The following is a 72,089-nucleotide window of genomic DNA, read 5'->3' on the forward strand; positions in this document are numbered from 1 at the left end:
CATGAATGTCAAAAGTTCTAATGGCAGCATTGAAAAAAATTATACATGGACCAAAACTGCAGACCCAAACACTGTGTGGTCTGAGGAGACCCACTTGGCTTCAAACTATTGCAGCTTAGAGCCAACCCTGAATGCTGCAATGCAAAGGCCTAAAGCAGGTGGAGAAACAAGCCTTTTGTGCAAACTCCAGGCTAAAATAGGGAGATTTTAAATTTGAAAGCCAAAAATCCTCACAGAAGTGTTTACTTGTTATTTGGACCACTGGAGTGAGTGTTATTCTTGATTCCCTTGCAGGAAATATCACAGAATCACATGCTGAGTTAGAAGGGACCCACAAGGATCATGAGCCAAAGCTGAGGCCGTGGCTGATCTGAAAGCAGACAGGTAGGAAGGGAATCGGGGTGTGTGAGGTGCAGCAAGTCTTTGGGGGATTGCAAGGAAAGGAGAGAAATTAAGCACTCAATCCAAATGAGGGAAAGGAACCTCTGACCAAAGCTGTGGCAATATATTTGTAAAGTATAATTATAAAACCTCAAAATCCCACTATTTCAGAGACAACAAATGGAAACAAACTTTGTTTAGAGAGCTTAATACTGCTATGGGCCCTGCAAAAGTGTAAATAACTTATAGAGGAAAGGAATTCTTATGAAATTTGAACTTTCCATTGAGACTGTTGTACTTGCCATCATTCATAATTTAACCTTAAGGGAAAAAACATGTAAGGATGTAAAGGATGAGGGAAATACAGGACTGTGTACAACTACAGTGTGATTGGCTTCACTGCCATATGGATACATGAGCCACTGAACATATGTATACCAACAGGGGAGGGAAGAGGATCTTAGAAACACTGTTCTGCTCCTGGAAATTCATCTCTTCAGTGTGGTCTTTTTTTTCAGAAGCTCAAGGTCTTCTGGAAACTGGGATGATTAAATCTGGGTTTCTGCCATGACTTCCTGTGTCACCTTGGACAATACATCTAGATGTGCTCAAGTCAGTTGAAGCAGGCAAACAGGAGCTCCTCTGCCTGTGCTCTGAGCCTGTGGACATGAGCCAGCTTCCATCTGGGACCCATATGCCCAAACGTCCCTGTGCTGACAGACATCCTCTGCTTCAGGATTCTCCAGATATCTTTTTGTCTCTCTGACTCCTCCAGTAGAAGTCACTGTCTCAGTAGTAAGGCACATACTTGTGTCCTGGCCATCCAGCTCACATTTCCATACCTCAGTAGATGCCCGCCTTTGGTGAGGTTGAAGCTAAGATGCTGAACTGTGAAATGGAGCAGCTGATGCACGAGCACATCTGTTGAGCCAGATGTAGGGGCAGTAATCTCTGGTATAAATGTAAAGCAGACAGCTGGTGGCAGTAAAGTTTGAAGAGGCCACAACTAGATTCACCCAAGAAAGACTGTCAAAATCCTAATTAGCTCGCTCACAATGAACTAATGTAGCAATATGGCTTCTGCACCACAGCTGATTCTGGATGCACCCATCTGTGTAAACATGCTACAAATCTCTCTTTGATTTTTCCTCCATCTGTGAAATGGGAGCGTATGACATTTTTTAAAGTGTTTTCTCTCTCTATTTTAGGCCTTCAAGACCGGGATCTCACTTATTGTATCCTTGCTCATTACTGTAACAGTGGGAGAGATACTTAATAGATGTCATAGCTGGGCACTCTCATTGAATTTAAAGGCAAAACTGACATTGACTTTAATCGAAATCAGAAAGGACATTCAGAAACCCATGAATTACTGAGTTTATTAGAATTATATGAATTGTTAATATGATAATGATTCAAAGTGCTGTAAGATTGGGACAGTTTTCAAAGGTGCAGATTTACCCAAGCCTAATCTCTGGATGTTTACAGATGTCTTATGTGCTTATGAAAATCCAAGCAGTTCTTGTGCTCTTAGGATAGAAGTATATATAGCACAGCCTGCACTTAAAAGAAAGCATAGCTTGCAGAGTCTTATGAACATTAACCCTCAACCCCTCTCTCATGATCCCCCCCACTTTTTTTTCCCCTCACTCTATATTCAGAAGTCAAAGATAAGTAGTCACAGAGGATAAAAGCGTGGACTGAAAGCTGAAAAAGAACATCAAAGCTGTGCCGCCTTTCTGTACAGATGCTGCTGTTTGAGGTAGGGTTAGGGCAAGGTTTAGGGGTGAGGAAGACAGAGATCACAGGACCACAACTGGAAAGGAGATACTAAAGCAAAGGGTGGGGAGCAAAGGAAATGTGGTTAAAATAACTTTTTGGTATGGATACTGCCTGAAGAAGCATCGGCATAGGGATTACTATTAAATTGAAGTTTAAATTTATCATTTAGAAAAAAAAGATAGAGCCATGAGTTCCCATTAGAGTGTGAGTGAGAACTTAGCTGCCAAAGTAAAATGATAGGACAACAGTATAGTTTTTCCATGAGGCCTTTTTGGTCTCAGTTGTATATTTTGGACTTTTCTAAAGCTCAAATTAAGGTTAGGTTTACTTTTAAGGTTAAGGCTGAGGGAAAAGAAAAACAACAAGCCTAGAGCTTCGCTTGGAGGGGGATGGCAAAGGGCATGACAAAAGCAAGAGTAGGCTGTGAAGACTGAAAACCTTGCCTGGGACACTTTTTCCATGTGATCATTGACCATAAGACCCTATCCAAGGCTCGGCTTACTTTTATACTTATTACTAGAGTTAGGGATCAAACAAAGAGAAATCTTGGACCAGCAGTTGGAATGGGGCTGAGAAGGGGATTCAAGGAGAAGAAATAGGTTACCAAAAGAACTTGAATGCATGTGTGTTTGTCTGGACACATGTTTGTGTCCAAGTTGAGGACCCTAGTGCAGTTAGTGGTGCGGTAATAACAGTGGGGTAATAATCTAATTGTCGTGAGATTGTAAAGGAGTTGCCAAAATAAAGGTTAAGATGCAGAGATAACTCTTTGGTGAGAAATTTTTTGTGTGGGCACCGACTAGGAAGCTTTGTGTAAGGCTCAGCTTATTGTCAGGGTTGGAGTTAAGGTTACCACTAGATTTGAGAGTTGGATTATGACTGCCCAAGGAAAGCACAGGCTGCAAGGAGAATGCTTTTGCAAGAAGAATGCTTTTGCAAGAAGTTTCTAGTTAGGTGTATTGTTAAAGGTAAGGTCAGGACTGATAAAAAGAAAACCTAAAGCAGCAGCAGTGGGGGATTAGAAAGGGAAAGGTGGAGTACAGAGAGAACATGTTGGCAAGAACATCTTGGTGTGGCTGCCAGCTTGGAGTCAGGTCCAAGGCTCAGACTAAGGTGAGCTGAGAACTCCAGATGGATGGAGCTGGAAAGGGTTTGTCAAGGATAGGCTGTGGTGCAAAGAGAACTTGACTGCAAGAACTTTTTAATCATAATGCTGACTGGGGCCCCTTGTTTTAATCTCAGCCTCTATCTAAATTTTTCCCTAAATTAGAGAAAGTCATCTTTAATACCATGAATAAGAAAGAATAATTGCTTCATGGAAACTAGCTTTTCCTCCTAAATTTGAGCTAAATAATTATAATGATGTAATATTTTAATTTTAAAAAAATTATGTTAAAAAGTAAGGGAAATGTGGATTTACTATTAGCATCATCAGATCTTCTAGGCCATGACGCCTCTCTCCTACAAATACAAGTCATTTACCTCTGTATTTTGCAGAGATATAAACTCCAAATAAGCACTCAAGATTTTATTTTTCTCTCTTTTTCTACTGTGCTGGTTTTGACTGGTTTAGAGTTAATTTTCTTCACAGAAGCTAGTATGGGGTGATGAGTTGGATTTTTTCTGGAAACAGAGATGCTTTTGTTATTGCTGAGCAGAGCTTACAGTGTCCAGGCCTTTTCTGTCCCTTATCCCACCCTACCCCACCAGCTGGGGGTGCACAAGGAGTTGGGGGGGGGACGACAGAGCTGGGACAGCTGACCCCAAATCACCCACGGGGTATCCCACACCTTGTGGCATCATGCTCAGCATATAAAGCTGGGGGAAGAAGAAGGAAAGGGGTTGATATTTGGAGCGATGGTGTTTGTCTGCCCAAGTCATCATTATGAGTGATGGAGTCCTGCTGTCCTGGTGATGGCTGAACACCTGCATGTCCATGGGAAATGGTGAATGATTTCCTTGTTTTGATTTGCTTGTGAACACCGCTTTTGCTTCACCTGCTAAAGTGTCTTTATCTCAACCCACAAGTTTTTCCACTTTTACCCTTCTGGCTCTCTCCTCCGTTGTGCTGGTGGGGGAGTGAATGAGAAGCTGCGTGGTGCTGGGTTTCTGGGTGTCTGGGTTAAACCATGACACTAAAAGTGTGGCTATTGTAAAGCAGAAAGCCAAAAAATCTTTTATAACTCCTCTATGTCAATTAGTGAAGAAATAAAGAGTTTTGGACAATGCTTTATGATTCCCATATAGTAAAGAAAAATAGCAATCCCTGGCCTGATTCAGCAAAGAAAGCCCTGGAACCTACAGCCATTTATAGATTAGCTAAAAGGAAATTTTATATGCTTGTTAAAAAACTATTTAGAGATGAGTGATAGGAAATCTAAAAATAAGCCACTCTAATACAGATTAATCAAAAAAGTCTAGGCTTGCTTACATTCATTACTCAGTTTCAGTCTGTTGTTTTTGTTTTTTTTTTGGTCTTCACATAGCATCTTAGGACTGAAAAATCACACTCTGTGTGATCTACCCTGTGAGATAGATCAGCATTTCCTTCCTTTTATGAAAGAAAATCAAGGCTAGCAGGAAGCCAAGATAGTTGTGGTTAAAAGGCTTCAAAGCACATGCTTCCAATCCAGTTTCTAATTTCAAACCTTTCTTAGATGTGGCCTGGGACTTTCAACTGCTCATTTCACTGCTTGGTTTTACAGTTTTCCTTTCTGGAAGATTAGACAGCCACCTTAATTACAGCCTCCTGGTCTTATGAGTCAACATTAATATATGAAGCACAGTAGGTAGTACCAGGATGGTGAGTGTTCTGCGTGGGTATGGAGCAGGTTATTGATGGGAATGGGAATGGACTGACCTCCTAGTATTGCTACTGCTGGATCATTCTCACAAACCAGGTTTAAATTCCAACATGGCTCATGTTGTTTCAGACAGAGAGGTGGTCTCTCTGTAATCAAACATTTCTACAGTGGCAGGACATCCTGCCTGAACTTAATATCTCCTTATTTAGCAATTACAACTTTTTTCTGCTCTGAATGAAACCTTGAGTTCACCCTCTGGTTCAGCTCATTTCAGGACATGTAGGCAAAGCACGTGCAGGGTGGAAGGGCTGGTACACTTCAACGTGCCCCAGGTTTGCTTTGCAGTGCCAGGCAGTTGTCATTGGGCTGACAAGTCACCTTCCTGGAGGGGCCCTGGTGGATTCTGTGACACAGAATCCAGTCAGATGTACAGGTGGCTTACGCTTGGACTGTCCCAAAAAAACCATCCAAAGCAAAAGGTGAGGAAGGTTTTCTTGACTAAGTACTAATGATTTTTCATAAAGTTTGACCACCTGCATGAATATGTAACAGTTCTGTAATGGCACTGAACACAGTAACTTCAGCTGCCCAGGCAGTCCCCAGTATTATTTACTCCAGACTGCTGTAGCCAGAATTAAAGTTAGCATGTCTCTTATTTGGTTGTAATCACTATGTTTGTTCTGCAATATTTATTTATATTTGTATTATTTATACATTATTTTGCTTGTATAGCCAGCTGTTTTACAGTCAAGGACCTCATTGCAATGAGATATAAATCCATGCTGCTGGCCCCTGGGAAAACTGGTAAATTAAACTATGTGTGCATAGACTTTAAAATGATGAAATCTATTACCCCTTCCCTTCCCACTGATAAATGACAGTAGTTTTACTTGCTGAATACTTACTTATGAAAGGCTACTGTTTATTAATACCTCCCTGTATAAATATTAACAGAGCAAACCTATAGGAAAAATATGTGAAGGGTCATCTTTAAACTGGGAAAAGTCAGGCTATTCAGCACAACTGTCCATGCCTCATTCTATCTGGAGACTTAAACAGCCTCATCACCATAGTATCCGGAAGGTGCACACAAGTGTGACATGATTAGCATCTGTCATGTGTAGGTCTTTCTATTCCTCCTGCACTCCCTGGGGAAAATTGTGCAAGGATTTTTTAAAATATATGATACATACACTGCGCTGTGTGTTTACATTAGCAAAGTCAAGGTCAAAGGTATGCACCTCACTCCCATCTTTTACTCACCTCATTTTAAAAGATATAACACAGAAAGCAGTGCTATCTATGCCAGATATATATACTCAGACACTTTGGCATATTTCTTTAATTGTTCCTATTAAGAATGCGAACCAGGACTGAATAGAAAGTGGTTCATATGTCTTTTATTTCCTAGCATGCTGAATATGGCTGTTCTCTTCTCATTTCACCTCCTTTTCATGGTACTTAAAAGAATAGTAAAGATTTCTGTGGAAAGAAATTAAAATTTTCATAGACTATGGGTCATTGGTAAAATAATAAACATAAAGGTTCCCATACAGCCATTATAGGCTGTTGTGTCAATGTTATTAGGCACCTTTTGTCTGGGAGTTATTGACATGATAGATTGTAACAGCTCTTTTTGAACATTTTCTCACATAAAACAAAAACAGCAAAATTGCCTCAGGTGTCCTTTAGAGGAGGCACTAAACCTAGGATTCTCCGGTCCCTTTCAGTTTTTTCTGAAATTAAAGGTTTGATGGCACTTGCTAAATGTATTCGAGGATGACCCTCTCACCCCAGACAGCGTTTTTCCATTCTCAGTGTCTCTCTTTGCCCCACAGAAGGGACCAAATCTTTGTTGTTGGAGTAGGGCTGTCTTTGGCTGTTTCCATGACTACTCCCTTGGCTGAAGGAAGGATGCGAGGACAGATGCCAGGATTTAAGGAAATAAATATGCTCCCACCTTCACTCACTCTCTACTGACGTGTTGCCACCTGGCACAAGGGACATCCCCAAGTTCGCGGAGTAAAAGCAGCTACAAGATGTGCTCCCTCCCCTTTTCCGATTCACCAGCTACTGGCACACTGGGACCTTTAGTAAGAGCTTTATCACTTTTCTATTTCATCATCATGAAAAGCTGGGTTTTCTTCGGGCAGGGGATATTTTGTTTTGCACCCTACTATTCTTCATCAGAGAAACAGTTTTGCACTGGGGAAAAAATCCACATTTGCAGAAAATCTCAGTGCGGATACTTAGCCCAGGTACTAGGACCCTGAGGACTCCTTAGTCCCAGTAATTTGTAAGAGCTTTGTGACTAAAGCAATTTAACCACCACCTACCAGCATTTCAGTGCAGAGGGTACACATTTGCACCCCAGCAGCTGCCACTGTTTCTGTAATCCTACCAAGAAGAGGAGTCACGGTGAAGGAATCGACCTTGGGCTGTGTTATCATCTACAACTCAGTGCAGGTCTCCTCAGTCCTCTGTATTCATCTCTGCAGCTGTCCTGCTTGTCCTCATAGTGACAGTAGATACTAGAGGTCATCAAGCCCTTGGCTCCCAACAGCATGGAGAGAATACGGAGATGTGTGCATGGACAGTGTGCGATGAAGTCACTGCATTTTCACCATCTATTAAGGGAGTGCCCGAATAGTGCGTCTTTAATTGATTTTTTGGCCAGCCTGAGCAATGAAGGGGAAACATCTCTATGAGGTATTTTCTATTGCTCATTTCAATTGCTTGAAGAATTCTGCATTGGGCTGTTTCTGAACACAAGATGAAGTCTCCATCTTCTTCCCCTTTTCCTCATGTCCCTGCTAAGGCATTTTGGCCTTTTGCTGTGCATTCTCTTTGTGCCCTTTTGTTCTTGAGATAAGTAGGCCAAACCTGTATGCAATATTTAAAAAAATGATATCACTGATTTGCATAAAGACATATTTTCCTTATTACCCTCTTTTCCTTTTCTCAGTCAACCATTGCTCTTCCCTGTTCTCGGTGAGAAGTGAGCAGACATTTTCATTGAGCTGTCCAGGGAGACTGAACTCTTTCTCCTGAAAGGGCATGACTAATTCAGAGCCAGTCACTATGCTCAAGTCACTGAACACACCTCTCTCATGGTGCATTATTGTTTACCTTACCCTTGCCTGGACTTCGACTTTGCTGTAGCAGAAAAGGAAAGCCAGTCTTAAAAGAAGAAACTGGGGAATCAATGGTCACGAGATGAGTGATAAAGGGTTACATCCCACTCACTGTCTAGCATGCAAGTCCTATGTGTAAAGGAAAGGATGTGGAGAAAGGAAAACACTGACTATTCCTAAAGCAGAGAGTGAGTTCAATGGGTCAGACACCCTCCCACTTGCCTTGTTTTATACACTCTTTAGATTGCTACCAGCTTTTCCCTTCCACAGACATCAGTGGCAACTTATCACTGACAACATTTTACAGTGTGCACTTTCATGCTCCTTTCCCCCCTTGACTATAAAAAGCTCCCTGTAAATTTATGCAAAGACTTTATCATTCGCTGAGTCCTAAAACCAAAAGGAATCTCCCTGCATGTCATCAAATCCAGGCCCTTTTCAGCTTTGGCATATTACACATTGCCTTTAATAGGCTGCTCAAACTCCATATTGGTACTAATGTGTTCTGCTTCTGTGGCTCTTATCAGAGAGCTGTTTTTGTAAGTTCATACCCGTGAATAGGTAAGAATCCTTCCCACTGCCTAGCCGTATTTAGTTGCCATTCAGTTTACCTGCCAACAACACAGGAGGAAGAGGTTCAGATCAGTTTAAGGAGCCCAAGTACCCTGAGCAATGACTGTGCTATATGTGCTGTGCTGGTGAGACTCTTCCACGTACGTGTCTAGCACCAGCTCTTTCTAATCTGTCAATATAGGTAGCTTCAGAGATCATCAGTAAACCAGTAGCAGAGCTAGATACTATTTCTGAGCCATGGTACAGAGCTTTGCCTAGTTGTGCCTGACCACAAAGGATCACAAAGTTAGACATAGTCTTGACCTCTAGTTCTGAAAAAGTATGAAATAAATAATAGTAATTGTATGCTCTAAATTTCAAGGGGTGCAGCACTTAGGGAGTGTAAGAGCATGTAGTGGTGTACATTACCACTGTGCAGTCGAAGCATTGCTGAATTCTTCCAGAGCAATGAAGGGACAGAGTGTGTCAGGAATTGGACTTCAATGATGCTTGTGGGTTCCTTTCAACTTAGGATATTCTATTATTCTATGATATATAACTAATATATCTAACTCATATATCACATATGACTTGGTCTCTTGTTACACAAAACATCTGTGATTTTTCTTTGTTTTTTTCCAACCAGGGAGAGGTGGAGATGAGGGACGTACTGAAATCAGAGTTCCCTAACATTTAAAAAGGTCGGAGAGAGAGAAAAGGAAGGACAAAATAAGGAGAGGAAATAAGAATAATTAGTGCCTAATGCAGTTCCCTTTCCAAAGACCAGGCAGCAAGGGCAGCTATGACAGCTGTAACATTTCCATTTCCTCCTGCTCTAAGTAGTGCCACTGGGGCAAGTGAAGGACAGCAGTGGTCTTGGAAACACTGCAGCATGTAAATTCAGTTAGCATGACTGCAAGAAAAAACAGCAGTGAGCTACAAGGGCAACGAGTGAGGTGTCACAGGCAACCAGCATAGACACAAAGAGGCAGCAGATTTTTGTGCATGATATTTTTGAGCTGGCATTTCCAGTCACATTTCCCTTATGAATAAAACGGCAGGGTGTGCTGAGAGGCAAAAGACTGAAAGAAGGAAGCAGAAAGCAACCTGTGGACTGTGCAAGGACTGAAAAGCAAAGTTGCAGACTCCTGCCATCACCTCTACCATTGGTAAACACTTGTAGGTCTGACATTGAAGAGGCCCTCTCTCTCTTCCCCACTCACTTGATTTCTAGCTCAAGAGAAACAAAACAATGCTTTTGGTAGGGGTGGAATATTAGTAGGAGGAATGAAAAAAGCAAAAGTGGATTGACCTACTGTGACTTAGCTAACTTTCTCACATACTTGTGTCCAGCACAGCTCTTAGTTTCTTTTATACAAGTGGATGAAAGTGGGCCCCTAAGACAGGGCGAGTAAATACCCCTACTGAAACTCATTTCTCTCCATTAACTATGAAGAAAGTTTGCAATGAGTATCTGAGACTTTCATGTTCAAATTTTAAATGTTTGTTGCTGAAGAGAGAGGAATCTGGCCCCAGAAACAAAAAATGTGGAAGCCATCCACCCTTTGCATTGCCATAGCTGAAAAACAGCTCCTTTGCCACGTTCCTTATCTGGTTCACAATAAATAGTAACTTTTGAGAGGAATATGATAGCAAAGAAAACAAGCAGGAAAGTCGTATGTCAGGCCAGCTGAACCTTATCACTGAAGTAACCACAGAGTATATGTGGCTTTTCAGAAAAAAAAAAAAGAATTCATATGTGCACCATGTGCACTGCAGGATGAAGGAGAGGAAGAGAGAGAGAGGGAGAAAGAAAGAAAGAAAGAGAGAGAGAGAGAGAGGGATAAAGAGAGAGATAAAGGGAGGGAGAAAGGGAGAGAGAGGAGGAGAAAGGGAGGGAGAAAGAGAGAAAGAAAGAGAGAAAAGAGAAAGAGAGGAAGAGAGAAAGAGGAGGAAAGAAAGAAGGAAAGGAAAGAAAGAAAGAAAAGTACAAAAAAAGGGCTCCAGTCCACAACAAGAATATTCACAAGGTCTTCTCCTTGGAGCTCTTTTACCAAAAATATCTTCAGATTCTTACATGAACACTTTGAGAAATTCCTTGTAAAAGCTTTAGGAAAGGAAGATAAATATGTGGTTGATATACTCTTAATCTCAAGAGAGTGGTAGAAACACCTCAAACAAAAGTGTTTCCTTAAAGCAAAACACTCAAAGAGGTGAACAAAGGCAAAGAAGAGGAATGACACACTAACTCTCGAGTTCCCACTGCAACAGCTGAAATTCCATGAATCATTCCCTCAGTCACCATAGAGCAGACAATACAGTCTCTCTGAATGCAAAAATTCAGCATATACACAATGCAAGCAAAGGGCGAAACCCTAAACGAAGCACAGAAGCAGGCTAAGATGTAAAACAGAACTTGGCTTTGTGATTGCATCTCAGCCTCCTAAACTTCAAATTCAGGAGAAAATAACAATGAACAAAAAACAATTAATAACAATTAATTAAAAAAAATTATATGAGGAAGCAGGCAGCAAAAGCCAAACCAAGCTGGAAATCCCACATCTGATGCAACATTCTTGAGTGTTGCAATGGTTCTCAAGACCCTAATGTGTAGATATTCACTAATGGAAAAATTTGTGGATTGCTTAGATCCAAAGAAGGGAAATGACTGACTTCCTCTCTCCTTCTTCCAAACTATACAGGGCATAGGAATGCAGTATCCTGCTTCTTGACTGAAATTCCCAGAAACTGTCCTGTATATAAATAAAAAAACCTGATAATTTCCCCAAGAGGACTAGGTATGAAGTTCCTTGTGTCACAGCATCACTTCATATGAGGGTTAGGCTTGATTTTTTTTCTTTAGCTTTAGAGCCCAGCAAGGTGAAACACAAACCCATAAGGAAAAAAGCAAAAGCAAAAACAAAAGCAAAAGCAAATCAGCCAACAAAAAGTGCCACAAAATCCACCCAAAAAAACCAAAACATGAAAAAAAAAAAACTAACCCAAAAAGAAAACAACAACAACAGAAACCTAAAGCCTCCTTTACCTTACCTCACATTTGATCTTTGAGTTTGAATATCATCCCTCTGGAGAACTATGGTTAGGAGGAAGGTTCCAGTAGACACAACTGAATGGAAAAAAGCGTCTGCAGGGCAGTTCTTCAGATGACTGTGAGCTGCTACTGCTCACAAGGATGTTGTAGCATCAAGGACTCAAAAAAGGAAGAAAAAGGAATCGTGATCTGCTGAAAGGCCACCAAGGAAGATGCAGGGGATGTGGAGCTTTGTAGGGGTCTGATGAGCATTGGGGAAGGAGAAAACCTTAATTATGGATTTTCCTACATTATAGGGATAGCAAGGTGGGCTTTCCACTGAGGGATTGCTGCTCCGCAGGTTGAGCTTAGACTGCCAGAAGTCAGAAAATTAGTGTAAGTTTATTCAAAGGGAGAGAATAAACAGGGCTGATGGTTAATGACACTTTTCCATGTGAATGGTGAATTGAGAGGATGTATCAAATGGATGGGATAGCAAATTAAAAAGCAGATTATCTCCCTCGTGAGAGGGGACAATCAAAATTCCTTGGAATTGGGAAATGTGTGTTGCAGTAAATGATTTAGGGCTTTTAATGACTACTGTCTCTGGTCTGCTATAAAATTAGCTCAAATGAGATAATGGTTGCTTACCTTAACCTAGAAATCATAGATCTTTAATTAGGTTTATATTCCTAAACAGATGCATTAGTGTAGGAAATACTGTTTTCTTTCCTGTTAAAACCAATAAACTGTAAATTTTTCACTTCAGTTCTGAGCATATGCACAAGTCTTATAAGAAGCAAATCTTAACAACTTGTTACCAAAAAGTTGCTGTGACTTAATAGGAGCAAATAAAGGAGAACTATCAGAACGTTCTTTTCAGGGCCACGGATCCTTCTCCTCCAAATCCTCAATTACATTGGTTTCCTTATCCACAAAGTATCTCATTCACATCCACATTTAGAAGACTTGACTGAGTGCCCACCTTACACAACACTTAACAGACCTTATTGGGTGACTAAAGAATTACATCATGCATATTCTACAGTGTCATTACAGGCAATGCTGTAAAATATTAACTTGTCAAATGCCTACAAAACATAGCTTCATGGATGTCTTTCAAGGACACTTGTTCCTACAATTTCCTCATTATCTACTTTACAAACCTTTCCAATACAACTCATTAATTCATTACAAGGTTAACTGCTCTTGTTACTTCATTAACTAAAACAACATGATTTTTCTTGTACTTAATAGAAGATTCAATTTAATAATTTAATACAATTTATTTCATTCATAATCCCAGACAAAAATATTCCTGTATCTGTTACAAAATCTAAAATATTTTCAGTAAGGTTGATCTAAATTATTTTCTGTTTGTACGGTCTTTATTGTAAAAAGCTTTACTATAAGCAACAAATATTTTAGTATAGCCAATGTAGGAATAATACTTGACCTACAACAGCCTGTGGAGGAAAATATTAGAGGAGAAAGGGGATTAGAGAGATCTAGCTCTGTTGCATGGGGTCCTGTTGCTAAATTCATCAGATGTTTTAGAGAGAGCCTACCCTTATTTCCCTGCAAGAAAATATTAAGGCAAGCCTTTCTCCTTTGTCTTTGTAATATGAGATACTCTGCCGATAGTGTTCACTTTATAGACAATATAAACCTGGGGATATCTGAAATCAGTGAAGTTTCACGGGCAGCAAACAGAAATAATATCATATGAAGTTCTTGGTTTTCTGCCCAGAGTTCTTCAGGTATGTGGCAACCCCAGGAATCAACATCAGCAATAAAATGTCATGATGTAAAACTCATGGGAATATATCCTCTATTGCTGTAAGCTGGCAAAGCTCCATTTAAACCACTACAACAAGAGAATATTTGACCCAGGGAATAGCAGTAACATATAATAACCCTCTCCAAGGATTCCTAGAAATAATGTTTCTATTAAAAGAATTCACAAAATAAAAAGCAAAGTTTCATTTCAACCTCAGAAAAAAAGTCTGAAAAACAAAAACTCTCTTGAAATTAATGCTGCAGAGAACATATTTAATGTCTGCAGCCAAGATGGACTTGATCTATATATTTATGGCCTGAGAGGGGGAAATTTAAAACTGAAGCAAGGAGAATGGCAATCATAGTGCATTTCTGGGGGTTATTAGTACATTCTCCTGACAGCTTCCACCACCACTGTGTCTTTGGGGAGCTGGGAGCTGCTTAAATGCTCTTCCTACTCCTGTTCAAAGGATTGCTTTTAAAAGTACTCTTTAAGCTGGCAATTTATACGGTAAAGAGGGATTCAAGGCCAAAAATGCATCCACAGAATAAGAACTTGAAGCAATAATGTTGTCTGACCCCTTGGTTGCCACCATTAGATGTTGTTGTTTAATGCACAGTGAGTGCTTTATTTTGGGCTGGGTTGGCATTCAGCAAAGAACATTTGCAAAGGTTATTAACCCCATGTTCTACACTTCCACTGCAGCAAATATTTTTGCTAGATATTATATAATGGTAATGATACACTGTGGATGTAATTTTTTCTTGGGAGCTGACCTCTTACTCGATTAAACAAGTGGTAGGAGGTTATTTGAGTGTGCTGCTTCAAGATCATCTTCCTCTTCTAATTCTCTGTGAAACATTGTTTCCCCTCCTACAGTGAAGGATATTAGGGAGCAGATAATTTAGATTCAAGGTCATCATCCTTCAAAGCAAGTAGCCTGAGCTGTTGCAAGTAATCCTATGACATGCAAGGGAATTGCCTAATATGAGTAAGATTGCAAAATCAGGTCATGACTGGACTGGTGATGTTGGGAAACATGAGGTATTTCCTTCCCTTAAATGACCTTGTGGGATGTTACACACCCAACCTTAATGAAGAATGCAACTGGGAAACTAGTATCAGTTTTCAAAACTAGGCTCCCACTTAATGGTACAGACTGTGGAAAATACCACTACTTGCAGGCAGGATTAATTACACTAAATAAAGGAACTGTCTAGTTACTTTTCATGCTAAACAACATGACATACTCACCTGTGAATTTTCCCAGCCTGGGATAACCACAGTGGTTAAAGCAACTCTTTGTTGCATTGCATGAGAATGTAAAAATGAGTCATGGAGAAAATCTACTGAGAATCTCAACCAAAAAAAAAAAATCCGAACAAAAATCAGATTACATTCCATGACTGGTGATATATTACATGCGACAGAAACTTTATTAGAACCTGGTATAACCTGAGGGCTGTAATCTCAGCTCAGGTGAATGGCCTGAGCTATATATGTTGCACGAATATGCATCAATCCTTTAAGGTCTACAGTATTCAGATTAATTGAAGCAAAACAGTGTTTGTAAGACAGCTCATCAGGTGTTGATCATACTGTTCTAAACTCCAGAACTCTGTGCGAGAGCTGTGTGAGAGCTGTACTCTTTGTGCATATACAATAAATCCAGGGCCAGTCTGCATTCCTAATTTCTCAAATTGTATCCTTTAAAGGTAATTTGTTAATCTATCTCTGAAACCTGCTGGATTACATTTGTCTCTCTTCATGCCCCGTTGCAATGCTCCATGTTTGGTCATATCTGGTGGGATTTTGGCAGCGACTGTTTCCAGCAAGCCCAGCTCTGTTCTGTCCCACAGAGCCCAGGTACAGGTCCCCACAGCTAGTGCTGAACCAGGAGCAGCATAAACTTTTATCCTGAGATACCTAGCTTTGTTCCTACAATTCACATTCTTGGTTGTACAATAATGTGCAAAATGCTAACTCTGAGATCTATCACATGGCACAACAAATAGACACAGACGGAATGTGGAGGCAGTGTTTGATGGCAGGCTTCCCAGCTCACGTCCGCCTCTCTCCCAAGCTAGAGGGAGGCTCATCCTTTGCTACCAGAATCGCATTACTTATGTTTTCCTCACAAAAGTGAAGTTGGATTATTAATAAATCCACAGCGTCTCTCAACTGGCAGAGAACTTGTAGCCTAATTGCAATGCCTCCTTACATATGGACTGAAATGCTGAGGTGGTGAAAGGCTTATGCCTCTTTGTGTATATTTTGCAGTGCCAGAGAATTACGCTTTGCAACCCAATTGCAGCTCAGCTGTGCACAGGCTGCCTGTGTGCAGCCTGGAGCAATGCAGCAGGGCTTGAAAGCAGCCTTGGATCACACGGTGACTACTACACACCTCCTGCATCATTGGCCCCAGGCTTGCATAGAGAACAGGCCCTCGCTTTGGTGAGATCAGGGCTTCTCCCTTTGCTATTTAGAATCCAGTCCAGCAATTCCTCCAACGTACAATTCCCATGGCTCTCCATGACTTGTCCTTGCATTAATTGGCTCCAAGCCCTCTGTATTCAAAACTTGTGTCCTATTAAGACCAAGACTTGCTGCTTTCTTGCTGAAGTCCTGATTTTGCAACATCTTTACATGTGGCATTCCCACTGAATTTGATATGGATAAATCTACACTGTCTAGTCATTTCTCAGGCTCTGCATGAAACACAACTAAATATAGAAAACACAGATCCATAGAGGAAATGGTCTTTTTTTTTTTTTTTTTTTTGTAAAAAAGAGTAAACACCTATCCACGCCATCAGCACTGAGTCAGAAATTTCCTCACAGGTGCAAAAACCATGTGTCATAGTAATTGTTTAATTATGTTAAAATCCTTGTATCAGGAGTGTTAGTGTAATATATACTTTTTTTACTGAGACAACTGAGACAGAAAACCTGATTTTTCATTGAGAGGGAGAGCACAGTAGGGCAAAAAAAGGAGAATGGCATTTCATTAAATTCATAGCGACTTAAATCAATAATATCTCTTTGACTACAGAGGTTTTTTGAATGAGAGTTTTCACACTGTATTTTAGTTATATCCATTAGAGAAGTGAAAGAGAATTTTAGATCTGATTTTTTTAATATCACATCCTATTGTTTCAAGACTACAGCTCCAAATTTGACGTGTTTTGAAAGAATAGCATGAAATTATCTTGAAATGAAATATGAGTGTAATTACAAAGTGCTAAGCACTCTCCTAATGCACTTGTTGAATATACTATGCCAGCATAAAATATGTTACAATTGATAAAATTTAGAACATGCTTCAGTAATTTCACGTAACCCTTAAGAGCAGAAAAGAATAAAAGATCTTCTGTGCACCTTTCTTGTTGCAGTTATAAATGTTTCAGTGTTACTTTGGGAGACTAGATTGATCCAGAGTATTTTAATTCTCTTTGCATCAGCAATACTAGAATGGATAGGGAATTTAGTGAAGTTAAAAATAAATAGTAATATTTTCAGATAGTGTAAATCAGCACTGAGATCGATATAGTTATGTCACTTTACATTGGATTAAAATCTAAGGACATGGGTGTTAAATCACAGGACCTCCTTTTGGCACCCTTTTGTTTTGCTCAATTTGAGAACAGAAGCAATGTAATGATTTCACTATAATACCCCATAAAGAAAAAAATTAATCTAAAATTTCCTTTGTTGATACACGAGGGCAGTAGAACAGCAAATGGCACAGCAGTTGAGCTGGAGGTGAAATGCCAGAGTGCTCTGGTCAGAAGCTGTTAATGAAGAGCAGCGCTGCCAGGGCCCTCCTGCAAGCCACCCTCGGGAGCACCAGCTGGAAGGGGAAGCTCCTAATGCTCCTCTCTAGCATATGATCTCTGGTGTGTCCATAGCACACAGAGTTTTCAAACTTACTAACTATAAGTTTGAAATGAAGTTTAATGAACCACCTTGTCCTAATTGAGGACATCCTTTCCTCACACTTCACAGCTGGTGGTGCCACGTTCTCAAACCAGTATCCGAAAATGAGCGCGTGGAGAAGCATGAGCAAAACCTACATTTGTAAAATGAAACCTGAGCAAAGTAACATCTAGATTGGATTAGCAATTATTTAATTTGGTTTCTCCAATGTTCTCAAGCAAAATTTATTTACAAACAATACATTTAACAGTTTAATAAATCAAAATATATAAGGATTCTTTACCATGACTATCAGAAGTCTTCATAACATGTAGTTTTGTCTTTGATCACATCCAGAAAAATGTTGTACTGATCATCCATTGTTCAGACAGATAACAAAAAGACATCATTGGAAGTTAGAGTCCATCTGTAGACTTTGTAATTCTTTATAAATGCAAGTGGCATCAAATGTCACCAGCATTTTGCACATTAGGAAAACTGAAGAACTGTAGAAAAGTTCGTAGTGGACTGGACTTCTGGAAATCATCTAGTCCAGTCTTCTACTGAAGGAGATGCTATCTTCAAAATCAGACCAGGTTGCTCAGTTCATTTTGCAGCTGGGTTTTGAAAGTCTCTATAGGTGGAGATTCACTGGTTTGTTGGCAGCCAGTACCACAGCTTAATCATTCAGTCTTTTTTTCCCCTTCATATTAATGAGAAATTGCATTCTTCTTCTAAAGTCAGAGTCTCTCAGAAGTGGAATCTAAAGCTAAAGATCTTTGCTTCAACCTTTGAAACACAATATTGGCCCTAAAATTTTGCCAATTTATTCCAGCATAAATGTAAAAATTTTATTTCATAGAATTATCTCTTTCAGAAAGATATCCAGTTTTTATCTGCAGACATCAAAGTTCCCCCTGGATTCCTTGGCATATCATTCCAACAGCTAATCTTCCTCTTTCTTAAAATTGTATGTCTTACTTCTCATTTGAATTTGTCTGATTCTCTCTCCTAACCACTGGTCTCTTTCATTTCACCCACTTCTAAATTACAAGGCACTTTAGTTTTCAGCATTTGCCCATACCCTGTGATGGTATGACTTAGAGGCTATACAGAGTGGCTACAACTACCTTTTAAACATGTAAGTATAAAAGGCTCGAGGAAAATGAGCTCTGGAAAACAAGTGGTGATTTTTTTTACTTCTGTCTTTTTAACCTGCAAGGGGTGAGAGAAATTATTTGCATTTCCTAGGTGCTGTAAAGAAGTTTCCTTTCAATGTGCCTTTTGTTCAATTAAATAGACTATCTTTTGGGTGTCTCTCAGGGTAAGGCATCTATCTTTGCATCCTTCTTAATTTTTCAATTGTTATTTTAACATATGGGTACCATAACTGTACAGGATCAGTTTTACTACACAAAAAAGAAAAAGTGGATCCCTCCTTCCCCTTCATTCCTGTTTATGAGCCAAGGATAAGCCTTTATAAGCCTCCTGTTTTTCTTTTTTAGCACATTACTCCATTATTCTGCACTATTATGGTTGTTTGCAAGCTGGTTTTGACAGTATAGTCTCTTGCTGAAAATATATGATCTGCCATCTTTATTCCTACAAAGAAGATATTTCATTTGGTATTTTAAAACGTATGTGTGTGAAAAGCAACTTTCCCTTCATCAATTTGTTCTTATTATTTACTATTCTTTCCAATGTTGTTCCATTAAACTATTTTTCAGTGATGGCTTTATATTTAGTCCCAGGAAATCGATTGAAATGTTAAACATGACTGATTAACAGTAAATAGATATAAGCATAGACACCTGTCAAAACATGACTAGATCATTCAATTATCATTATTGTGGAAGACTGGGCAGCAAAGAGTTAATGTGTGGTTATGCCTAAACAGGATGTGGCTGCAATAGGGACTGTATGGAGGTAGGGTAGCACCTGTCTGGGGCCAACTTTCCAGTTCTGGTCCATAGGACTGCACAAGACAGAACAGTACAAGCATAGAAATGGGGTCAAGACCAGTAGAGAGGGATCAAGACCTCCAAAAACCCCTCAAAGCCCCTCAAACCACTTCCAGAAAGGTCCAGAAGAACAGACTGCACATACTCATTCATTTACACGAAGACCAAGAAACTTAATCCCAGGGTAGGGAAAATTTATCTAATAAAAAAGTACCCCCAGAAAGCCCAGATGGTGCCTCGACACTGGACCCAGGATTGGTGATCTCCTTTCTTCTCCTATCCGATCTCCCTTCTGCTTCCTCTTTCTTCCCTCTTTTATTCTTTTATTCCTCTTATTATTAGAAGATAGGAGCAAAACACACCTATTTCCACAACGAGTGTGTAGTTTGCTAATAAAACTTTGTGAGCTTTTTTTTCGCTTTTGACCTTTTTGGCTTTTGTTGTTCTTTTTTGACCATGGGCATCTCTGAATCTCGGGCATTCCCTTCCATCTAGGAATGGGACGTGACACTCATAGTTGACTATTATTTGAGACCTGCCAGTTAATTAGTGGTTAACTCATTTAAAGCATGATTTATTTGAAATTAGAGTGCCTTACTGAATTAAGACAAAGTATATATCCATGGGCCAAAATTACCACTGAATATCAGATAGGAGTAATCATACTAAAGACTAATAATGATGAGCCTATAAATATGTATAGCCACATTATTATTATTTTGGAGCATTTCATTCTGCTGCTCTGAGAGAAATCAGTTCCCTGCTTTACTTCCAGATGATTGACAGTTCAAGGGTCACACATTGGTCTGCTTCTCTTCCTAAAGGAGGAAATCTAATTTTAGTCTGAAAGAGACTTAAAAAATCCTAGAGCAAGAGGTCACTCAGCTTTATTAACTGCTCTTTGGGCTAAAATCTTTGATGAAGAACTATGAATCTGGAGGTGTAAAAAAAGATTCTTGTAAAATGTTGATGCCTACTCAGATAGCATGTTAGATCTTAAGAGCACCATAAGTCACATTAAAAAAAAAAAAAGTGCACTAGTTTTATCAGAGGGTCTTTCAGGCAGCAGGAGGAAGGGGAAGGATCTTGAATATTTGTTCTTTTGAGCACTCAATACATGGCACCCAAAATACTGCTTTTGTTTTCCTCTTTTAAGTACTAAAGGCAAGGAAAGAATCCTAGAGATCAAAACTGAATTTGAAATATCTTCAAGTGTCCAAAGTCAACAATCAACCCCTACAGAAACAAAATACAGCCAAACAAAAGCATAGATGTATAGACAGAACCTACTGACATTTTACTGCTATAAGTAGACTTTTTTATGATCACAGTGGAGAAATCAGCAATGTACATCATCCCAGAATAATGGACATGTAGGTAGTCATGTACAAAGCTTACTGGAGTTATTGGTAGGATTACTATTGGCTTCAGATGGATTAGGCTAGTTCTGCATGATCTGTAAAATTCCATTGATCCGTACCTGTTGCATAGAAGTTCATAGTCTGACATCCTGCAGAAACCAAGCCATTGAATTGCACCTGAGTTCCTGACCTAGTTAACATGTTAATCTGAATGTAGATTCTAAAACAATGCAAAAATCTTTCATGAGCATCTGTCCCTATTTTCAGGAGCCTGGTGGTTAAAGGATTCATTTAAGATAAGGGGGGTTAAATGCAAATCTTGTATTTTTCTGATTTCATAAATGGAGATTTAGGGGCTAAACAAGCATTGAGAAAATAATTCAGCAGACTAGTGAGAAAAAATTCCAGTCCCTCTTTCAATTAGAATCTTCTTAATTCATATAGAATGGAACAATTCCAGTTGGATACTCAATTTCGGCACCATTCCAGAATACTCCAAGGAGAGTGATTGCTTTTCTGAACTGTGGAAAATGTTGGTGCAATTTCTTGCCCCAAAGTGAGTTTCAAAGATATATGAACATGGATCTCACACATACCAAGAAAGTATCACTTCTGCTGTTTGCAAGAAAAGATGAAGCTGACAGATGAAACTAATTCCAAGAGTCATTTGTAGCTGCAAATCCGAAATGGGAGAAGGTGTTTTCCTCTAACCCTGTGTTCGTTTAACAACCTTTGATGGCAGAGCAGAAGTCGAACACTTCTTTCTCATTTCTTACTGTTTAATACTTCACACAAAGCATTGGCTTCTTTGAACCCTATTTTTAGGTGTCTTTTTCTGCCCATGAATTATAGATAGAGCACTGATTTCACTAGGGAGAAGGACACCGGAAAAAATGTTTCAAACCTTTTTAGATTTTATCATTTTTTCCTCCTTCAGCCTATTTCACCTTAACAATAACTCTAAAAGGACCACAGACTGAGATTCAAATGCAGTATAAATTCATGCATCTACTGAGATACCCTGTTTCACATTAGCTAAAAGTAGAACTCTAGTCTGGAAGGGACAGTCCAGCATCACAGAATCAGAAAATGTTGTAGGAAAATACTATGAACTAAAGCAGGGCCAATGGCCTTATAAGTATTGTGTGAATTAAGTCCGTAAAATAAATTAATCTATAAAATTTATAAAATGTGGTTTGGGGTTGACTTTGGCTTTTGTTTCAGTTTTTTTAATGATAATTAGATCCTCAGCAGGTAGTTGAACTGTCATGTTTGGAGATGTGCTGATTTAAAGAAGGTAAAGAAAACAGATTATTTTAAAAACTATTCTCCCTTCTCAGCTGTTCCATCCTTTGGTGGAAATGGAGAACAAGCAGTAACTTCTCTGAAAAGAAGAAAAATCCATAGTGGATGAAGTAGATTCTTCATGTGTTTTGGAGAGATTTTACTGACCATTTTTACCTCGTATTTTCACATTCTTCCCAAGGGAAATAAAAATATATTCTTTTACAATAGTTATGAAAGAACTTAGAAGTATGTTCTTTTACTCTTTAAAGGTTGAAATTTTCAACCTTTAAAATTGACAATATATTGCAAGTCCACTTCTGGGAGGAGAAAATGTCATTTCCTAAGGGTGAGTTTGTCAATGGCAGGGCCAACTCAGCAGAAGCTGAGTCACTTTTATCAAGTGAGTCTGGTATCAGATTAAGGAAAAATAACATGTGGAGCAGAAAGTTATGCAGTATGTATTTTTACTCACCCAGACACTAATTACCCATTGTCCTGCCTACAGCTGACTCATTTGACCACTAATAATAATAAAATATTATGAAACTACTGAGGTGCCACACAGTGACTTATTTAATATCTTCAGCCACCTGAATTCTCAAATAAGATTTTTTTTGCCTTTTTGTTCAAGTCAATATTACCCTTCCTATTTATTTCAAATCTTCTTTTCTTATAAAAGCCAATGACAGCGAGCTACACAAATTAAAATGCAGTGGACATATACATGGATATATGCACTCAGGCAGACAGATAGTCCTTATGATACTGACTATCCAAGAGTGAGATTTTTGAGGACAGTATGTCAGGAGTAGGTGTAAGGAAGGACCTGAACACGTACAAAGCATGTTTTAGGTGACCAGCCTCCCAGTGGTATCCAGACCCTGGTTTATGAACATGTATTGCCTGTATCATATATAGGCAGATTAGGACCTTCATACTGAAACCTGAAATGGTCATCTGCAGCTAACATATTCACCTGGTGAGGATGATGCCCTGCTGCCAGTTCTGCCTGAGCCCCTCCCCAGGAGGCTGCTCAACAGTGGGGGTGAGTCTGAGTCTCCAGGGCTGATGGTCTGAGCACTGAGCTCTGGGGTGTGGGAAGTGCACCTCCTGCTCCTCAGAGAAAGCCCAAATTTGTATTTATAGGCAGCTTAGTCTCTGTGTGTATGAGATATGCTCTGAAACTGCTGCGGTGATGGCACATTGCAGAGGATCTGGGTGGACTGACATTGAGATCAACAGTAAGCATGTAGATTTTTTTCAAGTGTAATTCTTTGGCAGCTATGCTTTCTCCAGAAAACAATGTAAGTCTGTTTGTTATATGTGTGGCCCAAGTTCAGCCTTTGAATTGATGAAGATGGCAGATGTTACATAGGCAGGCAGGATCACATCCTGCTATCGTGTCAGTTTTACACAGTTCTGACTCCACTGACTTTGATGGAGATATCTCCAAATTTAAATTGACTTCAGGGGAAAGAACCCATGATATTTCTAAGGAGCTAATGTCCTTAGACACTCAGTTTTATGTTCATCTGACATATTATTCACATTGGTATTATTGTGGTTTGATTTAATACTGAAGTTGTAACTTCAGTTTAGAAAAGATATGTCTGTCTCTGCTTTAGCCTATAGGTCTAGAAGCTGTGACTGACAAAATATTTTTGCTTGCCAGAAATATAAGTTTCTATGTGCATCTATTTCTCATAACAATGCAGAAAAGAAATCTGGGTCACTTCAGTCATTTGCTTCCATTAATAGTTAATGTGAGTTACTGCCATTGAATGTATTCTAAAAACATGGATTTTATTTTTTTTCTGCATCTCACAAGCAAGTAAACAAAAAAAGATTCATAGTCAAAATAGTTAAGAAATCCTTTATTAGCCAAAACTTAAATTTGACATGATATTTTATGGAAACATGCTGCTTCTGATTTCATATAAAACCAGCATTTTTACACAAAGGTCTTTCCCCAAAATATCTGCTTTAAGAGTCATGTTTCCTGGTTCCCTGTACTGTAAAAAGAGCAGGGGGGAAGAAAGATTCTTTAATGTATGTACAAGAAATTTCAAACCTAATAAGTTGAAAAAAAAGGTTTTTGACAAGGGGAAACTTTGAAATCTAGTCGCTCCTGCTGTTCCAGTTAGATTCCTTGCCACCTGCTTTTGCTGAATCAACATTTCTAGAAAGCTGGACCAGATTCAGCACAGTGGGGCACAGGTAGGTTAATTTAATTCCCTCATTCCTTAGCAGTTCTGACTGTTTGACATTCTTTGTTTTTCAAGCCTTAACAACAAATATACACATTTTGTGCAATTCTTTCTTAAACTGTAATCTGTCATTAGGAATCCACAGTAAAGAGGTTGGGACTGACAAAATCACCAGGAAACGCTGATGCAATAGTGATGCAGATGATGATATGCTCTGATACAGTAATGTGGAAAAGCATGTATGTATCTGCCAGAGTGGGAAACATCCACCCACGGGTAGCTGTGAAAGCAAAAGTAGGCAAAATAAGAGGGAAGCAGGGCAGAGGTTCCTGGGAGTCATCCCCCACCGCTGTAGTTGGAGGGACAGACAGCTGCTGAGCCTGCCCAGCTGCAGCAGCACACTTCCATGCCCAAAGCTTGTCCTCTTGTCCACTGTTCCCATGTGTGACCACCAACAAATGTTTTCAGGGACAGCGCTGTCCCATTCTTCCCTGTGCTGAGGATGAGGAGGGAGCTGCCTTCCATGATGTGCTTCTACCTCCAGATCTCACAGGACCCCCATTCCCATAGCATTCCTATGTGGCGAAGGGGAGATAAAGAAGAACTTCTGGGCTGTTCGATGTTTTTAACACAGTGTTAATTTACTGGTATTGTTGGTTGTATCTGTGTCTGGTCAAACCCCTTCCTCCTCCCCATCCGTATCTCCCCCTCCCACAAGATTTTATTGAAAACAAAATTATTTTTCCAAAGTAAGAACTTAAGTCTTGGCTAATATTTCACTAGTTGCACAGCTTGAAATCACAAATAGACAGCATTTCCATTTGAAGAAGTGGCAGACTGGAAAAGGTGAAAGATAGCAGGACAAAACCCTGAGGACAGATTTGTCCTACTCTTTCTTTCTGAGGAACTAAGAAAGGAGGAGGTAAGAAGAAAGATATGTAGATTAAAAAAATACAAATATACTCTGCATTTAAATATTGAATTTAGAAGCGAAGAATATCATGGTTATAAGTATTATTTGTTGCTCTTTATGATTTCTCTTCTCTTCCTTTCCTTCCTCCAACACTCCCTCCCCCATGTCAGCTCGATCTCTTTGTGTGTGTGTAATAATAGATATCCCAGCAAGGCACCATCAGTGTTAGCATACTTCTGAAGCTCTTCTAAGCTGCTGTTTTCACTGGAAAACTCTGCAGCTTTATGATATGATAGCTTTCAATATAATTTGCCTGAATGATTCATATAATGATTGTGGCTACTTGCAGGCAAAAAAAAAAGTCATCTATTATGCCCTCAAGAACTGCACGACAAACCCTACTGACGCTAAACACACATGTCAGTCTGTAAACCATACACTATTTGACTCACTCACATTTTGGACTGACTTCTGAGCACTGATTCAGCTGAGTCTTGCCCAGACTTCCATGACGATAACATAGGGAAAAAATGAGAAAGCAGCAGCAACATTAGGCTCATTATAGTCTCTCAAAACCAAGAAAAAGCCTCACTGTTTTCCTGTTGCAGTTTTGACGACGTTTCCTTGCTGGGCCCATAGTATTGACACATGCTCATTATTTACCACCTTAAATATACTTTCCTCAAAAGTAAATTAAGTGACAGTGAAATTTTCAGCATATATAAGTCTTTCATGGGGTGCTGAGTTTATTGTTCCCACTCTTGAGAGGTTCCTATAGACCAAAGCCAGAGGAGAATGCACACTCACAGAAAATGCTCATGGAAAATGAGACACAGTAAAATAGCATTTGCATATCAGGAACATCATCCTGAAGGACAGGATCACAGAAGCTGCCCTCCCTTCCCAAGAGCAGAAGCCCCTGTCCAACAGCTGGGAGGAGGCTGGTGTCCCTCACTGCTTCCAAAATCACATCCACATAATTTCTCAGCATAAAAAGACCCACCCCTTTGAACCTGAACAACCTCCAGTGTCCTTTTATTGTCTGAAACCCATCCACCTTGAACATGATAACTTAATTATATCCCAAACTGGGCAGACTGAAATCTCATTTATGACATGATCCTTTTGGTGTATAATAGTCTTAACAAGCCTTAATTTTCCACTCTGTCTTCCTGTCATAGTTACTTACCACTGCTAAGAATAATGAGATAAAAATGTGAGGTGGAACCGCATAAAGGAAAAATCAGTCAGTTCAGAGCAATGCTCACGTGGACTTCCCACAGAGGAATATCTAATGATGCTCCTTGGGCACTTCTAACACTCAGCTGCTCCTCTGGACTTTAAGTGAAGAAGGACCATGTTGTCAGATTTTGGGGGTGGTTTTGCTTCAAAACCTTTTTTTCCAGACACTGTCAGCCTGAAAGATATGGCTCATCCCTTCTGGCCCATGAAATCAAGGAAAATACCTATTTACTCTAGCAAATTATTTTATTTGCGCACATTTGCCTGAGTGTGACCAGTTCACACCATTTCATAGTATGACCTTAGGTAACTATTGCATTTTCCATTTTTCAGTTTCTTAACTTCCATTTTTAAAACAGAAGTTTCTAACTTTGATTGTAAAAAATATCATGAAAATGTGTTCTGAATGCACTCTGCTGAATCCAAAATATAGAATTTAAACTGAAAAAAAAAGAAAGGACAAAAATCCATTACTTTAATTTTCAGGTTTTAAGGCAATTTTTGACGTAGTAATTTATATTTTTAAAAAACCTAGTTCCTAACTTGGAACTAGGATCTGTGATTCATTGAAAAAAATCATCAACAATTTCAGTGTTGATGCACTCACTCATATTCCTACAAAGCGTTAAAGTTAAAAAACACACTTCTGAGAGCTGGCTTTATTTTTTGCCTTTAATATTGTTTAGTGAGTTTTTTTATTTTTTTTTTTATCTCTTTCACTAGCATGGACTTTTTGATTTTGTTTAGTGTTTTCAGCTGGTTTCATATTACATCCTAGTTTAAATCTGACATATTATTATCAGAACTCTTGATGGACACTGTTCTACTAGAATGTGATAGCATATAGAAAAATAAAAATCCTAGACAAGAAAATCTGTTTCCATTTATGCATGTGTGTGCATATGTATATAAATAGTAATAAAAAATATGAAGATTCTTGGGCTCCTAATAGAAAGCCACTATTTTTTCTTTTTTAATGCCTTTTTTTCTATTAAGAACTTAATTTTAGACTTTTAGACTAAAAGCTCATACTTACATATCATGTATTGAAAGGACACAGTAAAGTGTATGGGGGTTCTGCTTCCTTATCTGGTAAGGGGTACCTAGGCAGGCATAAAGCCAAGTGTCCCTTACCAAATGAGGAAAAAAGCCAAGTGCTACTGAATGAAGGCTGAAGATTTTGTCTTAGCGTTTTTGCTCTAATTTGTGTTTTTAAACACCAATATCACAAAGATCTACAGTCTTCCTGAAACTTGACCCACTCTCCTCACTTGAGTTTATCATCTTCAGGGTCCTGGTGCACCCCAAACCTTGGCTGCACAGCTTCAGGGGGCACGAATACATCTTCTGGGACTCCACATCCCTTATCAGAGATGATCCCTGTCCTCTGTGGTGCTCAGAAGCAGTCCTGTACATTTTTGGGTGTCTCAGGGGACAGGAGGTGAGGGTCAGAAGGCTGTGTGCATGGACCTCATTTCAGAATTGAGGCTAAATCTGCTTTGCATTAAATCATCTGCACACACAAATATTTGTCTAAGCAGACTTTGGGTGCTGCCCTTTGTGACAAAAGGAGCCGTATCCCACAGCTCTTTATTCTTTTATGAATCTTCTTCTCTCTCCTGGCCAAACACGAGTCTTTTATGACCTCATCATTATCCCAAGATATTTAATGTCTAATGAAAAAGATATTTTTTAATATTGAATTACAGAGTCACATTTGTTTGGTGACTAGCAGTTTTAGCCTCTCTGAAAGGTGTTCAAACTGTATTGCTTAATCTGCTTGGATACATTAAAGAATACATGCTCTTTTTTTCTTTCTTTTATTTTCTTTTTTCTTCTTTTTTTTCCTTTTTTTTTTTTTTTTTTTTAAGTTGTCCATTATAATTAAGATAAATAATGTCCTGTCACAGAGGACAGAGACCAGAGTCTGGGTAGATCCCATCTGTGTAAGTGCTGGAAAGCTTATTGCAGAAATCTCCTTTAGTCAGCTTCTTTGTTGCGTGTTACCACATAATTTTTACCTACAGGCATCCAGGCTGGTTTTGCCTGATGAAGCATCTGTGGTCTGGACTTTGGGGGTAGAAATTAGAAGAAGCTACAGAGGAACTTCACAGGCACTGCGCAAACACTGCATCCCTTTGTCTCCTCGATGCCCTTTCCCTCGCTGGCGGAGCCGGGGCCGGCCGGCAGCACATGGATAGCGGGAAGCACAGCACTGTGGATTTCACCTGCAGCGCCTCGTTATACAGACCCACTGTGGCGTTCAATGCCTCTCTCTTCTGCTTGATTAAAGATAATAAGGGACAAGTCACTGACAACCCTTTGAGGCAGGGTGGTTTCTGAAGATAACTAAGGATGGATTTGTATCATCACATTTATATTTAGGATTTGATTAGGTTTTGCTTTATAATTCTAGTGATATTTTTAGTTTAGCTTATTGAGCATTAGAGCAACCCACTCTCCACAGACCAGTCTAATACCTCCAAAGCCCCACAAGGGGCTGTTGGGACACTAAAGACCATCAATCCTTATGAATAATGCATCTATTTCCTACCAAGGCTCAAATCCCATTAATACTATAACATTATCACATCTCTTATTTACTCTTTTCTATCTATGGGATTAAAGATTAATTCTTAACAATTTTTCAAATTAAGAAGAAATCTCAATAGATCCAAAGCATTTTGCACAGAACATACCAAAGTTATTGTCAAAAGAAGATGGTTAGAAATAGAAAACAAAATTACGAAATAAGAAATAACCAATCATGTGAGATAGAGGTGGGTATTACAAGGTCCCACCTAAAAATACTCGCTAAAGTGCATTGAAACACGGTGTTCTGCATGGTGAGTTCTCATCCTGGTGAGAATGAGTCCAGAATGAATCCATCTGTGACAGACAGGGGGACTGAATGGAATTATAATATGGCTATTATAATATCAACAGCATTATCTGTCTGACCAGAAAAAAAGGAAAAATGCTGAGATCATCAGAACAGGTTGTAAAACTACTTTCTCTCTCTTTGGATGTGGGTAATTCCAAATGTGTTGTGGCCTAATTAGGCAAAACTTGGATGGAAGAGCCCCTCTCCCTGTAGGTTCACAACAGTAAGATCTCAGCCTCCTCTGCATGTCTGACTGCTACTGCTAATACTTCTACTGCTGATGAATAATTAATTACAGTGAGGATCTACTAAAATCCAGTTGCCCTTAATGTCCCCTTCATAGTTAGCAAAAACAAATAAAGAAAACCCCAGAAGACCGAGTAACTTGCCTAGTGAAGCTTGGAAATGAACGTTAGTCTTTGACTATCGCTGCATGTTCAAAGATAAATCTTATAAATGAAATAACACACAGTAAGGTGAAGTACATAAAATTCAGAAAAATACAGCTTTGCATGCATAACTAGATTTTTGATATATTCAGTATCAAATCCAAAAGGTAGCACATTACAAGAAAAATATATTACTGTATCCAGTGCAGATCTGCTACCTTCCTGAATTATTACTGAGATGTTTTTTATGTTACAGAATTCACCAATCCATTACCTTCCCCAGCCCTGTTAGATGATTTGCCTTTGTCCAGAATTGACCACACACTCTGCTTCTGAAAAGCACAGAAGCAATAAAAAGAATATGGAGGTTTAGCAAGTGAGGCACTGAGGGACTAATATTCAGCAATGCTAATTCCAGTTAAATTTATATTGTATTGAAAGAAAGTGCTGTTAAGGAACAGCTTGGCATACATCAAGACATGTGGTTACCAGATTACTTTCTATCTCCGCTCAAAAACGTTTAGAGAATTTCTCATTAAAATTATTTAAAGTGAAACAAGTCAAATAAATCTACTTAAGCATGTTGTTGCATTGCCTCATTTGTGCTGAAAAAATGTTGCTTGTTCTTTACATTCTATTTTAAATGTACATATGAGGCTTTACTCGCCCATTAACAAAATATATCACCTCCCAATTGCTTTCTATACCTCCTTAAATGTTAAACACAAACATATATACCATCTGTTTCCTATCATGACACCGATCCAAAATGGCTGCACTAGACACCTCCGCATAATAGATCATCTTAAAACACCTTAGTGGTTTTGCTTTATGGAGTTATTTTTCCTGTGACAAATTATAAACCTATATTTCAAGAAAATTACTGATCTCCACCCTCAATTGCAAATTCTGAATAGTTTCTCTCCATTTTAACAAAATGTGCTGGCTTATGTCTGATGTAGCAATTTTTTTTAAAGCCACAAGCCACCTTTGTTGCTGTGATATCCTACAAATCCAGTTCATTTCTTCAGTTAATAATTTCTCGGCTCATACTTCACAAAGTATTCCAATTGAAAACACTGCAGTTCAATATAGTCACTGCTATAACTTCCAAAATTATTATGTAGCTGTTGTGTAAGTGAAACGGCAGAACAAATTACAGGGTTTATCATCAGTCTGCAATCAAAAATAAATTTCAGGAGGAAAAAACCACATTTCTGTTAAAAAAAAACAAACAACAGCTTTGCAATGCTTGTACTTGTGAACTCCAGCTATCAAATGTTCAACAGGAAATGGACAAAATATAGTCATAAATGTCATTGAATGAAAATTTGGTTCTGAATGGATTTCAAGTGTACTTTCTCCTCAGGTTCAGCTCTATGAAAAAATGACTGTGTCTGGAGCAAGTCGAATTCAGTGAGGAATTTCTCCTTGACTTAAATGAGCTTTTGACCAAGACCCCGCAATATTAATGCATGAACCTGCAAACTCTTATTTCCCAGGGTAGCTCCAATGAATCCTGGAATGATTAAACCTCTGTAGACCCATGTGCAAAAGCAATACTCTGTCTGCTCGTTCTCCCTTATATGTAAGAGCTCAAATGGTTATGAGACAGTATTGCTACAGGTTTGATCAAAAATAAATGCCATATATCTAGGGACCATGAATAAGGGATGAAACAGCCAGTGTAGAGGTAAAAGAGCTAAAGGGAAAAAATATAAAGATACTATTATACAGCCTTGGACTGTATAATCTCAGCAGAGCTTCTTGCCATGTCAGAGGCTTTATTTCAGAAGTACCTGTCAATGCCTCTTGGCTACACAATCCCATTTGATGAGGCAAAAGCATGCAGACTTCTGTGGAAGTACAAGCTTCTCAGTAACCTCTTACCTCCATATAAAGAACTGGAGTATTGGTGGTGTTGCCAACTCTATACACTAGTGCTACCTGAGGGAACAAATTTGGAAAAGCTTGAGGAAGAATTAGTGCAGAGATTTCCTATCTGAGCCATTTTTTCTCCAAGGAATTTCTGAAAAAATGGAGGAACAAGGAGGAAATATGAGTCTTTTTGTGCTTTAAAAGGTGAAGGGGAAACCTTCTTTACCTGTGTTCCCCCCTGGAGTCCTGTGCAGTCAGAGCTCCCCTTTCTGTTTCAGTCTACCTTAACTCCTCTCTCTAGACAAGGCTGAGGAGATCTCTAATGGATAGATCATGAAGCTTTCCTCTTATCAAATGTTGTCTCTCCCTGTTGTGTGAATATGTAAGGTCATGTACTTCTTTGCTGCTGCATAAAGAACTACTTTTGGAAACAATCACCATAGTGTTCTTCCTTCTCCTTGTTTGTATTTTTGCTGCTGCTATTTGTGTGATTTAGAGAGGCTGGTTTTATTCCTCAGAGCTTCCAGTGCAATTAAAGAAAATAAAGAGCAAATGCTCAAGTAGTTGAGAAGAATGGAAGAGGTAAAAGACGGAGACAAAGGCAGAGATACCGTGAACAACTCCTAAAGAGGAAAGACTAAAATACAGCTTGTTTTCAACATGCCTTAACAGGCACAACAATTCCAGATTCAGTTTATTTCAAATCATAATACGGTTTGGAGGGGAGGAGTCAGTAACTTCTAAACAATATGAACAACCAATTTAATAAAACAGCAATCACTTTTCTATTGTGAACTTCAAAGTCACGCAGTATTTATAATACACAATTGTTCAAACAAGTTGGCAAACTGTGATACGCCCTACTTGCACCAACCACTTGTATGCCAGGATTTTTCACACTCAAGAGGAAAAGAAAAACAAAACAAACACCCAAATGAGTGCTGTTTTGGGATTTTAACTGTTTCATCTTGACTGTTGCGCAAACATGCCATATCTAACCTCTGTGGCATGAAGGTAACATGTTGGCTCACAGGCTCTGTCCTCCTTTTCACCTTGCTAACCTCAGTTGAAGTTGTTTGAACTTGCAGAGGCTACTAATCCATGTCCATACCTCAGCAACCTGACTTCTTCACCCTCAAATTCACATCTCTTCCCCTCTGCTCTGCATTTCAAAATCCAGAATTAAGCAAACCTGCAGCAGATGTGCATGTTGAAACGCACTATTGCTTTCTGCTTTGTAGTTTCCTCGTTGCCCAATAGCTCTATCACTAGCCTTTTTTTTCCTGAACATACTGCTGGTTTTCACAGTACATTCTGAGAACACACAAAAAAAAAGTAGGATCTCAATAACATCCTTAGTAAAGGAGTTTTCTGGCTTTTTTTTTTCTTCTTTTTTTTTAAAGGTACAGTAAAACACAGCCCTAGATGACACACACCAAATAAACAGGCAAAAATTTGCCAATCCTTGTTCTGTGTTACACACCCATTGAACGTTGTGGGTGGAGAATCTCCAAGGAGGTCAAGCTCAGTTCTTTAAAAATATTTCCACTTCTACATTGTATACAGATGAGAAGGCAAAATGTCTCAGTCCCAAACTTTGGTAGCCTTTTCAGTTTCTATTGCAACTTAATAACTAAGTTTCCCAGAAGACATCTGTGTTTCATTGTATGAGATACCATACAAGTGATAAAATTTAATGTTTCCCTCTCATTGAAGATCATGAATTTGCTTAAATTGCCATTTCTACCATGCCTAATGGAGGCATACTGTCTATTTACTAGCCTGCTGCAGGGCTAATGGGGGAAGGCGGCAAGGGTCCCTCCTCCACACTGTTTCTGCCTCAATCTGTATTTATTGCTTCAGTTCTTTTATGCATCATTTTAGAGCATTTCTAAATCATGAAAACCCATGAAACGTTCAGTTACTGTGAACTGAATTCACATGTTCAAAGCCAGTTTCTCAACATACAACTTTGCCATTTCTGCCAGCAGGAGCGAAGCAGGAGACACAAGGTAACATTAAACAAGTTCTGCACGTGTCCCAAGCTAGCACGCATGCCAGACATACTTTGAGGAGCCACTGCTCTGAAAAAATGTGGTTCAGAGAGGCTTGTGTTCGACTGGTTGAAGGTCACCACCAGTACATGGGTCAAGTCAGCCCTACAGCTGTCTCAGATGTGTTTGTCTAGGCCAGGCAGAGCTCGTGCAGTTCCTTCCCTACATTCCTTTCCACAGCTGCACCTTCATGGTTTCAGGTTTGCTTCCCCATGGACCAGCTCAAAGGCCCACACTCTGCAGTAAAAGCTAAGGACAGGTGCCTCCAGCCCAGCCATCACCTTCATCGCTTTTTCCTTCCTTTTAAATGCCCACTGAACCTCCTTTCCCACATGCAGAACTTGTCCCATGTGCACTCACCTCTCCAGAACAAACGATTTGAGATGAAGGTGCAGTCTTGCAGTAACAATCACATTAACTATTTATTCCGCTGAAACAAACGATGAGTCAAGAACAGCTTCTCAGATATGGAAGAACTTTTAGCTTCTACGGCCAAAATTATTTTCCCAACAGGGCTTGTCTTCCACAAAGTGACCTGACCCAAAGGTGTTTGTACCTGCAATCAGGTGTGACTCAAAGACAAAGCAGCAACCTAGCACTTGACATCATTTGATGTGTAGGACTTAGAGAGGAGAAAGATGAATCCAGACACGTGATGCTGATAAGAATTTCTTTTTATGTTATTCCAATAAAAAATACATTCATACAGAAATATAACAATCTTGCAAAAAACAATTTCAAATAAAATCTTGTAAAACAAAATTTTTACAAAAATCTTACAAAGAGATTCTTTAGATAACAGGGTGCTTCAAAAACAAAAAAAGAAATTTCACTAATAGAAACTTTTTCTTCTTAAATTTCAAGCAAAAATGTTTTATTTTTTTTTTATTTTTCAGCTTGATTGAGGCTCAGTTATCACCTGAACAAAATGTACTTGCTTATTAAGAAAATTACAGGCATTTGACATATGGCACACAGCCCCACCCCATCCACACAAGTCTGATGGTATTCACAATTGAGACAAGCCAGTGCAAGTTTTTTTGTTTGTTTGTTTGGGGTTGGTTTTTTGTTTGTTTGTTTTTGCCTTTTTTTTTTTTTTTTAAATTTCTGGTTTATAAGAAAGCTAAGCCAAGGACAATGCAAACAAGGAGTTAAAAACACAACAAAACCCAATCATAAATAGAAATTAATTTTCTGGAAAATTTTGTTTGTTTGGGGGAAGAAAAAAAAAGTGCATTTTCAGGCAATTTAAACCAAAAATGAAATGAGAACAATTTAAGCCTGTGTGTTCCATAGAACCAGATCACTTGCATATACTTTTTTTAAACCACTTATCTACATACATTTCCAGGAAGATATACCAAAATATTAGCAGAGTAAGCAAGACCGATAATTAATAGAAAAAGAAACAGGTCACATGTTTCATTGCAGACTGTAGTGAGCTGGTTTAAAAAACAAAACAAACCAAAACAAAACTGGTTTTGGACAGACTATTCCTACTCTAGGAAAAAACAGTCTTTATTTTAGCTGAACTATGTAAAATTAGAGCTCAACCACCACAACGACTAGCTCAGTCACAGGTCCTCCAGTAAGCTGGAAGGCCAAAACCCGAGTGTACTTCATCTGCACACAGCTAATATTCTTTTAGCATGCCAATATTCGGTTCATATCATTCTTAAATGGCCACAGATACGCTATTCCAGACAACCTAATAACTACAAAACACAGTCAGCAGTCTGAGAAGGACTGAATGCCAACAAAGCCTTTAGCATACCATTAAGCTAAAGGTAAAGCCTCTAAAAATGCTAGATTTTAATTAACTGTATCTTTCATTTCTTTGTCTCCTTAATGACCATATTGCAAGGGGGAGAGGGAATATTTTGATGGGCTGTGGCATTTTCTAGCTATGTGTTCTAATTTTTTTCCTTTTAAAAAAAATATTTATATATTATCTATATATATACACACATACACAGACTGTACACACAAATATACATACACAATTATTTTTCTGCCCACTTTTAAAAAAAAAGTAATATAGTTTCTTTCTGTATGACCAACAGATAGCTAGATATATAGATGTGAAACTTGTGCCTTTTAAGCAAATACATCTTTTAATACTTCTGTATCTTTAATATGTATGAAAACTTGACATATTAAGTACAGTTGGGGTGTGTATATACACAGTTGTTGTGCAAGGTCAATATAAAAAAAGTCTCAAGGTGGCAGAACTGGTCAGGTATTCAATTGGCATATGCATTATACTGTAACACAGTCAAATTGTCTAAGTTAAACAAATACTGTACTGACATGAATGACTTTTCTCTATATTTGTCTTTGTGAAGGAGGACCCTGGAAGTAACCTTTTTTTCCCCTCATATTATACATTTGATACAGTACAATGCCAGGTGAAAAGAGAGCCTTAATAAAGCATGCATCACCCATACCCCTGTATAAGACCCCCTACAAGAGAAGGTCACTTGCATAAGGCACCATTATTAAGGTCAACAGTGCATTAACAGCTAGAAAACCAGAAGTTAGTCCTCAAGGCATAAATAAGAGAAAAATTAGCTGCATGAGAAAAATCAGTTTCTAACCAATAGTGGTTTTATCCACCCAACAGAAAAAATTATTCATGTTCCATACATTATGTAACATTAGACCAATTGTATTTTAGCTGCTCTTAACTGGAATCAAAACTGCAGTCCTGATTAAAGAATGGAAAAGCATATAGTTCCCCAGAACCATGCAATAACCTTTGTATTATAAGGAAAAGTTATAGTTGTGTTACATTTGTAAATACACAGCTTATACAATGGATTACAAATGAGCTCTGTAGCAAGTAAAACAAGCTACTTGACACATTGCACGTTTAATAGCTGCACCAGACACCTAAAGCTCCTCTCACACAGGAACAGGGAGGCCCCCCCATCTCCATTCTGGCATCCTGACTCTTTTTATCCCCCCTTTCCCCTCTCAGTTTTTCCCTCTAAAAAGGTGCAGACACCCCTCCCCCCACCCCTTGGAAATGATTGGTGGTCGTCCCATCTCACGAGATATTCCTCACATACAAGACATTCAGACTATTTTTTTTCTCTTACAGTTATAAAACAACCACAAGAAAAAAAATGTGCCTCAGCATACAGTCATCTAGAGATCCTCATCGCATACAGTCGCCCAATCATTAACATTCTCAGTGCACATGCTCACGGCAAAGGCTTAGGAGCCACTCAGAAGGTTAGATACCAGTGTATGAGTCCAGGAAACCCCAAACATCACGCACTGCGGTTGCTATGCCGTTTCTTACATGACTTATTAGCCCTCGAAAGACCTGCAAGGAAGTGAGGTCCTGGAGGCAACTGGGTAGGGTGCAAAATGGCATGCTTTGGCTGGAACACGCATCCCTCCGCTCAAGGCTCTTCAACCTTGATGCCTCTTAGCCCGCAGGATTCACCTCTTGACCCATTCAGAGGTGTCTCTTCATGTGAAGGGCCAGGTGGTCAGACCTGGAAAAACACCTGCAAGGCAAGAGTCAGGCTGCGCATTAGCCCAGGGCTGCTGGCATGCACGATGTGATACGCCCGGCTGAGGCACCTCCCCTCGCTCTGCTACCCCAAAACACAGCTGGGGGAGGAGGGATTTGGCATTCCCAGGATACACAGGAATACTCCAGGTGTCTGTGGGCGCTCAGGAGCTCCGCAGATGGGTGGTAACACCAGCGACTTCTCAACACTCAACTGCAAGATCTGGGCTACAACCCCCTTCCCAATGATTAATAAAAGGGATGGTTTGTTCCAGTCTAAATATACAATAATCCCTTAAAAATACCAGGCACTGTTGTTTTCCCAAATAATTCCTACACAAGCAAAAAGCAGCCTAGACTAGTTTTCCAATGAGTATTAAAAATATATATTTAAAAGGGTGCATTTCAGTCACATACCTGTCACAGTGACTACATTTAAAAGGCTTGGCACCAGTGTGCTTTCTGAAGTGTCTGGTTAATTCATCACTTCTTGCAAAACGCCACTCACACCCTTCCCATGAACATCTGTAAGGCTTTTCCCCTACAAAGAAAGCAGATTACACGTTAGTCGTGACTTCATTCAAAGAAAGACAGGTGCTATCATTTTCTATGTAAACCTCTTCCACCCCCCAAACACAGCCAATTTTATTTAACCTATCTGAATGCTTCAGAACATGTAAGCAAAGAAGGCTCACAAAATTAATCCACATGATTCCTACTTAACTATCTTACTGCAACAGCACATCAAATAATCTCATTCTTATGAAAAATAAACAAAAAAAAAGTGATTAAACAGGTTCACAAGAAACAAAGGAATCCAGCTCTCTACCATTCCTGTTCATCAGTAATGGCAGGCTTACAGGTATCATGCACCTCATAAAGGTGATTAAAGACAGCACAGCTAGGCTCCAAAACGCAATTAGGCTACTGTGTTGCATCAAAGTCCTCTGTCACTCACTCATCTGCATAACACGCAACCTCCTTTCTGCTGAGCCACTTATTCTTGGAAAAGCCTGCACACCACTTTGAACACTGCTATTTCAGCATTCAAGAAATACCACTTCCATTCACAGGAACATTCTCAGCCAGACAGCACCAGAACACCAGTTCTGCAATACTTCTGAGGCTGGCAGCTATTTATGTCTGTTCAACCACCACAGTTCCAAAAGAAGTTGTTCTCTCCTCTTGAAATAATTCTGTTTTATCTGACTTCTGCTTGACAATGGGAGCATCTCAGCTTGCTCAGACTTCCCATAAAAGCCTCGAAATGCTGAGCTCATGAGCCAAAATAGAATCTTTTCCTTGAATTCTCTTTCCCAGTGTTCGGGGGGGGAAAAAAGCCCAACCAGCCATACAGATGTTTGGACTGGTACACCAAGAACACCATGCCGGTTAGTCAAGTTAAGCAATGGCTACTCAGCCAAGGCACAGCCCTACACATCTAACTGCTGTCATAGAGAGCTGTCAAATAGTAATGCTCAAACAAGCAAATCAGCACGCTACTTCAACCATAAAATATTGATAAAAGCCCTGAAGTGTCTATCTTCCTCACTTTCCTTCCCAATAACACACAGGATTGTTACTTTTAGTTCAGGTTTCATAATAATAAAATGCTGTTGCTCAGTATTTTGGGATGAAATTATACAGTAAATCATACATTTTTAAGTCCAATTGGGCAGATATGTTAGAAGGATAAGAACACACTGTGGCTTTTCGAGATTTTTTTTTGCTGATAACAACGGCACACACACGTGTTAAATAACCTAGTAGTATAGCTATACATAATATGATCAAGGCCTTGGGATGTCTGATAAAACAGACATGACGTAGACTGAAGCATAAAAACAAGCTCTTACAGTATTTAGTGATCTGACCAATTTTTGGATATGACATTCCTTTTTTAGCAATAAAGTCGCAGCTCACCTTTCCTTTAGAAATAATCATCAAGAAAAGTCTAGCACCTATTTAGGCTAGACCTTTGCTTCTGAAGACCATATGCTGGTGCAGCTTCCAAACCATTGCCTACTTAGACGAGTGGCTCCCATTTGCTATGACAACAGACTAATCTACCACCAGCTGCCCTGGCTGCAGCTGACTTATGAAGAGAATGAGGAAGTGATGTCGTCCACGCTGGTAAGCCTCTACTGCTATTACATCATCTCTCCAAACCTGGGCTCCCACTCGGTGATTGTGTAACGCTGTGACACCACCACCATCAACGGGTATTCCCTGCAGTACTTGCCAGCTCTTAATAAGCATAGGGTTACTAACCTGTATGAGTGCGCTGATGTGCTTTCAGATGTGAACTTTTGGTGTAAACTTTCCTGCAACCGTTAAAATGACACCTGTGAACACGCCTTCTGCCATCTGGTGAGGTGTCACCATTGGAGGGTGTACCTTTTTCTGCAGTCTTTCCAGCGGTACCGGTACGAATTTTCCCCGGTGAATGCAACTCACCCGGCGTACAATTCCATATCTGGGAAGAAGGCTCCTTGCTCAGCTCAGGAGATGAAGGGGGAGTGGAAGTGACAGATGAACTCAAGTTTCCTGAACTGGCTAAAACATCACTTATAGGGTCAGAGGTAAACTTTGTAGTGGGCGAGAGCTCCTCAGAGCTGTCTGAAGATTCGCTGCTCACGTCAGAATTCAAACTGTTGGTCTCTAAGTTCTGACTAGTAAGATTGTCCTCTTTTGGGACACATGTGTTCTTCAGTTCAGATTCCTCCTTTTTCTCACGTGCCAGAATAATTTTGGTCCAGAGATCCTCTTGGCTATCAAATTTGATTTCAGATGCAGAAACATAACAAGGTTCACTCTGAAGATACCGTTCCAGCTCCAAACATGTCTAGGTGAAAGAGAAGGGAGAAAAAAAGAGAAGAGTCACAAGCCTGCTTAAAAATAAACCCAATTGTATTTTACACTTCAAAAAGCATGCAGGAATGTAATACATTCGATTTATGGTTTCTAGGTTCAAAACAAATTAAAGGCTCCTTAAGCCGTAACTAGGTGACTGCTACGATGAAAAGAAATCAGTTTTTGAGACCTGGGCAGGAGTTCAAACGCACAGCTGAAGGTGCAAGTCAGCCTTTGGTTTCCAAAATAGCATTCTAATGACTCAGTCAAATTATCATCACTCTCATCATAAAATCTGTGTTTTCAGTAGGCTGATGTTGAAAAGGACCATAGAGAACCACAACAAATAACCACACTTTGCTCTTGCACCTTGTCTAATTTCAAATTGTTTGGTATCTCCCTCATAACAAGCACAAGGCTGAAAGGACCCAACAGAAAACAATGTGCTCAGACACGCAGTTAAAATCTGAACCCTGTGTCAGAAAACAAAGCCACATTTCAGCATGGCTGCAGAGCTGCCAGCCCATATTCTGGGGACATCAATGGAGCAGCAGACATCCTCCCATTTCCTGTGCATGAGAACGCAGCACACTCGACTTTTAAAGAATGTCATTTCCAAGCACACTGGCATGCACGCCACAGAACTCAAACTGCTCCCATGCGTGTTCAGAGGAACATGGAGAACTTCAACAACAGAGGAGTGGGGAAAAAAAAAAAAAAAAAGTTCCAGAATAGAAATGTCCTGTTCTATAGGATACAAAACGGGAAATTACTCTGAGGTCCTGCTGGGAGTCCCACAATGAACAAGAACTTTATCTACTGGCCAAGAGTGCAACAGTATGAGTCATCTCGCTCTTTCTTTCACGCAATGCCAAAGGAGACTTCCTTTTAAAACCCTGACCATCTGCCAAGAAAGTACTCTGTGCAAATATACATGCAACAGTACATGGACAACTTCACCCTCAACAACATTGCCCTCTACTCCATGAAATGAAACAAAACAAAAATCAAAACCACCCTAAATGGGTGAAACTGCGGTTTTCAATTTCAATTCACCCTGCTGACTTTCTAGCCATTTTCAGAGAGGGGAAAAAAAAAAAAAAAAAAAAAAAGAGTATGAACTGTTATGGCAACAAGCTGATGTTTTGGGATTATTCTTTCCACTATAGGAAATGATCCACATGGAAGCTTTACACAGAAAATCGACACACCAAGTTTCCATACCAAACTCTACTTATTTTAGGAAGATCATCTTTTCCAAGCCAGGCAGCAAAATCTGGTCCCAAATGCCACACATTCCCCTCACAGCCCCTTCCCATCTGCCCATAAGCAGAGCCGCCATGGGAGCAGCCTCCTCTCTGCCCTAGCACTGCTCCAGTAAACTGGGTCACATGCTCTGCCCGGGCTCGGAGTGTGGGCAAAAATTGAAAAAAATAACCCAAACCAACCAGAACACCAAACAACCCCCAAACCCAAACCCACTGCTGCACACGGTTTTTATGTATACATCTATAACTAGGGAACTGGGTTTCAGTGCACGTTATAAACAAAAAGGGTTTTGACAGAGACAGCACAATAGTGCATTGATTTTCCGTGAAAACAAGTAAAAAAAGCATTTATTAAGATCTTGTTAAACTTTCATATTCCCGGCTAATTTAAATTCCTCATTAGGTAGATTAGTAATGGGGAGCGGAGTGAAGCTCTCTTCGAGTTTAAATGCCTCTGAAGGCTACTGGGAATGAGGGCTGGCGCTTCGCCAAGAGCCCGAATGCCTGAAGGAAACTACTTAGCTCCATTTCAATCACGTACTATGGAGCTGCCGCTCTGAAAGGGGAGTGGGGGGGAGGGAAAAAAAAAAAAGGGATTGCATACAATTAGAAGGCATGTGAAGGTTGTAACACTTTTGCATTTCAACCTTATGGGAAAGGCTCCTTCGTCCTTCTGCAAAGCCAGCAGGTATCTGATCCGGTCACCGGGCTGAGCAGCCCCGGTCCCCCGAGCCCCGCAGAACTGTCAGCCCCTGCCACCCCGCTGTTTCGGTCAAATTAAGGAGAGAAAAGCAAAAAAAAGAAAGAAAAAAAAAAGGCAAGAAAATATGTCCATTAAAGGGAAACAGCCTCCCTTCTCCCCCTTCCCGGCCAGGGCAATTAGCACAAGGGGATCGCTGTCATATGACTGACAACTCACGGGCTCGGCAAAGCTCCCTGCGCTGGGAACAGCCACGCTCTGTACATGTACATACACATGCACACAACAGACGTGCGTGTGTGCGGACACTCCTGGAGGGCTTTCTCCTCATCTTGGCCAGGAACAAAAAAAAATAATATTAATTTGGAAAAAAAAATCAAAACAAAAGGACACAAACGCCAACAACAACAACAAAAATCACAAGCCCACAGCAGCGGGCGCAAAGCAGCCCTTGGCCAAGGCAGGGAGCTCGGATGACAAGACCCAGCTGTGGAGTCTGGACCTGGTACAAGCGCAAAAGTTTTGCCAGGACTCGGTGCGAGCGGAGCGGGGCCGCGGGTGCTGACAGCCCCCGGCAGGGCCGGGCGGTAAACAGGGAGAGACGGGGATGCGCAGCTCCTTCCATCCACCTCGGGACTGTGCCCCCCGAACAGCCATCTATCCAGGGCCGAAACACCTGCTTCAAAACATCTCTACACATTTGTGCTGAATTCTCCCCAAACTCCTCGCTGACACTTGGGCTTGCCTTTTTTTTTTTTTTTTGTCCCTTTTTTTTTTTTTTGTCCTTAAATCCGCTCATCCTTTAATACGGCTTAAAAAAAAATCCCCGACAACAACAACAACAACATCGACATCCTCGTTTACCTGTTGCCAATATTCCTCCAGGGACGGCAAGGCTGAGAAGTAACCCGTGTCGTGCACAATCTGGAGTTCCTGGAAGATGCTGCACATTGGGAGAACATCCATGTCTCAAGTTGCAACAACAAAAGTCAGTGCTGGTTACCAAAAATACAGATGCCTCCTTTATGTGCAGGGGTTGCGGGGTGTGTGCGGGGGGGTGTCAATCTCTGCTCTCAGTTTCCAAGCCCCCCCCCCCTTCCTCCAGAGACGAAAAAAAAAAATTGAATATATATATATATTAATTCCTTGAGGAGCTCGGGGAGGAAAAAACACCCAAAGTTTCATGCAAAGTTTAATCGCACAGCAGGGCAGGACGTCTCCCGGGGCGGGCGGGCGCGCGGCTTGTTCCCCCCCTCCCGCGGCCGGCGGCGGCGGCGGCGGCGGACCTGGCGCAGGAGCGGCCCCAATATTTGCAAACACGGCGCGGACTCTGCGAGCGGAGCCCCCCGCAAAAAACTTCCCTATTCAAAGCTCGGCCCCGGCCGCGCCGCGGCCCCGCCCCCGCGCCCGCCCCCGCCCCGCGTGATCCCGGCGCCCCGCCCGCCCGCCGCCGCCCAATCGCGGCCCGGCGCCCCGCCACCCGCGTGCCGCTGACGTCAGGGCCGCCCAATCGCCGCGCCGCTGCCATCGCGGCTCCTCCTGGCGTGACCGAGCCCGGCCGTGACGGCTCCCGCCATTGGCCCGATTCGAAATTCGAGCCCTCCTGATTGGCCGGCCCGACCGCGGCTATTTTTAGCAGGGTATATAAAGCCGGGAAGCGGCTGCTTTTCTTTTTTTTCCCTCTCCGAAGGGGCGGTGTGAGCGCGCGGGGGAGGGGAGCGGGCACAGCGCGGCGCTGCCGGCGGCGGCCGCAGGGGGCGCTGAGTGGCCGGAACGAGGATGGCCGGGCTTTACCGGGCTGTGAGGGCTGGCCCGGGGTAACTGTGACTCCCCCGGGTCTGAGCGGACTGTGAGGGCTGGCCCGGGGTAACTGTGACTCCCCCGGGTCTGAGCGGAGTGTGAGGGCTGGCCCGGGGTAACTGTGACTCCCCCGGGTCTGAGCGGAGTGTGGGGGCTGGCCCGGGGTAACTGTGATTCCCCCTGGGTCTGAGCGGAGTGTGGGGGCTGGTCTGGGTTAACTGTGACCCTTCTGGGTCTGAGCGGGGTGTGAGGGCTGAGCCGGGGCAATTGTGACTCGCGACATCCCCCCCCCCCCCCCCCGACATGAGCCGGGGTGTCTGAACTGACCCGGGGCAACCGTGATCGTTCTGAGTCTGTAGCGGGGTGTGAAGGCTGACCCGCGGGAACCGTGGCCTCCCTGGGCATGACCGGGGTGTCCGAGCTGACCGAGGATGACCACGACCCCCCCAGGTCTGTGCTGGTCTGACCCGGGGTTACCGTGACCCCCCCATAGCACCTTCACCATGAGGATGCAAGGCAAGGTCCACGTACTCCACGGGCCCCATGTGTTGTGCTTTCCCTGGGAGCAGAAGGGCTCAGATGTTTCTGTCCTTCCTTTGTCCCCCACCACGGGACAGCTGGGGGAGGCACTCGTTGACGCCTCGGAAGCGGAGCTGGATCTCAAAGCAGACCTGGGTGATGATCCTCGGGCTCTGCACAGAGATCCTCACCCTCTCTGGGATGGGCACCACGGCAGGTGTTCCTGGCCAGCACTGTCCAACACGGCTTCTCCAGGAATAGTTCGCACTGTGGTGCCCAATTCCACCACTATCCACAGATAGTTATTTGTGTGTTGGTGATGGAGCACCAGCTTTTTTAAGACTGGACTTGTCAATGATACGAATGTCTTAATATAATTTAAGAAAATACGGTTGTTAGCTTTCCAAAGGAGTGTCCAGCACATGGAACAAACACTCCTAATGTGTTTCTTTTATGAAAGGACTTCTAATTTTCCACTGCTGTTTCCATCGTAATCTCAACACTGTTATTTCCATTTTCCCACTTTTCTCTGTATCTGTTGCTGGTTGCCTACAGATGGTAACTGAAGTGTTTAATGCGTGTTTCTTCTGCCTACTGTCCTCTGTGAGCTGGTGATTACAAGTGTGAAAATGTCGGTCTAACTTTCCATCCCCTGGCTCCTCATGAACTATTAATATGGTGATTCCATAAACAAACAACTGGTGTTCGTGGTTGTTTTTTCCGTGTCTATGAAAAAAAAAAAAAAACTAAGGTCAATTAGAGCATTATTTTATGTTTAGAAAAACAAGCCAATGCTGAAAACACAAACCATCTAAATCTGGATAATTATGCACACTTGACTGAGTCAGTAATTCTTTACTGGGTTTCACATGGCCAAACATGTAAATGTATATCCAAAGTTGCCTTGCAGGCAACCGATAGTGCAGGTACTTTTGTGTGTCTACTTTTGGCCAAAACTAGATCCTCCAAGGAAAAGTGCATAAGGAAAAAAATAAAATCCCTCTTAAGCAGATGAATTGCACACCTTACTTGAGCCTACTTTTAGTTCTGTGAAATAAAATATTTATTGGCCTGAAATGCGGTGTATGCTCCAGTCAAATATAACCTGGTAACATAACTCTGGGAATCATTAGTGTTTAACTGACCCACTCCTTCTTTGGAGAAGATTTTATTTTCAAACTTAGTGACAGTAAATGCAACTATCTGGTCTTTCTATTTTACACTTGCCCCCTTTTTAGCTGTGTGTCATGTTAGAGAGATCTGGGCTTATCAGAGGCTGGATGGGGTTAACTGCTCATGTGGAGTTTGAGGCATAAGGATCTCACTTTGTATGGACATCTTCATGTGAGCAGTATCTCATAGTGAAGAACAACTCGTGCTAGCAGATGTAAATTGATGGAGATGCAAAGATCCTTTAATAAAATGCCTCTTTAGTTAATAGTTAAGGTTTTCTGCGTTACTGCCAGGCTGTGATTGGTTGAGTGAGATGAAGGTTATTGCTGTTGGAAAAAAATGAACCACATCAAAGAAAACCAGGACACAGATGTGACTGTAGTGCAGTAAAAACTGTTTAAGTTATATTTTGATTAAATCCTGGCTTTGATTAGACAATTATCAATTGGCAAAAGAAAAATAACATAAGTGTCACTGGATGAGTTAGTTCTAGATTATGACTGTACTAACAAATTTTAATTTCAAGTAGCAAAAAGCATCAATAGAACTAAAGGTCAAACCCAGAGAAGAAAGAATGTATAAGAATACAGAGTAAAGAAAACAGGCATTGTGTTTTTACAAAGTACGTATTTAATCAGGAATTAAAATGAAATGGTGAGTCAATAACATGCTGTGGTTTAGGAGACTATTCCATGGAACACAAGCTGAAGGAAACTATTGGCACTAATAGCAGCCATGTGGAATGAAGGGATGGCATGTATGTTGAAGGGAATTATTGTAGTCTATGGAGGATAATAAACTTTAGGACAAATGAAAGAAAACGAAGAATGAACTAGTGAAGATACTTGAAGATATAATTTTATCTCTAATGACTTTCTTCAAGTTATACAAAGCAGTTAAGCTTCAAATATCCGTTTTATACCACTGGGATTTTTTTCAGTCATGACCCAGGATGGAATTTACCTTGAAAGCCTTAAATGGAAGCATGTTCTAACTTTAAAAAATCCAAACCAAAATCAGTTGGTCTCTTGGGACTACACAAGTTTATTTAGATGTGCCAACCAAAGACAAGGACCTCTTCATTTAGGAAGTGATTTAGAGCTGAGACCTCTTCGTTTATGGAAGTGAAGGATACCAAAGCTTGTGTACTGAATGGGCAGTGCTAGTGTGTTAAGAAGGAATACAGCTTTCAAGTTCCTTGGATAATTTTCTTGTTATTGCCATACAGTATTTTCCTGGTGTATGCCCTTGATTACTTAGAGGTAGTCCCAGATTTACTTCCAAATCTGTAAATGTTCTTTGTGTTTTTAACTCTGCATGATCAAGGTCATTTATAAAAGTAGCAAAAATTAGTATAAATTTATATAGGGTTTCTCAAAATGTTGGTGCTTTGACTGTGAAGTTGCACAACAGCTTTTAAGTATGACTCTCCATAATTTAGGATAATCAGCCAATTTACCCCTTTAAGGCCACTGATTTACAAATATGTGCAGAGTAAAAAGCCCTGTGTGCTTTATTTTTTCTTTCTTTTTGCTTCATTAATTTTAGAAAGGTTCTGTCTGAAAAGCTATATTGGCACATTAAATGCCCCACCACTTCTCTGTAGTAACCACTTTTGTCAGGGATGGTAGACTTTTCCCGGAAAATCTGTTCTCCGATGTAGCAGGTGACAGACGGTGTTTTCCAGGTGGGCTGAGCTCCACATGAGGCAGGGGGAGCACCTGTTCTGTTCTTAGAATATTCATGCATTTTTAGAGGACACATTAACTTGCTCTGCACTGTAGTCACTGCTGAGAGTAAGAAGAGGAGAAAATCTCCTGAAAATGGTTCACGTACAGCCAAATGCAGGAAGGTTAGATGAAATAGGCAGGAATCGATAGCTTGTGGTTTGATTAGGATAAATGGACTTTATTTGAGGAAAAAGAGAGAGAGTGCGTGTCAAGTGCATGAAAGCATTGTCAGATAGTAGAGAACACTACTTGAAATGATCTGCTTCTGAGGTGGTAAGTTGCTAAGTCGAAAACTAGCATGCAATGTAATTCTACCACAGATAAAGTAAATGCTCTTTGAGGATATATAAATAGAACCATAATGAGTAGGCAAGCAAGTGGGGTGATTCCTGATCTCTCTCTGGCAGAATTAGAGACTTACATATCAGACCATAAACTAGCCTAAGACGGAGGGAAAGATAAATGAATTAAAAAAGACATAATGACAAAAATAAAGTAAGAAAGAATTTAGGTAAATGAGACCTGAATTTGTTCAGCAGACATAGAAAACATGTTAGGAGAGGTGATGTGTTTCCCTACAAATACTGGTAAAAAATTAACCAGAATGGACGGAAAAAAATGGCTGTCATTAGCTAATGTGAACAGAACATGAATCAATGACCCACAGCTAAGAGGAGTGGTGTGTTCTGGTTTTTTTAATCATTCCGGTTTGTTTTTTTTTTCCTCTTCAGATGAAACCCACAGCTATGTCGTTTCCACACTTCACCTGTTACAGAGCCTTGGAGTTCATGCTTTTAAGCTCCTGTTTTCACTTTGATTCTCCTAGATGTGCCTAAACAGTTGATGAGAAGGTAGTACTCTGGGAACTGATCTGTGGTCCCCATCAGCACCCAGAAAAAACATTATAACAAAAAGTATCAACAGAAAATCTCTTTTCAAGCAGACTCACTGTAGAATGTCTTCCTTAAGTCTCCATACCCTCACCTTGAAAGATATCACATTTTCCATAACTGGTGTTGGAAAGGTGATTCTGTCTCTTGATGCTGTAATTACGAGTGATGATCCTGTAATAGCCTAGTTGCAACCAGGTTATTATATCTGTTTCCTCATGTACCAGTGCTGTCTTTATGCTGTAATAGGTCTTTTTCCTCCCTGATGCTTAGCTGCTGGACATATTTGTGAACAAAACATATATTTACGTTCAGCTCTTTTTTATGTGACTGTATTGGGACAAAATTAGACTTTATTTCCACAAGAGGATCAGTTGAACAGTCTGCCTAATAGTATACAAGAGTATTATTAGTAGTTATAAGTCCTATATGAATACGAATTTCATGGGTTCTAGTATAACAAATATCACGTATGGTTTTTTTAAGTATTTAAAAGCACTTGTCCTGTACGAGGTAAATAAAAATTGAACTTCAAAAAGTTAACAGTTTTCATTTTTGTGATATCTGAATTTTTGGATGACTATATGTAGCAGTGCATAAAATCATCTGAGGTAGCCTTCCAAACCTTTCTTTTTAAATATGAGTAATACATAAAATGAGAAACACACTTTCTTTGCAGAGCATATTTAGGAAAGATGAGGTTTTTGGTACTTCTCCTCATAAGAAGTAGCAAATCTGAGCAACTGGGACTTATCTAATGTCAAGTTACTTGGCTGCTTTTAGGAAGTTTACTGACTGCTTCATCAGGTGGAAGAGCAGAATTTGCTATGATTAATGATTAAAAAAAAGCAGCTTGAGCTAAGAAAAAAATAAAATACCTGTGTCACTGGGCATTTTTTTCGTTTTCATGATTGTTTTGTAGTTTTTGCCATTGCTAATCAATGCATATTATTTAAGAGTGCATTAAGCCGGGAAACTTAATTCAGATCAGTTTTGGAAGCTGTGAGAAAAGGACCCCAATAAGAACCAGCCATTTTGTGAAACGGGTGACTGGAGGACTCATGATCGTTAAAAATAGCTGGGCTGTCTCACTAGAACTTGTGAGGCTTAGTAAAAGTACATAGAATTAGATTGTAACTGCAAACTTTCATAGGAGAATGCAAGGAAGTATTTCTAAGCAGTGATGCCAATTAGGCGCAGGGCTGCCTGGCTGGGGTGGTTGCGAAACTGCCTTTTCTGGGAATTAGTCATAGCAAGACTAGACAAGGAGTTGTGTGGAAGCCTCAGCCAAGAAAGGCAGAACTTTGCTGGGAATGAACTACATGGCCCAGGATATCTTTTCCAACTTGTAACATCTCTGGTCTGACTTTACAGAAAGTCCATTTTTTGGGTTATAGGATTTGTAAAGGGTTTTAAGGGTTTCTCTCTTATGTCTCAGTATCCCTTTCTGTGGTGAAAGGGAGGGAAAAAATGCCTATTGCTGCAACAATAGGGAGCTTTTCTATTAACAGGGCATGGGACAAACCTTTTGCCCCTGGCAGCTTGACTTGTCATGGCACAGGAGAGTAATCTCATTGTGTCTCTTGTTATGAGAAGTGAGAATCAATGCTGATTCCCTGCCCTACCCCCACACCCTTCCTTTAACATGAAATGCAGAATTAGATATGTTTGGTATACACGTGGCCATACATACATATTTGAGAACAAAATGAACTGTGGCCTTCTTTGGGACACAAGGAAATAAACATAGTCATTAAAGAGTCAGCACCGTTACCACATAGTGAACCTTTACTCACTGTTCCCACCTATTGTTATTTGAAATACCCCATTTCCTGTTTTCCGCAGCTGTTGCCAATGGTTAGGATTCAGATCTCATTCACATCAGCGTAACTCTGGTAGCAGAAGATCAGCAGGGAAAAGGAAGTGGAAAGCAAGTGACTATGATGAAGTAACCCTGAGTTTCCACTGAAGTGTTCAGGGTTTAGTCCCACTCAGTGCCAGAGCTCAACCTGGCACATAGGAATCCAGGGAAGTTACTGTTTGCTATGTAAGCCCCCAGACAGATTCCATCCATATACTCACATCGTTGTCATTATTGCTATTGTGCACTAGGATGATAGCAATAATAAAATACTCTCAAAATTTACTCTGTACGTATCTGAGATGAATGAATATATAAAACATACATATATAAAATTTATACACACATAATAGCTAGTTACGTGCTCATTCATGAAGGCTTTTTGGATCCTCATTATTAAACTATGAAGTTGTAAGAAATATATAAAAGACTAAAGAGAATTTTTTCCTGAGCTTTTATGTTCCAGCCTGGTAAGAAAAAAAGAAACAAAATCAAAAAACAATAACAAAAAAACCCCACTCAACCAACAAAAGAACCCACCCTTTGTTCAAAGTTAGGAGAAAGGATTTTCTATCCAAATGCTATAATAAGGAAACATAGAGGTAGGGGGATGATAAGACTCGCAAAGATGCCTCTCAACTCTCAGTCATCTTTCTCTGCAGGGAAATTTATTGGAAATATAAATGCCAATAAAGTATTGTGAATTCTTGGCTAGTATTATCTCTGGGCCTCAGTTCCCTAACTATACAGAAAGGATACTACTTCCTTCACTCTATGCCAAATGTAAGCTCTGGCCCAAAATCACAAAGAGAGATTATGGCAGAGCCAAGAAATGAACTCAGATCTTCTGAGTCCTAATCCACGCTTGTTATCATAAATTCATCTTTCATTTGCCTTTGAATAACAACCGAAGTGTTAACCCTATTCCTATACATTTACAACTTGGTGCAGTTCTTATCTGTGGTGGTCATTTCATTTCCTGCTGGGAATTTCACAGCCTTTTAAAGCTTTCTCCTCCTGGATATTTTTTTTCCTTTCCCCAAGAGATTGACAGCTTCCTTCAAGATTTCTCCAAATAGGCAAAACTTGCCTATTTTCTTTAGTGGTGTATGATATGTGATCTTTAGCTGGTGCAAGAATCATCTATTATAATTTTTTAACTACATGTTGATGTTCTCTGTCTTCCTTACCTGTTATTTGTATATAATCATTCTCTCTCAAAAATATGTAGACTTTTTTTTAGAGGATGACATGAAGTTTTTTGTCAAAAAAAATGTTTGCTTTAAATGAGCACTTTGGTATTTAAATGCTCCAGGCAACTGGCTATTTTCAAGGGACAAACAATTAAGTTAATATGCATACACAAAAGTCAAAATCTTTCTCTCTCAGTCTTCTCCATTCTCTTGCAGTTTATGAAACTTATTTGACTGGAGATTTTTAAAAATCTCATTTGGCATTCATTTGGAAATCATGGATTTCAGAGGCATGATAGAAATCAAAAGTTGTGTTATTTGAAACAAATACATTGTCTTGTTTTAACTGGAGGGAGAAAATTTTTAACCAGCTGATCTTTTTGGTATCATCTGATTTAATAGGCAATCACACTTTTTTTTATAGAATCCTGATGGCCCTTTGACATAATCATGTGTACGTGTTGTAAATTTGAATGTGAATGTTCTACTTTTTGTAGAAGTAAGTGCTTTCTCATTCTTTTTCAATGTTGTCATTATGAATGTACACGAGGCTTTTTTTTATCTTCAGTACACCAAAATCTATAAGAGTTTTTCTGATTTTTTCAGTCTTGTCTACCTGAAACTTAATCCGTCTAAATGAATATGAAAATAATTTGATCCAAAACATCAAACAGGTGAAAAGAATTAGCTGTGCATCCTGCACATGTGTGTTGCTAAACATTTATAGTGATAACCCAAACTATGCAATAGTTGAGCAAATTGATATAAGATGCCTACAGAAGCAGTCATACTAAGAAAAAACATGAGATTTATACTTCTGTAGTTATTATTCTCCATGACTTATATTGTGATAACACCTAAATACATCACCAATGCTGAATCCCACTGTGCTATGTGCCACTAACTGTGTCAAGATACAAGATATTAATTATGACTGCATTTTTCCCAGTTTCATTCAGGGATGTCTCTAGGGGTCAGGATGTAACATGACAGTTTCCCAGCTATAAGAGGGGTCCAAATGGGCTAAGTCATGTAGCAGTGGGAATGGAAAGGAGGAGTAGGAAGGTGCTGCTGCTGAATGGCCTCAGGATCATGGCCCTGCCACTGGCTGAAAGTCGGGGATGCTCTGTGTCTCTGCTTTTGAAAACTTGACTTTTGATACGAACTGTTAGACTCATGAGTTGACTTGGAGACCTTGTGGTGCTAGCCCAGCTGTAAATACACCCACACAGGCAATCTTTTGCCTAACCAGCCTGTTTTCGAAAAAAGATAAGACATACAAAGCAGGGTGAAAGGGAGCCGCAGTACTCCTAATTTTCAGACTAGGAGATCTGAAACATCAAAAGTTTGTCTACACAGGGAGATTTACATTACTGTGAGATTCTCAGTGGAAACATTTCCTGCTCACTGACAAGCAGTATCTGTGTCCAGATGAACAGATGGCTTTTGCTTCACTGTGATTCATGATTGTTACATGGTGGGAAAGTCCTCTGAAGTAAGAGCTTTGGGGATTTCTATCCTTTGCTCCTTTGTGCTGTTGCTGGGCCCAAAGCATTGCGGAATTGCTCTCTAGCTTTTGGCTGATGTTCATAGTATTATTTTTTTAGTGATATAGGCAGCAACTGTTGAAAAGGCCATGTTGCTTTTGGGGAGGTTGTCTCATAATTTGAAAGGGGATATGCCTCAACATGATCACAGGGGAGAAGTCATAGAAGGAAAAAGAATAACTAGTCAGAGTGTCATGGAAAGCAGAGAGGGAAGTGAAGAACAAAAATGTTTGGCATTATAAGGTGCCTCCTTGTTCAAAGGAGAGTAAAAACTTCTTATCTGAGCGTTTAAAGACACAAGCACACAATGGTGCATGTGTACAGATAATTAAAACACCACCAATTCCCTGCCTCCAGGAACTGTAACTCAGAGCATGTTGTGTCTCTGCACATTTGTAAAGTATCTGACAGTGCTATAGATGCTGCTTCACAAATTAAAATGACACAAAAGTAAAAAATTTTAAAAAATGCAATTAAATGTAAATAAGGTCTCCTGGAGGTTTTTCTGAAATAGAAACACTGCTTGCTCAAGTAAAATTCCTTTTAATCCAGTAGCTTTCAATCTTCCCAAATCCCTCTGGGCTGAAAAGATGAGCCTTGTGGCATGCTTGGAAGGTTAATGAATGTAGACTCTGGATGCAGTTTCAGGAAAGACTTCTTATTGAAAATGTGTTATAGAAAGTGTTTTAAAAAAAGGCTCTAGTATGAGCACTTCTGTGACTTTGAACAATAGTTCTACACAGAGAGTAAAACCTATTTTTTTATTAGCCACTGCCTCATCATGGCTAGGCTTTGCAAACGAAGATTTGGGAAGGCTCTATCCACATTTGTTGCAGGCACGCTGGTGGCTTATGAGGCCAATACATATGTGACAGACATATCCGATTGCAAAAGGCACAGCAGAAGGACTCCTTAGATGGTGTATTCTGCAATACACGGTTCTTTCTGCGTTACCTTTTTTTCTCGAGAGTGATCCTGCGTGTGTTCTCAAAGGAGACAGCTGCGTTATAGATGGTGTGTCTCCAGGCCTCCCGATTTGAGGCCAGAGTAGACCAGTTAAGATGATCAATGTGGCCAAGGCTGAGATGTTGTTTCAGGGAGTCCTTGTATCTTTTCTTCGGGGCTCCTCTCATGCGGCAGCCAGTGGCAAGTTCACCATAAAGCAGGATCTTAGGGAGGCGGTGGTCCTTCATCCTGGAGACGTGCCCTGCCCAGCGCAGCTGCGTTCTCAGCAACATGGCCTCAATACTTGTGACAGCTGCTTGCTCTAGAACAGATGTATTGGTCACAAAATCTGACCAGTGGATGTTTAGGATTGTACGGAGGCAGCGTTGATGGAACCGTTCTAGGAGACGCAGGTGGTGGCGGTAGATGACCCATGATTCGGAACCATACAGGAGAGTAGACAGCACTATGGCTCTGTAAACACTGATCTTGGTGCTTTTCTTCAAGTGTTTATTACGCCATACTCTTTTGTGGAGTTTTCCAAAAGCACTATATGCCTTTGCTAATCTGTTGTCTATCTCTCCGTCAATCTTACCATCTGAGGAGATGAGGCTACCTAGGTAATTAAACTGCTGGACTGATTTGAGCTCTGATTGGCCAATGGTGATGTGGGAATGATGGGGGACTTCCTGAGGTGCAGGTTGATGGAGGACCTCTGTCTTCTTTAAGCTGACTTCCAGCCCAAAGAGCTCTGCAGCATCTGCAAAGCAGGATGTTAAACGCTGCAGGGTTGCTTCTGTGTGGGAGCCACTGCCTACACCATTGGAATACAGTACTATGAATATCAACTGCAGGTAAATAGCTCCTGCAAACTCTAAACCCAGGTGTAACAAGCTGGCTTCATGCAGTCCTGCTTTGTCAGAGAGCAGCATTCAGGAGATCTGAATAATTATTGGTGTTGCTTCAGATAGAGGGCCCAGCACCAGGAGCTTAATCTGCACATTGCCAAAAGGCAGGACACCTGCCACAACCTCTTCAGCCGGAATAAGTGCTTGTGCTTGTCTGGCCAAGGAAAGAGGTCTTTGCCAGGACTATTATTTAACCCTCAAGGTGCATCCCAGGGTCTAACAGTGCCTCAAAACACAAACCTCCCATCTTGAACTGTCACCCAAAGCAGTCCTGTACAATCCATTCAGTTGCTTCCTACAGCATTTCAGTGTTGCTTTAGTTTTTTTTTTCATCTTGAGACACGTCCATGTATCCATCATCCGTGCTTCAGTCTTGAAATGGCATAAGAAACATGCATTTTCTTACCAGGAGGCTGAAGTAGGACAGAGTTAGATAAATATACAATATGTGTAATTCTTTTATCCATTGTAATCTCAGTGGATGTACTTTTATTTCAGTACAATTGCAATAGTATAGATGACATATAAAATCTCTAGAGCAACAATCACTTTGTGAAATGACTTTTCCCGTGAAAATTCAATATGATGGCAACTCTCAGCGTGATATTTAATTATTTGTAAAATTCCCTTTTCCCCTAGCCCCTCAAAAGTTCTGCATGTACCTAACTGCATCTGACACTCACACAGCAGTAAAAAATTTATTTTTAATTTTAAGACCTTTTTCCTGGAGGCAAGTGAATAGGTGAAAATCTGAGTTCCAACAGAAAAATAAATAGACTGCCACTGGCTTTTTACATTTGAGGAAATCTTGAGGTGGCAACAAAGCTGCCTTTCAAGTATTCAAAAGCTGGAAACCTGAAATTGACAGCATTGACACACCTGTGATATAAGAAAATACTGACTCTTGGAAAAGAATAATGAATTTCAAGAAGCCTGACAATAATATTTAGGATTTATTTAATGTAACTGTTGGATGTTGTTTTTAATATTACAGATGATTTGGAATTTTTTCAGACTTTAATATTATCTCAATTCAATTAAAAATACAGAATTATGATCCTTCTGCTGGCTCCCAAAGAGACTCTCTAGTGTCTAATTTAGATTTCATTAGGTTAACGTATATCATTAATTAGACATTTCACTGATAAAAGAATAGATTTTTTTCTTATCAAGAAAAAATCGATAGTTTTTCTCAAGGGAACTCTGACAGATCTAATTTTCCTGGACTTCATGAAAATATTTGAATTGATATTGCATGTAGAATTATTATTAATATTTCCATTCCAGACTTTGGCAGAAGAAGTAGGAATGTAGTAATGAGATATACTGATGGCACAAAGCTGGAAGACGTTGTCAATACAGAGATGGATTGTACTGTAACACCACAGAAAAAGAAATGGACTCGAGGGCTGGGGTAATACCAATTGAAAGGAAAAAATAGTGTGAAATTCAGGGTCATGCACTTCTGTACCAAACCAAAGGATTTATTTTTGCACTGCAGGAGATCATCAGTTGGACTTGACAGAAGAACGAATAGGCCATTTAATCACTGATCATGAGATCGCCTGATCATGAGATCATGAGATATTTCAGCCAGTGGCAGGAAGGTAAATGAAGTTGTGTGGTGGAAAAGGCATTTCCAGAGATAGATGCTAATGTGCAAAGTCCTGAGTTGCATCATGTCTGGAATGCCATATCTAACTGTGGTCTTCCATGTTTAGGAAATACATTGCATGTGGCAAGTAGCAGAGAAGGGTGACATGTGGCCGAGAGAATTTTTGTTTAAGAGAGAGAAAATAAAAATTATGCTCATTTAACCAATGAGAAATTTTATACTCCGAATGAAGAGGAAAAAATAACGGAGAGGAAGAGTGTTAATAAACATGATAGGCAAAAGAAGAGTTGTATAGAAACTGGTTATGGAAAGATCTAGACTGACAACTGGAATGTTCCATAAACTGGGATGTTCTATTTATTTTGTTTAGACTGGGAACAATGATGTATGTAAACTTTATGGTACGAGTAGTGAAACAAAAATCCCATTAATTGGCAGCAAGAGAAGAAAGCAGGAGCAAGCCAGTGGTATATCAGTTTCAGTATTCTCTCTTCAGGCATGATAAAATTTATGCAGAAATGCCAGACATTCAACTTCAGAATTTGAATGAAGGACTAGATTCGAATTCTACCTTTAAAATACAAGGACAAAAGGCTAGTGGCAATAATTTTGGAGAGAGAAAGTGTGTGAGGCTATCCACTTTCTACAGTCTATTCCCTTTGTATTCCCTTAGCATTCAGAACTAATGATGTTAGATTGGGCTAATGATGTTAGGTGCTATCTCTGTGCCTTAAAAAAAAAAGATATTTGTGGATCTGATGAATGAATTTATCTAATTTCTATTTGTTTGTTTAGTTTTAGTTTGTTGGTGTTTGTCTGTTTTAGTGTTCAGTCTCTATACCTGGGAATGCCCCTTCCAGTGATCTCACATGATGCAGCTCTGAGCAGAAAAAACATCTACCCTTGCTGGACTCCTGTGATTGCTTGTGCTCCTCTTTACATAATGAAAATCCTCTGCTATGTAACTCTTTTAACACTAAGATATGTTTAGCTTCTTAGGAGCAAAATGTTATGTTTCTGTGGCATAGAAACTAGTATTCTGATGGCATCACATGTTCTTAGTCATCAAGCAATATTTGAAACAAATATGCATGTATTCACTTTTTGAGATACATAGCAGACATATTTCAACCTTTAAATAGGTTTTTTGGATTTTTAAATGACCACTCAAGTTGTTAGCTCAGTTCTCACTTTCAAGCTCTATCAAAAAGCAAGGACCGATACTGATTACCCAGCAGCTGCACATTACACAACACAGGAAAGAAGGGAAGTTTAATGTAATTTGCTGTTGTTTAAAAGACAGTCAAGATTGTCCTTGCATGAGTTTCAGATAGTGGAGCTGGAGGCAGATCTGAGCTGGCACTTACTCACCAACACACCTTAATCTTTCAGACTCCCTCATGGGAGTGGATATTCCATTGTCTGGCATCTGCTCTTCAATAAGGCTGCCGTTGTCGTCACGGTGACTGTTCTGTGTCACTGGCATTTTGCCTGTATCTGCCACGTGTCCTTGGATGTCATATTTCCCGTACAACTTTGCTCTTATAGCCATGACTCCTATCCTTATTGTTTGTGAGATTCAAATAGTCACGAAGAACTCAGGAAATGTCACTCCGGGAACCCCCAAATATTTGTTAAAGGCCTGGTCTTCTTTTTTTCCCCAAATACCTTTTTTCATTCATCTTTTTTTTACTTAGTTTTTCCAAATAAGATTTGCTTTCCTCTTCAATCTAAAATATATCACATTTCTCATTTTGAAACTGCAAATACTTTCATAGATAGGCAGAAGTGTTGTCTGCTTTTACTTCTGTTAGTGAAGTATCTTCTATTGCAATAGTTTTAACAAGAAGTGTATTGAATTTATTGAGCTGATTCACAAAGTGCATTTATGACCATTACAGTGCCTGCTTTGCAGGCTCTCACTCTTCGGAGATGGAAACACATTATTGTTTTTAAGAACTGTGTACAATGATTGCTCTTTCCCCATTTCGTGGCTAACAGGAAATATGTTTAAACTGCAGAATGAGAAATAGACAACTCAGAAGAGGAATTGGAGCAGAAAAGTCTGTTGCATAAATGATATGATATTATAGAATTGAGTAAATGTTAATAATCTGTAGTGATGAGTTTAGAATTCATGCAAGCATGTGATTTTTATTTTTTTCTTGAAGACAAGAATTAATAGTTGAAATCCTATTTGTACTGGCAAGAGATCCATGTTTGCAGTTGACATCCAGAGGTTCTAGTAGGTGGTGGACTTGCGGTTCATTGGTTAGGCAATATTGAACAGAATTCTAACCTTTTCCAGGTGTGCCCAACCTCAGATCACAATCACTTTCAGAACTGAGGCAAAGGATGATTCGATGTCTTTAAAAGTCAGTTCAGTATCTTCAGCTTTAGTCAATAAGCCTCATGAACTCTGCATGTAAGCTGGGAAGGGTGAAGAACGTTTCTGAGCAGTGCAACATGGCTGCATCCCAGCTATCTATTAGTATTCCTTGTATCCTATTTTAGACTGTGTTTTTGCTAGCACACATTACTGGGTCATGTTGAGATTCTCATCCAACAACGCCCTCAAGTCTTTCTCCTCAGGGCTGCTCTCAATCCATTCATCCTTCAGCCTGTATTTGTGCTTGGAATTGCCCAGACCCAGGTGCAGAACCTTATGCTGGGCCTTGTTGAACTCCATGAGGTTACCATGGGCCCACCTCTCCAGCCTGTCCAGGTCCCTCTGGATGGCATTCCTTCCCTCCAGCACATTGACAGCTCCACACAGCTCGGTGTCATTGGCAAACCTGCTCAGGGTGCACTCAATCCCACTGTCCATGTCGCCAACAAAGATGTTAAACATCACTGGTCCCAGTACTGACCCCTGAGGAACACCACTGGTCACTATTATACAGTGAATAAAGAGAAACACTATTGTACAATGAGATCCTCAGAGAAGTGGAGAAGATTAGGAAGAGCATAGTTTTTCTATATTAGGTTAATATATAATTTCAATATAGTATATTTTCTCTATTAATTCTTAGGAATCCTGAGGTTGTTTCTCTCCCCTTCTGACTGCTGCTAGAGTTTGCTAGGCAAATGAAGACCACTTTCTGAAATGATTTTTCTAACTAGAGTTTCTGTGTCTTTCTTTAGTTTCAAGGAGAACTTGTCTCCTATGCAGTCTGTTTCCTTTTTCTGTTCTACAGTTTCTGCACATTTTCTTTAGTTCCCCCCTTACTTTATATGCTACAGTACATATTGAAGCAAAAAACTATCAGAATATGATTTAATAGGTCTCTCTGTGTATGTGTGATATTTGTATTCCACCAAAAGCTTGTATATTTTATGCAGAATTCATTCTGCATGCCCAGAATGAGTTCTCAGAATGTTTTAATTTTAGAACTCAAGACCGTTAAAATGCATTACAGTGGCATCCCAAATGGATACAACTGGAAAAAATATTTTATCCTTATGAAAATGTAACTTGCATTATCTTCCTAGGTTTACAAATCATGAATATTGTTAGTTGCTACTGTGCTTTATAAGTTAAAATAATATCCTGTCCAACAAAGAATGCAAAAAAAGGAAAAAAAAATAAACCATTTTTCTGAAAAACTCAATGTTTTCTCCGTTCCTCGGGTCAGCCTGGCCTGAGATGAAGCTGGGAGGTGCACACAGTAACAAGTATGTTAAGGTTTGTCTGTTCCTGTCAACTGCTGCTCCTGGCTGAGTGTGCTAAATCAGAGCTCTGGAGTCTCTATTTCAGTAAGAAATATAACATCAGGGTTGAAACTTGTCAGTTCCTAGATTAAGGCTTCATGTATGATGGAGGCCCATTAAAACATGAGTACTTCTGAGAAGAACACATGCGAATGGAGGATTTGTAATCATAAAACTGACATGATGCCAATAGAAGATGGCAATATATTCATGCTTGTTGAATGTAACACAGAGAAAGCTGACTCCAAGCATTCATATATTAAATGTGAGGTCCCAGAAAAGTAAAACATTGGCTTTAAAGTAGTGAAATGTAGATAATAAATAAGTTCCTTTTATTATCCTTCAAATATTAAAGCACTGGGGGCTTGTGTTTCAAGTCTGTCTGAGCAAATATGAGATATACAAAAAAATTACACATCTACGTGTGAGTGTTTACAAATGAAATTGCCTTTCTCAGTTGCTAAGTTTTTTCAGACATTTGCAGTAGTGTAGTGTATCATGAGACTAGATATGGGATAGGAAGAATTTTGCAGTAGAGCTGAAATTATTTTTGTACTGTGATCCATGGTTATACAGTTGGAAAAATAAACAGGGTTTCTCAAGTTTAGTGTTAAGCTATGAATAGATAGCAAGGCTTTGTGCAGCACTTGAAGATGTTAAAATCACATAATACATAACAGTGCTCAAAAGGGACAGCTGACTGAAATCTAACCCCTGATAGGAGTTAAACCCTGGAACAGTATGGTTGAAATACCTTTCTTAAATAATGTGCCACATGATTTTGAAAATGTTAGGGTCTGATCATCAGTATATTTAATAGGTATAACACTGGCATTACTTAAGCTTCTGCAATTTGAAATCACAGAAGCACACCCTGTGTTTTAGTAGTTTTTTGCAGATGGTAGAACAAGGTAGCTATTTTTTCCTGATAGAAGATAGAAATGCTATTTGACAGAGCACAGAAAACCATGATGCTTTAACAGCAAAATTATGAAATCTTCTGGTTTAGGGGGTTGGAATTATAAAATGCTCTTTGTGTCACAAGGAAGATAACAGCAAAATGATGTAGGGTGCTGAGGTTTCTCAGGATGTATTTAATTTAACACTGAATTGTAAATTCATATTCACTGCAATGCCTTTTCAAAGATGCTTAATTTTTTACACATTTACAAAAATAGTGCATTTTGATGTCAAAGGAGAATGCTTGAGGCCTTGCTGTGTTCTTGCAGTGCCTGTTGTGGGAAATTGTCCAGAGGTTTATTTTTAATACCTAAAATTAGGCTCTGGGCACTGTGTGGAGGCAATAGATAAACACTGTTGCTATAGAGTTTTTAAGTTACCCCATGAACTCTTTTTTTGCCAGCTCCCTGCCCGAGATAAAAAGCTGGCATTGGTATTTGTATGTTATTTATATGTTTGTATGGGATATTTGAGTCATTATGATGTGGAGTATAATGCTTCATTGCTGTTTTAAAAATACAAAATTGACAACAGACCAGGAAAACATTTGGAAGATGATGAAATCCTGTTCTAGGAGCTGCAGCTGGTGGCATGTTTACTCCCTGTCGTTAGAGGGAGAATTTGAATTGGCTTGAACGCTTAGTTTCTTTTTGTGCAATCTTTATGCAGTTGTGAACTGTGCTAAAAGGTACTTGAGGCAAAAATGAGTAGCAGCAGTGTAGCATTTGGAGAAAAACTATTGTTTTTCTTTCCACATAGTTGTGTGAGCTTATATGTAATGCAAAAGATACACACTATATCTATAACAATGCAGAAGTGGAGAAGGAAAGAAACTGTTCTGGTCTAGGCTGGATGCCAGGTATTAAGAGAATTTTTCTTTTATGCTGATTTTAGGAGAAGCAGCATAACATCATGTGCCATTTATAAATAACTGATGAAAGATCATGTAATAGGCCGTTACAACAAGCACATATTTGCTTCAGCTGTAATGGCTCTGTGAAGTAGTTTTACTTTAACTGTAACAGTGACATCAGTCATGTTAATTATCATGGAAAGTTACTGGTCCGGGCACAAATCTCCTCACTCATCCTCATTCTCATGATGATAATGTAGCTGGTTATACTTTACTCACCCATGTGGGAGAATCCTTGCCTGGGGGGGTTGAATTTTGTACAGGCAGCAAATTTAAGAGAGTTGAAAGGACAAGAGATTTCCAGATGCCTTGCATTAAATTAAGTGGTTATTCCTAACCATAAATGTTTAACTACACTCCCTCAGCAAATCATTTTCAAAATAGATATTTATTTTCAAACAAAACCAGTTGCCTTGTGAAACTGTTGGTTGGTTAGGGGAAAAAAATTACCTAATGCTTCTGAATAAAATATCTGATCTCTTGTTGCCAAGGCTGAGTCACTTCCTGTTACAATAACAAGACTGTCATCAGCAAACTTCTCTAGCCACACAGTGGAGCTTGCCAGTGTGTGCATGGCTTTATTTGTCCATGTTGTTAGAAAGTTACCGTTGAAAAACACACTGTACTAAATTTGGAGGCACAAGCTTTGTATTCAAGTGCATTAGCCTCGGATCTCAGTTTCATTTACTCCTGATAGTATAATCTCTTATTTCTTTGTGCGATATAATAATATCCACCCAGCTGTGTACAGTAATGTTGTAATTCTATCAAGGGATTCTAGACACAACATAATGCATTAATGTCATCGGAGCTTTCTCAACTGGAATTTGCAGGATCATAGTCAGCTGTTTCTTATTTACAGGAGTGAGATTTGAAAAGTGCCTGGAAGTTCATTCCACTTGTCACCTAACAGATAACCTCTAGTGCTTTCTTGACTGTGGTGGGTTTTAAAGACACATTTAAGTTATCTTTAAAAACATTAAGCATACAGTGGTTTCGATCGCATTTGAGCAGGACGGGAGCTTGCTCGTCTTGCAGGCAGTGGTGGTCTGCTTCTGCTGCACTGCTGAGTCAGCAGAGCAGGAATTCATTAGGGCTTTTACATCATAGCTTGGAAGTAATTTTCTAGGCAAAATAAGCTGGCAAAAGCCCTTTCTGCAACTAAAGCAGCTAGAAAATAAAAGCTCAATCCAGTGTTTAGTTTCAGTACTATTATTGCTTCCTCCATGCCCCAGGTTTCAAACATTATTTGGGAGCAGTGTCTGGCAGCCTGTGTTCTGGATGATCAGTCAGATCTGTATGTGAATCCAGTGACTGACTCACTCTGTGCAACGTAAATTACTTTTCTGAGCCTGTTACAAAGAGACAGGGGGGTGCATGATCTTATCTTACACATTCTTTGCAGTTTTCATCCTGGTTTTCTGTCCTAAGAATCAAGTGTCATATCAGGCCCCCAAAATTAAGGGCTAATGGAAAAAGTTAGCCTGCACTTCTTTGCGTCTCAGTTTCCCCTCTTCAGGAAAGAGAGATTATAAAATTTTAAATTGATTTGGTACTCATGGGCAAGCAGAACTAGACACAAACAAAACAGTCTCCCTATGTTCTGTTTTTGTTTTACTGTGTTTACTACATTTAATATCTGGCCTGCCGGATCGTTTATGCTAGTTCTTCCTGAGAGCCAGGTAGTCCTAGATAGCCTGTATCTGTCGTGCCTGAGTTCTTCAGCCAAATCCAGAGGAGTCCAGATGAATGAATGTACTTGTGAAGTGCTACTCACAAGAGGAAGGACATCACACTCAGGGGAAATGTGTCAATGAACATCCTTTTCATCCTCCCATTTTTACAATCAAATTGTTATAAACATGGCACAGAACAAGGATCCTGTTAATAGCTAGCCAAGCTTAATATGCAGTTTTCTTGCTTTCACAAGTTTACAAAAGGAAATAAAAAATTTCCACTCTTTTTTTCTTTCTTTCTTTTTCATTTAAAGATGAAAACAGAAAATGTAAGTTGATATGTTTTAGTCGACTATGATGAATCTGGGAGAAGTTACTATGCTCTGTTCTCTGATAAACAGAGACATTATTGTGCAGTCCTGGATAAAGTCACTGATTATGCTGTTTGGGCCATGAATGCAAAATGTGTTGCAAGGATTTGGATGTCTGTAATTAACTAGTTGTAAATGCTGTGGTTGGTGGCTAAGCAGCTGTTGAAATCACTGTCAGAATTTCACCACTGTAAAGGAGAGAGCATGTGTTATTCCATTGTTTCAGGATGGAAAAGAACAGTTTGTATATGTTTCTTTTTTCCCCTAAAACAGAACAAATGTTGGCTGTAAACTGCACTTACAGTGTTCCAGACTGTATCAGTGGAAGGGAATTGTATTTGCCTGAGATTGTCTTTGTTTCCAGTGTAATGTATCAGACACTGAGAGTATCATGGGACCCAAAGGTTCATTTTTCATGAGGTTTTTCTGCTGTATGCCTTGATCATTCATTCTGCTGTGGGCAGCTCTCCCTGTCCATGCACTGACTCACTCCCAAAATACATCTGTGAATATAACTGAGTCCTAAGTTTGGATATTAAAAATATCCTTTTTTTTAAAAAAAAAAAACACACATATCATTTTAATACAAGATTCAAGCCTCTTAGGGCTGTCTTAAAATAAACCTTGAAGTTTGACGTGGGTAACTCTTTAGTACTGATGTGCAGACAGCAGAGAACTTTGCCACCAGCAGATTATATCAGGTGCAGGAGGTCAGCCACTGCTTGCCTGAAAATCCAAATACTTGTAGGTGAAACTATGGTGTAAGACCTTTGGCACTCAAGCCTCCTCACTATCTAGTTCAGGGAACGGTGAGTTCTCAGTTACAGGGAGTGGGAAGATGATGTCATTGAAAAGCTATTGCTCTGCTTTGATATTAGTAAATGTGTTCAAAGTTCTCTAGGGACCTCTAAGGACTGAAAACCTCTCCCTGCTGTGGGATAGAGGTGTTTTCCTCTCTCTCAACATTTCTTTACTGGTTCTTTAAACTAGAATGCAAGTGAAAGACATTCAGGAAAGTAAGTCTGTCTCTGCACTGTTTAACAAATGTGTTGAAAAAGAGACTGGATCCATTCTTGTATCACTAATGAAAACAATGACAGGAGCAGAAAAATGCCAGAACTGTGTGGTGCGAGTGTGCGTGGGGAAGAGGGGGAGGGGAAACAGGATGAAGTCCTTTGCAAAACAAAGTAGTAGGTGCCAATGGTGGTGTTTTTAAGGCATGCCTTTCACTAGGCGCTATGGATAACTTATTAGCAATCAAAACCTGAGAAGCCAGATTCCAACTTTTTCTTTTCCACATGCACAGCACAAAAAAAGAGTAGAGTGAAAGGTCCTGGCAAGTTGCCAGTCCTCCCTCTCCTCGGATAAGGAGGTGAGTGATACAACTCCATGACTGTGTTTCCTTCTCCCATCTTGCCTATCACATGGGGAAGTGAGCAATTGCTGAGCTTTTTCATGCCTGTGAGCTGGACTGGCCTTTGTCTTCCCTGTTCTGGTGACAGGCAGCTTCACAGCACTTGTGACTGGGGCCCAACTCAGCCTTCGGGATGTTTGAAATTTTAAATATGTCTGGGTCTGGGTTCTGCTGCTGTCTTATGCCTTCATAACTGGGCCATCATGTACACTAGAGCCATGAGCCCAGCGGATGTGCTAAAATGCCAGTAACAAACATAAATCTCTAAGTTGCCTCAACCTTCTTCCTCACGAATTGAAGAATTTAGCTTTTTGAGCTGTAGAATCTATGTATTGTGAGTTTTCTTCCCAGCCATGAAGCCTGACTTCGGTTTGTTTAATCACAGAATAGTGGATTCTCTAATGTTTTCGGTGCTGCAGTGAGGCTTTAGCCGAACAACAAGTATCACAAGACTCCTGATAAAATCACGGGAGTTAACAAGGAAGGCTAGCACTTGGAGGAGCTTTGTAGATTCAGCCCTTTTCTGCAAATAACATTCCAACGAAACAGAGATAAACTGGATGTTTGAAACAATCTTGCAGGATGTCTGAAACAATCTTGCAGAATATTTTACTTCGTGGGTTTTTTAATTTTGAGTAAAGACTCTTCAGATCATCTGAATAGGATGAGAACAGCTGCAAGCTGGCTCCCAAGTCACTTGGTCAGTGACGTGAAGAGATGGGAGAAATGGAAGATTTAGCTCTTTTTACAAAAGTTAGAAAATGTGATGAGGACTTTCACTGTTCCTCAACAGTATTGTAGTCCATTTTGCAGCATTGCTGAAACAAATAACATTGAGTAATAGCCAACAGCGTGCTCAGAGTCACTGGTGATGTCATTGGTGACACATCTGATACCTGTCCCCTGCTTGGTTGCAGCCAGGGCTGCAGCCTGAGAACGTGGGAGCTTGGAATCTGGCAGGATTCCAGGGCTCTGAGTCAAAGGTGAAATGCCAGCACCAGGGAGTGATTGCTGGTTTCGCTGGCTGAAATACCAGTCGCATTACACATTTATTATACTTACATGGAGAGAATGTAAAGATAGGGCAAAGGGGTAAACAGGAGAAGTGCTGTGGTGGGGAGAGGCAGTGTTCAAACATGATAAAGAGTACAGCTGTGATAAAAAAGCAATAGTGTTGGCTGGCATGTATTGTTGCTGATACAGCATTGGACATTTATGAGGGTATTTTTATTTCCTTAAGTGGGGAGGCGGAAGGTTTTTTAGTGTGTGTGTGTACACCACATCTCACGTGGAATTCCAAAAACCTGCAGCTGTTCTGATTCATAAGTATCAGAACCAAAGCAATTTTTATGACAGCCGTGTGGGCAGTACTTGCTGACGTTTAGGTCCCAAGCCCATGGACCTGAAACACACACTGGATCCCAGTTCTTATGCTTAAGAGTCAAGCACATCCTTCAGGGACTGCAACGGCATTACTTTGCTTTGATTGACTTCAACCATTTCCCAAGACTGAAATGTATTAATAATATTGGCCTATATCACTAATTGCTCTTGGATGTTTGAGAGACTTTGTCATTTGTTAATTTCCTTTTTTAAAAAACATAAACTAGCTCTGGAAATAGAAAAATATTATATATTACCCGTTTTGCATTTTTTTGACTTCTATTATTTTGCATGATTGTTTCCATTTTTAGAACTAGCACAGGACAACCTTCACCACTACACTGCATCCATTTTAAAATTTGTTTTTAATGTGATCTGTCTTGAAAAGGTACTACAGAAAGAGTGATTTTTTTTGTAATCTAGGAATACTAGTTTTGATTTTTTCTAATTTTGAGGGGAGAAGATTCAACACATTTCAAAATAAAGCCAGGTACTGCACAAGTTAATGGTACCAGTAAATCAAAAAAGCTGTGATATTTCTGATAGAAAAATTTTACAATTTTTGGCCACAGATCATGATGTAAGAAGAATTTCTGTGCATTAAATTAATTTATCATAATAATTATTGAGTCCTCTTTCTTCATGTAAAGATTCTAATTTTCAAAGGGAGAAGTAGAGAAATATAATGAATGGAAAGACCCCAAAAAGTCAAAAAGAAAAAAAGAAAAAGATTCCATTATGGTTTATTATTGATACCAAGATGAATGTTACAGCTGTCTCAATGAAATCTAAGAAGCGACAGATGTGGTGATGTGGTGTCCTCCGAGCAGACCTACACATATGACCTCTCTTTAAGAACATTTAATATTCCAATTCCATGAGCACTTGGTACTGGGCTTAGCTTCATGCACGTGAGGAGCCACTTTGATTCAAATTACACATATGCTTCATTTTTGTTACTCTTCCAGGACATCTTCCAACAAACTCAATACTCCTTTCTTTTCTTCCAAATGCTAACTATGTTACATGATTTCCTCCCTTCCAGTCACTTAAAAACACATGATCTGTTAAGTCAGTGGCAGAACTCCCACTGACTTCTGTAATGCTGGGAGTTAAGCTCTCTGCTTATGAAACTTAAACATTTCTTTTTTTAAAACTTTCCAACATTACAAAAGGGTTTTTTACATCCCACAGCTCTTCAAAATGTTCAGTGGCTTACACTTTTTTCTTTTATTAACATAATTTATTATCAGCAGTCATTAGTCTTCTTTGTGGTTTTTTGTTTTGTTTTTTTTTTTTTTTTTTAAGAGACACTAAGGATTATCTGAATATGTAAAGCTCTCATGATAATATTTATAAGACTTTTTGGGCTTTATTTCCCAATCCTGTCCTCCTCTTCAAGATGCTGAATGTAAGATTTTTGCTACTATCTGCATCAGAATTGCCTGCCATCCTGTGATTCAGTTCTGGTAAAAGATGTTAGTGGGAGCTCTGTCATTGAGAGACAGTGACCAGGAGATGGAAGGTGCTGAAGATTTCTATCAAGGTAAATTTGCAAAGAAATATGGAATGACTTTATATTTACCCTCAATCATGCCAAAATTGTCCATATCATCTTTCTTCTCACCCCTGAAACAGACATGCTGGAAAGATTTTTGTGTTCTTCATGTATCCTTCTCTAGCTTTGGCACTGCTAAGAGGTAACAGAGGGGAAGAACAGGTTTCAAAAGAAGTCAAAAGCAGCTGTGAAGAACTGGAGTTCTTCACAAATAGATTTCCTATGTTCAGTTGTTTCACCATGTTGGTTTAAAATGTATTATCAAGTACAGGGCAGAATATGGCCCTCAAACAGCAGAGCTGACATCACATCTGTAGGTTGGGAGTCAGAGGTTGATGGCTATTGGAATCAAGCACTGGTTCTGCAGAACACAGATCAGTAGGTAAGATGGATCCTACCTTTTAGTTCAGATGTAGATTCATTGGTATTTTCAGTTTCTCTTAAGGTAATCTGAGTTGAAATTGCTCTGAAGTAACAGAGCATTGTGCAGAATTAAACTTCAAACCCTTCTTGAGCACCTTGAAGTAACCCTCTGCCATAACTACGCGCTATTCACCCCCATATTCCTCATGAAACAAAAATATTCCTACTTTGAAAGTTAGTCTTTATGTAGTTTTTCTGAAAGTGGAGGTTGGACACTAATGAGACAGTTTGGCTAGTCAGTGCTTTGACATGTTTTGTTTATGGCTTGATTAGGCCCTGATTTAATGAGATACTGTACTATATGGAAGTACATCATCTTCAGTCACTTAACACTGAGTGCAGTCTGAATGTTTCATTTTGGCAGTGTCTCTGCACTTTTGAAACTAGAAGAAAAAACACAGAATAAAGTATAATTTAAGTAGAACGTTTCATTCCAACCGCAGTAGGCAATTACAAAGAAAACCATTCTGACTCTGCCCACTTCTCTACTACTCTTTTCAGTCCTATAGACTATACATTAGTGCTTCTGAGGTTTTATTATATGATACAGAATGTGGTTTGAATTTAAGATTTTTAAGGGATTTTTTAAGGGAAAAGCAGACAAAAGGTCAATCTCATGTTTCTGTTCATCTTCCCTCTGTGTTATTCCAGAGACCCAAAAGGTTGATACATTGTCCATATTTTGTGACTGGTGAATTTCTTTGTTACAGGATGTTTTAGGATTACAGAAATTTTTGACATTCTCTTTCCCATGGCTTCCAGTGGAGAGGCAGCTCCGGAGCACTGCAACACTCCAGTGGATTTTCTCTGTTGGATGACCTCAATGCATCCAAAACCTTCTCTAAATTGTACTATAGAATGGGTAGTCCTGCAGTTGTACAAGATCTGAAGTACTGCTACTGTGTTTTACACTCACCTCCCTTTGCAGTGGCTTTGCACCAAATGGATTTCAATTGAACCCAGTAACAGAAAAATTGCAAGATGACCTCGCTGGTAGACTCGTGAATATATTGTGCTCATATACATGCTCCCATGGGAACAAGGCGTAATGCCAGGTGGAATGGCTCACATCTACTTCTTGGCTCTGGGTTAAGTGTGTAAATTTATACGAGAGTCTTCAGAAAAAAAAAAAAAGGTATTTATTAAGACTACATTATGTCATGCTTAGATGAGTTAATGGCATAAGCAGGTGGATTATCAGTTAACCCAGTGGAATCCATTCAATCAGCACCTTGATAAGCACCACATCTCTTTCACTGCCTTCCTGGAGATCCTGTGTATGTCTTCCCCGTTGCCCTGAAGACTGGCTGGGCAGCACATCAAGACAGTTTAAAATGGTTGTCTGCCATTGCCTGCAGGGCTTTGGTTATTTGCAAGCGTGAATTATGTGGCTGGCAGACAGTTTCTTACTGTGTGGCCCACTTGTCCAGCAATTTGGCTTTTTACTGAGTAGGTTTGGTACTGTACATCAATATTCTGAGATAGATGTTCTCAAAGGTATTTTTTTGTTGAGATCTGGCAGCTACAAACTGCTGGTGTCTATTAAAGCATTGTATTTGACTTATTTGGGAGAATATGATTCGACATGGTGGCCACCCATGATGTTCTTGGTGGCCACAAGCAAGAAAGATGGTTTAAGGTTTGCTAGCATGGGATGTGGTCTTCCATGAAGGAGTGTACAATAAGTTGTCTCTATGTTACCACAGAGTTTAAATGTATTTAATTCATAATGAGACATTTTTGACTCAATATTGGAGCAGTACGGCCATCTTGAACTTCTTTCAAGAGGAATTCCCTGTGGTGTCTCTTAAAGGTAATTCTCAAAGAAGCATTTTTAAATTATAACTATCAAACATTCCTATTTGTATGTTCCCCCTGGGTCCCAGGCAGCATATCTGTGCAGAACTTCCCATGGACTTCAGATGCCATCCAAGGCACGACTTGTGTGTTTCCTATTTAGCTAACACTTGCACAATTGATGGCCAAACATTCTTGCTGGAGCATTTACCATTTCCACATATATTTATCTTTCAAGTAAATCAATTTTGTATTAATTAGTGACAGCTCTCTGCTAAAATATTCACTTCATTCTTTTATCACCCTGTGGCAGAGTTCTGTGTGCCATGCCAGCTGTCCTTCACAGCAGGTCTTAAAGGTTTGAAGCCTTATTTGGTGTCTGCAGTGACCTTTTAAATTCCAGAATAAAGTTGGGGCTGCACAACTCACAAATATAACACTTGTTAATAAAATGTCAGCTTTGTAGCAGTCAGACTTGCATGGAGCTTTCAAACTGCATTTTCCATCAGGCTAATAGCTCAGGATTGTGTACATGTGCTGGCACAGTTACAAGAAGGGTAAAACCTTCAAAAAACTCCCTTCTAGTCCCACCATGTAATCAGGTCACAACTCTACCCCCCGGGGAAAAAAGCATTCCACCAGTTACAATCCAGCAAACAGTTTCTTCATTGCTTAGGTGACCTCAACAAAACCTAGAAATGCCAGGTTTTAAAGACTAAAAAATTACCTGAACCTTCAACCCCTGAATCAAGAAATGCCTGAATGTAAGAAATAATAGTAGCAGGGGGAAAAAAAGGGTGGGGGGAGGGGAAGCAGAAGCAACAGAATGGCTAGCAGATGTTTCCTAAAGAAGGTATAAACATGGAAAGTGAGCGGTCAGATTTTCCTTTAACTTTATAGTGCAGTTTACAAGTTCATTAAACAGGACTTCTGAGCAGGGCAGCCCTTGCTGAAGGATTGTTTAAGTTGAAACATTCTTGATTTCCTGCTCAACTGACTCAATTGGTAGGATGCTCCGTAATGACGTCATCAACCATGGAATAGTTACCATGTAGTTTAGATAGTTCTTGACCTTTCCTGTGTAGGTAACGATTACTTACACATCTGTAAGTATACTGAAAGCTCTTTGTAATGTGCTCGAGAAAAATAACATAAACATCATTCAAAACTGTCACTTTTTTATCCTTTTAATATGGGTATTATAGTGGGTTAGATTTTAATGATCTGTCAGTATGGTTGCCTAAAGGGATTTTTTTTCCATCTATTTATTGAAACTATGTAAGCAATTCATGTGATGTTTTAAAGATCTATCCAAGTTTAGGTATTGCCCGTGTTCATCCTGGTAAGCACCACCTGGTGTTACTGTGATGTTAGCTCTTGTCACACTGTAAAAAAAAGTTTTGGATATTTCACAATAGGGCTTATTTTTCTCTTGTTCTGTAAAACATTTTTAGCTCTTGTTATCAATGAAAACTTGGACATCAGTGGATTGCTAATTGGCTCAGTAGTGCGCTTTCATTAATGGATTAATACTAGACAGCTGGAAGTTGTCTAATGTGTGTGCAATTCTCATCTAACCTTTAATACAGGATAAACAAAATACTTTGAAATAATCACAAATGATACATGGTAAATTGTCAGTTGGCCTCCTCTGTGTGAGGAAAAAAAAAACAAAACCTTTGAAAAATCTATGTCGTTGCATGAAACAATACAAGGCATTTCCAAAATTTCACTTCCACTAGCCCTAATCATCTGAGATCACTGGTACAACTGTACTCTCACTGCGAAATAAGAACGTTTGCTC

The 72,089-nt window shown here is 39.8% G+C and overlaps 1 protein-coding gene across 1 annotated transcript; it reads right to left on the reverse strand.

Moving 5' to 3' along the window:
• Window positions 1–34,211: 34,211 nt before the first annotated feature.
• Window positions 34,212–43,240, reverse strand: KLF6 (Kruppel like factor 6). The gene is made up of 4 exons (XM_027717278.2): window positions 42,763–43,240; window positions 39,349–39,922; window positions 37,495–37,618; window positions 34,212–37,072 (listed from the first exon to the last, which is right to left on the reverse strand). Exons 1-4 carry the CDS (start codon window positions 42,862–42,864, stop codon window positions 37,021–37,023), a joined length of 852 nt encoding a protein of 283 aa, XP_027573079.1. The 5' UTR covers window positions 42,865–43,240; the 3' UTR covers window positions 34,212–37,020.
• Between the last annotated feature and the right edge of the window lie 28,849 nt (window positions 43,241–72,089).

This window comes from Pipra filicauda, unplaced genomic scaffold (assembly GCF_003945595.2).
Source record: "Pipra filicauda isolate LSUMZ 115617 unplaced genomic scaffold, ASM394559v2 scaffold361_size729390_pilon, whole genome shotgun sequence".
Classification (NCBI taxonomy): domain Eukaryota; kingdom Metazoa; phylum Chordata; class Aves; order Passeriformes; family Pipridae; genus Pipra; species Pipra filicauda.

Coding starts and splice junctions, on each gene's coding strand:
- KLF6 (XM_027717278.2), bottom strand. CDS start 42,864: ATGGATGTTCTCCCAATGTGCAGCATCTTCCAGGAACTCCAGATTGTG. Junction 39,923..42,762: donor TGGAGGAATATTGGCAACAG/GTAAACGAGGAT, acceptor TCTTTCACCTAG/ACATGTTTGGAGCTGGAACG. Junction 37,073..37,494: donor AAATGTAGTCACTGTGACAG/GTATGTGACTGA, acceptor CTTGCCTTGCAG/GTGTTTTTCCAGGTCTGACC.